This window comes from Dermacentor silvarum, chromosome 11 (assembly GCF_013339745.2).
Source record: "Dermacentor silvarum isolate Dsil-2018 chromosome 11, BIME_Dsil_1.4, whole genome shotgun sequence".
Lineage (NCBI taxonomy): Eukaryota > Metazoa > Arthropoda > Arachnida > Ixodida > Ixodidae > Dermacentor > Dermacentor silvarum.
In genome coordinates this window covers 69,377,479-69,449,567 of record NC_051164.1, presented here as the reverse complement: position 1 = coordinate 69,449,567, position 72,089 = coordinate 69,377,479, and positions in this window count along the sequence as shown.

The following is a 72,089-nucleotide window of genomic DNA, read 5'->3' as shown; positions in this document are numbered from 1 at the left end:
TAGCTGGGATGAAGCTCATTAATACGTAAAATAATATTGGAGATAGGACTCCTCCTTGGGGAACACCGCGAGTCTCTCTCAATTTCGATGAGGAGCAGCCATCCTTAAAGCAATTTGAATGTTACTCCATAAGATGCATATGAATGTTACCCCATCAGACGAATCTTCGCTGCATGAATGAATCTACAGAACGACAGCTGCACTAATTTTGTCATATATCCTCAAACAGAACCTACAATATACGGGGTGATAATTTCCAAGCTTTATAGACTTTTAAAAATCGCCTGTAGCAGATAACACAATTTTAGTCCTTGAGCTCTTGTGTTCAGAGAGGCGGACATTACTTGCAGAAAAAATCGAAATATATATTCAAATAATTAGCAAAGATTTACTGATTACCTTCTTAATTATTTACTATACACATGCTGCAATTCACGAATTGTAGCTGGTGAGAGTGTCACGCTTATCGACTTGAAATTAATTTCCAGAACGGACCCCTTCGGAGATCTGCGCCTTCAAACTCGACGTAAAGATGCACTGCTGTTCCAATTAATTTTTTTAACAAAACGCTCTTTTATACATTGAAGCTAAAAGTAGCTGGAACCCCAATGCATTTCATCCTACACTTTGGAAACAATGTCTCGAAACTGGTGTCATCCCTGAAACGAATTTGAAGTGGGTGCGTCTTGCAAACTCACCAGCTACAATTCGTAAATTCCAATATCTTCCGTAAAGTAATTAAGAAATTTATTTGTCAATTTTTGCTCATCTTCTGAATATGTGCTTCGATTTCTCGTTCTAGTAATGCCCGCCTCTTCGAATATGCCAGATGAAGGACAAGTATTATGCTATCTACCACAGGCGATTTTCTAAATTTCCGTAAAATTTAAGAATGGTGACCCTGTGTACAGGGGGTCCCAACTATCATGCACCAACGTGATACAACTGCGTATGGTTCATTGAATGTGAGCCATGTTGGCCCACGAAGTGCAGCCACTGAAAAAACAGGCCAAGCATGCCTAGTATTGATGAACTCACATGTTTATTGCGTCTTCACGCCGACTACCGCGGCCACTTATCACTTGCCCGCTTGGCATGGCGCAGCAGCAACACAAAAAGGCAGCGCTGCTTGGGGGCGCTGCCTTTACACATATTACACAATACGGTCGCGTATCACGTTTTCTAGTTCGGCACCGAAGTTGCAATGGTCAGAGAGGCTTTTCAGCGCTGAAATAAACCCACTGATAGATTCGCCTTCCGCGCGAACGCGGGAGTTGAAACAGAAACGCTGCACGACTGCAGACAGCTTCGGGCAATAGTAGTTTCCAACCGGGGTGGGGTTCCCCACCCCGCTTCTTCAAGCCTCGCCTTCTGTCATATGCCTTGACAGATGGAGTCACACAAGAAATACAACGATTAAGGAGAGATTCCATCCTTGTTCCAGTGAAAACATCAAGGTGGGCTGCACCTACTGTTCCTATGATAAAAAGGGATGGGCGCATCAGAATCTGTGGAGATTTTAGTGTCACTTCGCTGACCAACATGGCTCACATTCAATGAGCAATATGCAAATGTATCAACTGGCGACGAGGTGAAAAGTTTCAAGTGAGTCGGCGTTTCCGCATGGCGGTTTGAATTGAGTCGGCGTTCGTGCACGGCAGTTTCAAGTGAGTCGGCGTTCCCGTTCAACATGTCGAACTTCGGCAGTCTCGAGCCATTCGAGGGGGAGGAAACGACTGGCCCTGCCATGTGGACCGACTCGAAGCATTTTTCGCGGCGAACGATATCGCCGAAGACAAGCAAACGTCCGTATTTATCAGTTGTTGCCGACAGAAGACGTATGCGTTACCTATCAATTTGGTAAAACCAGACAAGCCGAGTGACAAAACCCTCGAACAGATTCTTTTGGTTCTTGGAAACTGCTATTGCCCGAAGCCGTCTGCACTTGTGCAGCGTTTCTGCTTCAACTCGCGAGTTCGCGCGGAAGGCGAATCTATCAGCGGGTTCACTGCAGTGCTGAAAAGCCTCTCTGACCAATGCAACTTCGGTGCCGCAATAGAAAACATGATACCCGACCGTATTGTGTGTGGTGTGAACAACGCAGACATTCAAACAAGATTGCTGGAAAAGGCGGACCTCACATTCCAGGATGCCGTGCAGACAGCCCTAGCAATGGAAGCAGCAAAAAAAGGATGCCGGGGAGATTGCACAAGCTAACCCTAACGATACCTTTTCGACCCACCGCGTCTCGTCAGGCTCCGTGGCCGTCACCTGCTATCGCTGCGGGGGTGGACACCTTGCATCCGAATGCAAGCATGTGAAGACCGTCTGCAGTTACTGCCATAAAAAGGGTCATATGGCGAAAGTTTGCAACACAAAACGAAAGGGCAGCCAAGCCCGAAGCAGCAGTCCTCACAAGCAGCGTTCGCCCACTGCACGAAGTTCGCAGTCGTCAAGAAACCGCCTTCGCGTGCACACTGTAAAAGATGAAGATGCCGCTACAGCTTCGCTTTCAGAAGTCTACGACGTGTGGCAAATTAACTACGCCGAACCGCCTCCGCCGTTCATCGTCACCGTTGACGTTTACGGCAAGCTGCTCCGCATGGGAGTGGACAAGGGGGCACGCGTCTCCGTCATTGCAAAGTCGCGGTTTCAGCAGTTTCTGCCTTCGGTTAATGTGCAGCCGTCGCAAGTGTTTCTACGAAGCTATTCCGGGGAACTGAGAAAAGTTGAAGGCAAGGCTGATGTCCTTGTGAAGTTTCATGGTAAGGAGGCGGATCTACCGATTTTTCTGACCGGGGACAGTTCACCTACTCTGCTAGGACGCAACTGGATGCGCGAGCTGGGCATTGGCACCTCTCCAATGTTGAAGTAAATATACATGCACTTTCTGACATCCAACACCTAGTCCAAGACTTTGAAGAGGTGTTCGAAGAAGGTCTTGGTACGTTCAAAGGTGCTAAAGCGTCATTACATGTTCCTTCATGATGCCCCACCCCGTTTCTTCAAGCCACGCCTTCTGCCATATGCCTTGACAGGTAGTCACACAAGAAATACAACAGGTTAAGGAGAGATTCCATCCTAGTTCCAGTGAAACCATCAAGGTGGGCTGTACCTATTTTTCCTGTGGCAAAAAGGGATGGGCGCATCAGAATCTGTGGAAATTTTAGTGTCACCATCAACCCAGTAGCGACAGTGGACAAATATCTAATTCCAAGGATTGAGGACCTGTGGACTGTTCTTGCAGGGGGTGAGAAATTCACCAAATTGGATTTGCGCGACGCGTATCAGCAAGTAGTGCTTGATGAGGCCTCCAGAGAGTACGTCACAATTTCGACACACAGGGGGTTGTTTCAGTACACCCGCTTGCCTTTTGGAGTGTCGTCAGCTCCTGCTATATTTCAACGTGAGATGGAGAACTTGCTGAGAGGGCTATCAGATGTGGCCGTCTATTTCGACGACATTCTAGTCACAGGTGCTAATGATGCTGAGCATTTCAAGAACCTTCATGCTGTGCTTCGTAAGCTTCAAGAATCTGGCCTCAAAGTGGAACTCGAGAAGTGTCACTTCTTCGTGCCACAAGTGGAGTATCTTGGGCACATAATCAGTAAGGAAGGCCTTTCCCCGAATGTCGACAACGTGGCTGCCATTCTTCATGCCCTTGCGCCAAAAGACCTCAAAGAACTTCAGATTTTCTTGAGACATGTGAATTTCTATCTGCTTTTTTACCTAATCTTTCTGCACTTCTTTCTCCCCTGCACTTTCTTCTTTGTGATGGAAAGAAATGGGAGTGGGTGCAGGATGATCAGCAAGATGCATTCACAGCCTGCAAGCACCTGTTGACCTCCGCTCCAATTCTCGTGCATTTCCGCCCTGACATGCCTGTGTGTCTCAGCTGTGACGCATCACCTTATGGCATTGGTGCAGTTCTGGCTCATAAAAATGCTGATGGCTGAGACCATCCCATTGCTTTTGCCTCACGGAGCTCATCAAAAGCAGAACGAAACTACAGTCAACTTGACAGGGAGGCCCTGTCACTCGTTTTTGGTGTAGATCGGTTCCACCAGTACTTGTAGGGCATACCGTTTGAAGTATACACTGACGAGAAGCCACTTCTCAGACTGCTGGGTGCCAACAAGACTGTCCCTGTGCAAGCATCACCAAGATTGGTCAGGTGGGCTCTCAAGCTATCCGCGTACAAGTACGCACTTGTAGACAAACCGGGAAAAGAGCTTGGCCATTCTGACGCTCTTAGCAGACTGCCACTACCTAACGACAGCACCGCACTGCCTCAGCCTGCCGAGATTTTTATGGTGGAGGAGCCTATCCACGACTTCTTTTACCTGCTGCGGTGGCATGAGCCACCAGGAACGATCCAGTTCTGGGTCACATTGTGCATTCTCTATTGAAAGGAGAGAGCCTCCCAGCTGGGCCAGAGTGGGACCCATTCACCAGAAGGCGCTCAGAACTGTGTCCATGAAGCCTGCTTACTATGGGGATCAAGAGTCGTGGTTCCAAAATCACTGCAGGCCCAAGTACTTGGAGTACTTCACGCCTAGTCACCCTGGTATTGAAAAGAAGCAAAATGATTGCCAGGAGCCATGGCTGGTGGCCAGGCAAATACAATGACATTGCCAACAGTGTGAAAAGCTGCGCTACGTGCCAGGCTCAACAAAGGGCTGCGCAGCCGGTCCAACAGATGCCGATGGCCGTTTCCGCACCAACCCTAGTCACGGCTTCACATTGATTTTGGTGCCCATTTCTAGGACACACATTCTTAGTCATCGTGGATGCTTTCTCGACGTGGATAGAAGTCTTCCCTGTGTCATCCACATCTGTAGAAGCTACCATTTCTGCTCTGAGAATTGCATTCGCTCAGCACGGCCTCCCTGACGTAATAGTCTCTGACAATGGCACTGCGTTTACCAGCGCAGATTACCTTGAGTTCCTAAATCGAAAAGGAATACGCCGCATGCTTGCACCACCGTATCACCCCGCCTCGAACGGTGCAGCAGAACGAGTGGTACAGACCGTAAAGAACAAACTTACGAAGTCTGGCTCTGGCAATTTAAAAACACAGATTTCCAGGTTATTATTTCATTATCGGACCACCCCAAATGAAGTAACTGGCCGGCCTCCACGTGAGCTCTTAATGAGGAGAGTGCTCAAGACTCCATTGGATGTCCTGTGGCCTAGTCTACAAGCATCGGTGCTCTTAAAACAACTGAAACAGAAGTTGAATGCTGACAGATGGTCACGGCAGGCACCATTACTCAAACCGGGAGATAAAGTGTATGCGAGAAACTTCCGCACAGGTGCACCATGGGTACCTGCCAGTGTTTTGGATGTCAATCCACCGTCGGCCCATGTCCTTTGTCAAGATAGTTCGACATGGAACCGACACAATGACCACTTGCGCCTTGCACAGACGGCGCCATTTCGTCCTGCTGGCGCAAAAGCTTTTCCTCAACTGGAGCAGCCACTCATCCATTCTCCATCGGTCCCGGATGTGCTTCATGAGAAAGAACCAGACATACATCTCCCAGCTGCAGCCGACGTACTACATGAGGAACAATCGCGTCGAAGCGTATCTGGAAGTATCTGTGCTGTAGACAACCCTGTAATGGCGGCACCTTGCACTTGAAAGTTGCGGCGTAGCACAAGAACTCGAAAACCTGTGATCAAGTACTCCCCGTAGCATATATCTTAAGAAGCGGGGAGTGATACAATGCTAAAGTTGCCTAAATGCAGTGCCCCCAAGCAGCGCTGCCTTTTTGTGTTGCTGCTGCGCCATGCCTAGCGGGCAAGTGATAAGTGGCCACGGTAGTCGGCGTTCAGAAGAAATAAAACATGTGAGTTCATCAAGACTAGGCGTGCTTGGCCTATTTCGTCAGTGGCTGCGCTTAGCGGGCCAACTACTAGGCGTGCTTGGCCTGTTTCTTCGGTGGCTCCACTTCGCGGGCCGACATGGTTCACATTCAATGAGCCATACGCAATCGTATCAGTCGGTGAATTTTTTTCTCCTTTATTTATCACTAGCTCTGCATGTCCTCGTGATTGACGCTCTTCGACGTCGTATATTTTTGCCTAGCACGAGATTAACGTCCGCGTACGCACTTGTATTTTCTTTTATTGCGATAGCAATTATATGGACACTCCAAAGTGGATTTATGCCGTCGGCGTCGCCGTAGTCGTCGTCGTCGCTGTGAGGTTCCGTATGACCTCAACGGCGACGAAATCGCCGCCGCGCTCCGGATGCTGTATGTGCGAGTGAAAGGGCGCGAGGGACGCGCGCTTTCACGAGGAGCGAACGCACGTCGGAGAGCAAACGCTCGTTCTGCGCCGTGCTCCATGAAGGGCTGCAGAATTAAGCGTCTCTTTTCTCCTTTACAATAACCGTATATAAAGAGCAAACGCCACTTCTTCCGTCGCGCGAAAGGCCGTGAGGGGACGGGAGAGAGGGAGGGGAGGCGACGTTTAGCTGCGGCACCAAATGCGTATTTATATAAAAACGATGCAAGACGAGTAGGTGGGTAAGATTTCCGACGCTGCTCGACGAGTGTCCCATTCTGATCTCGTCGAAAACCTCCGAGCCGCCCCCAGTGGGACCGTCAACAGTCACCAACCCCATGCGCGTTCGGTGCGAACGCGGGCAAAACGCCGATGGCACCGACAACAGTTCTGCGTATTGCTGGTGCTGCTGCATGTCCAAGTTTATACGGCTGATAAACCTACTATTCTTACTCCGTATAGCTCCCTACTAATTTGCTATCGCAATTGATGCTTCGCCTTTCGGGTGAAACTGCGACTTCTTTTTCTCGCCATCCACGGCACTTAGTTTCACGCACTGCACTCATCTCAGGCGGTAAGCATACAGAAGTTTGTGTATTCACAGAAATTTACTATTTCAAACTTTAAGGGCGCAGTAGCTTTTTGGGGACACGAAACAGAAGGACGAACGGAACGAAGCAGAAAATGACCACGGAACCATAGCGAAAGAATCCTATGCACTAACACTTGCTTTTGGAATAATGCAGGCGTCCACCAGATATTGACCTATATAATCTTGGAAGATATTTAGGACATACGGAAAGTTAACTCTCTTGTCAAACTGGGTCCGAGATGAAATCAGGATCCAACGATCGACACTGCTAATGGAGCCAAATCTTTTGCTATTCGGTTGTAGGACTGTCCCTTTAGCAACAGCAACGCCACACTGTTTCTTTATTCAATTTCAAAAACAAAATTACTATAAAGTGCCGACATATATCTGTTTCTAAATGTCGAGTAACTATATTTCACACTTCGCAGCGAACCTTATTTAAAGCTGCTACAGCATTTCATCCAGTCAGGTTTACGCTCAAATATTTCCGCGGTATTTATAACTGTTTTACGGATTTTTAATCTTGCACAATGTTGGAAGTGTTGATATGCTACAGAAAAGGTTCTCGTATTTTGCCATTTTAAATCATAATATCAAGGGAGTCCAAATCGTAGTTCCAAGGCAGTCCCTAACGACATCGTTAACCGCAGTTAGCTCGGTAACAAAGCAGCCGAAACGACGCTTAGGCGGCTAACCACGGTCGAGCTTTTCTCCGTCGCACATAGATCCGCCATCTTGTCAGCTCGCTAACCGAGCATATGGCGGATCTATCGTCGGCGCAGTGCAGCATGGGATTCTCGCCGTCGTCCTCCAGAAAGCGCGTCAGCTTGCCCGACGCGACAACGGAGGGCAAGCTGACACGCTTTCTCGCTGACAACGACGCGAAGCTGACAACGACGCGACAGCTGATGCCAGTAAGGGAGGACAATGTGCCCACACTACGCTACAACACCCAAAATGCCCGCTTGTACGCCTCACAAATCGACAGTAGTGGCTATTTGTCCTCGTCCCCACCGGGAAGTACTCGAACTAAGCATACCAAACCCCTTAAACAACACGAATTTTATTGCGATAACTTCATGTATTGAGTCATTCCGAGTGCAGTAAAGGAACGCAAGACCATCCCCAATGACCTTGTGGACTGCCCATCCACCGAAAATGTTTTTCTATGAGCGATCTGTTTACCTTAACTGCTCGTGAAATACATGATTGTATAATATTGTTAATGGTTACTTCCTCCTATATGAGGGGGGGGGGGGGTCTATTCTGGAAGTGACCTCCTAGTGGACACGTCAATTTCACCTGCTGCTGAAGTGCTTGATAACTGACTCGGCTGTGGCACCAGATACAAGCATCCAGCGAACCTGCATTCGCTGGTACAGCGCCAGCCAATCAACCATGGCCGACATGAACAGTCCACCGGGTGTAGTACACTTACAGAATACCCCCCCCCCCCCCAATAAAGCGTAGACGAATATGAGATCGGTAGCGCGTATCGTTTGCAAAGCTTTTTGTTGAATTCGAACAGTGGTAACCTACAAATACCATGCTTGGATCATCATCATCAGCCTATTCATGTCCACTGCCGAACGAAGGCCTCTCCCTGTGTCCTCCAATTACCCCTGTCTTGCGTTAGTTGATTCCAACTTGCGCCTGAACATTTCCTAACTTCACCAATCGACCTAGTTTTCTGCCGTCCTCGACTGCACTTCCCTCCTCTTTGTATCCATTCTGTAACTCTAATGGTCCACCGGTTATCCATCCTACGCATTACATGGCCTGCGCAGCTCCATTTCTTACGCTTAATGTCAAGTAGCATATCGGCTATCCCTTTTGTTCTCTGATCCACACCGCTCTCTTTCTGTCTCTTAATGTTCGCCCTAACATTTTTCGTTCCATCGCTCTTTGTGCGGTCCTTAACTTATGTTAGCACCAGTAAAATGCAATGATTGTGCACTTTTACTTTCAACGACAGTGGTAAGCTTCCAGTCGGGACTTTGCAATGCCTACCGCATGCACTCCATACCAATTTTATGCTTGTGTAAATTTCTTTCTCATGATCAAGGTCCCTTGTGGGTAATTGACCTAGATAAACGTACGCCTTTAACGACTAGAGGCTGACTGGCGATACTGAATTCTCGCTTCCCTGCCAGGCAATTTAATTATGTTAAATTGCCATGTAATAATATCCAGCAATTATCAGACAAGACAACATTGCCCCGCATTTCAACTTAGACAACATTTAGTCGGGTTAGTAACGGATTTTGACACCACCTTCCTTCATATACTAGGCCACCCACAGAATAAAATGATAAATACCTTACTGATTTATAAAGAGAAACACCAGTGCCTCGACTTACGAATTGTAACAATTCTTTTAAAAGAAGGAATGACCCCGAAAATTCCTAAATTGTTGAGACCAATCGGACATGTAAACACAGATTGCAAGATAATTACAACGCTCTTAACCACCAGAATATGTCATATCTCACATACTCCTAAAAATAGTGTCACCCTTTCAAGCATGCTCTCTCTCCGGTAGATTCATTTTCGCAAACCTTGCAACCATACGCGACACATTTGCAATGCAATGCCCCCCCCCCCCCCCCCAAAAAAAAAAAAAAAAAAAACACCTCTGGAGGACACTTGAAGCCTGTGTTACGGACAGTGAACATTCATAGGGTGACGTTGCTTCCCGCAGCACTCCGCATTTATCGTCACGACGATAGACAGCGCGTCGGATGCCGCAGCGTGAACTTGCACGATAACAAAAAGTGTGCACTCGCACCTTTCGCAATGAATGCCGTGCGTTATGTCACGCAAAATTTGAAGCGATGCGCACACCGCATTTTGAACAAACACGCAAGGAAATAACAAAACGCGGGCGAAACCACCGCGTTCAAGTGAGCAACGCCATTCCGCATAATATATTAGCTGGCTTGCACAGGCCAGCTATTTATTGTGCCGGAATCACCGCTTGGTAGGGTTCACCAAGGACGAACTAATAAATTGTACAATAGAAAAAAATTGTGGTTTTAGTACTGCAGAAATATTTGAAACGTAATATTTGCTCCTATGACAGTACTCTGATTAAAATTTTGGAACATTTCTTTTTACGTAGCTTTTCTAGTTTCAGTGTTTGTCCCCCGTTCTTCCCCCCCTCACCTAGTCGCGCTTCAATCGCGCACCACTAACTGATATCTCCGGCAATAGGTTTCGCCACGCTTTTCGTTCCAAGCATCGCGATATATTTAGATGGGATCTTGGCTCATAGATTTGTGCGTGCTGTGTTCTCTTCACTCCAATTTGCGATGAAAGTATACACAGCACGAAGGTAACTGCGCGCGGACACCGTGCTTACTGATTAAGTTAGTAAGCGAATGTTTCCAAGTGTCTAAGGCCGATAAAACTACTACATTTGCTTCGTTTAGCTGTCTACTAATTTGATATCGCAATCCAGGCCTCGCCTTTCGGGCGAAACTGCGACATTTTTTTTCAAATCCGCTAAGAAAAGTATTGCTATGAGTGCGCCTCTAACCGTTATTTTTTTCTGGCACTGCATATGCAAATGCGTCGCGTATGAGTTCAAGGTTTGCGAAAATTAATCTACCTGGGAGACAGCATGCTTGAAAGGGTGACACTATTTCTGGGAGTATGTGACATATGACATATTATGGTGGTTAAGAGTGTTGTAATTATCTTGTAATCTGTTTTCACATGTCTGATTGGTCTCCACAATGTAGGAATTTCCGGGTCCATTCCTTCTTTTAAAAGAAAGTGTTACAATTCGTAAGTTGAGGGACTGGTGTTTCTCTTTATAAATTAGTAAGGAATCTATCATTTATTCTGTGGGTTGCCTAGTATATCAAGGAAAGTGGTGTAAAATCCACTTACTAATCCGTCTGGTCCAGGCGCTGTGGTTTGATGCGAAGTAGATAATGATTATTTTCGCTCCTCTATAGTGGCTGGGGTGACACCGGCGTTTTTGGGACTTCGGCAGGCCGCTACATAATAGTAACATTTTGACGCGAAAGCGTCTTACGGCTAATTGAGCCAACACCTAAATTTCATTGGCTGTGACGCCACGGCAGGAACACGCCTCGACGGGTCAGAGCGGGCGAAGTGGACCACCTGCTACCCCAGCACCGCACCAGGTGTTGCGTGAGGGGAGAGGGCATCGCCGAGAAGCCCAAATCACCCTCACTCTCGGACGGCTGTGTTATTACAACACTAACTAGAACTAGGCCGCAGCACTGTAGCCGTGACGTCACGAGGTGGCGGCGAACGCGCGCCGGAGCCTTCGCGCCGTGCTGGAGGAACTACATCGATTTACGGTCGCAGTAACTTTGCTTAAGGAAGCATATTCACGCTATTCGCATTTCGTGATATGAAGAAACTTTCGGTGAAAACGTCGTCTAAAAAATTACGCATGGGACAAATAAAGTGCATGGAGGACACTACCGTTTTCGTGTGCAGTAGGTGACCTTTGACAACGGTAAATATTGCACATGAATTTATGCACATGTGGTATTTGTGCACACGCAGCTCCGCGTCTTATTCTTAGAAATCAGCTCCAACTTTTCCGTCGGGAATCGTATTGCATGGCCGTTCCGTCGGTGTTGTTGACAGCTTACTGAGCAAAAAAAAAAAAAAAAGAATGGCTTCTGCAATAGCGCCGCTGTGACCGTTCGACGGCGAATACGCGTTGGTTTCCCGCGCCTTGGCACTATCAAGGAATTTTATTACAGCCCTCTGGTTGTTTGCAGCAGGCGGCATGCAGAAATCGCGCCCCAACTTAGTTGTCGGCGTCTTCACGAAATGGAACGTTGTCGTCAAGTCAGCTTTTACAAGTATTTTATTGAACGCGCTTTGTCTTGTACGTGACCGAAAAAGGGAAAACGCTCATCTCCCTCAATACAGTGCCAAAAACTTGACTTTCTATGTCGCAAGTGCAAAGCTAAGCCTCCAATGTATAGTATTGTGTCTGCATCCTGTTCACGGCGATATGACATGGATCCGCTGCCGCTTTCAGCTATTTTCGTTTGGATACGGGGATTTCTCTAGTTGGACGCTCTTTTGAATAATAAGCTGGCAAGTCCATAAATTTCGACTCACAACACCGGGACGAATGCGTGGACTGCGCAATGGTTCGGTCACCGTGCGTCCTGTTTTTTCCCCAACGTACGAAGCTCTTGAGCTATGTCTTCGTGTGCGAAGTGCAGCTCGCAAACCTACAAAAAAAAAAAAATTGAAACCTCCGTTTAAGCGCAACCTTTTTGCAAGACGGCCAATAATATGTTAAGCACGCGCTACATAGACTTTCAATATCATGCGCTATTTGAAGCTGCAACGTTGCGTACTTTTAATGCGAAAGTAATGTTCCATGAGGCAGAAAATCCGGCGTGATCACACGATGGTACAACAAATGACCCATGGCGCAAAAAGTAAGAACACGTAAAAATTTTCGGATTGACGTCAAATATCTGAGGGAAGTTCCTGTAAACAAAGTCAATTTATGGCTTCGAAAAGACAATTCGGTACATGTGGGTGTGGGTGGGAATCGAACCCGGTCCTGCGGGGAACGAGACAAGACCGCTTTCCGGAAGCCACGGCGGCTCTTTTTTTTTATTTCATGGTATTTATTACGAATATGAAACGTACATGCGTAAGTTATTTTCATAGCGTCGAAAACAGTCATATCCGGTGGCGTCCCATGGTGCTGGTTGACTAAACGTGGGCCTACTGCCACTAGTGCGGGCGTCATTGCACACGTGACCGCAGCGCCTTTTGGGAGGAGGTGGCTCCAGGTCATGAGTGTATAAAATAGGTGTATATAATACAGTAAAACATAGTAATGTCCAATTCGACGCCGCTGTGCACTCCTTCGAATTATAAATTCATCGCGGGCAAGCGAGTGCGTTGAGACGCTTGGCGTGTTTCGATTTGACCTTACCGAGGTGGAGATAGAACACAGGTGAGAACTTACGCGGACAAACAGCGATTGGATAGAAATATTTCGCCAAAAGGACTATAATCCTTTCGCATACCCACACGTAAGCTGTCTTCCGTGTATCTGGCAAGTTTTAATCCCGCTGGGAAGCTTTAAGCAAATTCTCCAGGATAACTCATCCTGGAATACTGTGAAGGAGTGAAGTTGTCCCGCGGAAGTGCGCGTACACAACTACTGCGCATTTTCAAACGCATGCAAAACGCAGGAATTCTTCAATGAAAAGCTGCTGTGCCAATTTAATGTAATTTGCTAAATTTGTTTAAAAAGTTTGATTGTAGCACATCTAGAATGCGGAATTCCTATTCAGGAAATGGTAATATGTTCCGTACATTGCTTAACAAGTTATTTAGTGACTTTTGTTAATTAGCTGAATATGTGCTTCGATTCCTCGTGCTTGTGTTATCCACCTCATCGAAAAATTCAGATCAAGGACCAGAGTCTTGCTCTTTTCCACAGGCAATTTTTTTAATTCCATAAAACTTAAAATATGAAATGCGGCTTAGCTCAGCTAACCCTGCATATGCAAAGCGAAAGCTTGGTTTAGCCTGGTTAAGTCTTGGTTTCACTTGGTTAGCCTTTGATTTCGCTGTAATTATTATACTTAGGTATACATTCATCGATATAAGCAAGGTGTAAAAAGCCGGCAGATCCCACGCCCTGGGGAATCGATGTTACGCGAAGCAGTGTGCGAGGAGCCTACCAAGCTAACGAAACGACCATGAGGCGGCTCTTTCATGACCTAGATGACACGCATGCCATGACATTCATGTCATGTGTCCTCAGGAGTCCCTTTAGCTACACCTAAGAGACCTTGAGGCGAAAGTCGTAGTCATGCTTGTGACTATGACTTTTCCTTCACTTAGTACCACGTCAGAACCCATTTCAGTGGCTTTTGAGTGTTAATCTTCTTTCGCTGAGTCATTGTCATTTTTGCCGAGTCATGCTCATGACTATGCTCTGCCACCATCTTTTAGTGTTTCCTTCAGTTAGTATACCACGCGCGAACCAATTTCAGCGGTTTTGAGTGTTCATCTTTTTTCGCGGAGTCATGGTCATTTTTGCCGAGTCATTCTCATGACTATGACTTCTACCAGAATCCTTTAGTGTATCCTTCACTTAGTACCTATGTCCAAACCCAGTTCAGTGGTTTTTGAGTGTTATTATTTTTCGCTGGGTCATTGTCATGACCTACATGACACGCATGTCCTGACATTTATGGAATGACCTATCACTTATGTTCGTCATACACTGTTGTCATACTATGCCAATTTTGGTAACCACCATGTTACCGAAACGACCATGAGAGCACCAATACGTAGGCGGCTGTTTGATGAATTACATGACACGCATGTCAAGACATGTAATTTATGTTCGTCATATGCTCTTGTCATATAGTACGACAATTTTGGTACATACCAAGTTAACGAAATGACTATGAGAGCACAAAGTCGTAGGGGGCTAGATAGATAGATACTGTCAAAGTAGCAAATGTTCGCCAAGGAATGCTTCGCATTTAATATAAGCCGACAAATGCAAGTGTTTTGCGAGCCGAACGGCTAGCTCTTCCTCAGTCTCCGACGCTAGCTTCGCGCGCTTGGCATTCCGGACCCTCTCCGGTGAAGCAGTTCGCCGTGCGTAAGACGCGTATCAGACGCCGCTTGTGGCGTGGTCAGACGCTGGTAAGATGCCGCGGGATGGTCAGACTACAGTGCCTGGAATTAGTCAGACCACAGAGAAAGAAAGAAACGCTGCCAGCCAGCTGCCACGCCAGCTGCGGCGGTTGCTAGGCAACGGCTCGTCATGCAGCGGTGCTGCCACCGGCCACAGCGAAACGGCGAGAATGCGGCTAGTGTAGCTTTCGCTACAAAAATGATCACCCCGTATGGCGGGTCGCAAGCTAAACATTACATGCATACCTGAGTAATTGAAGCAGGCTAGGTGACGATTTCTCCCCGCCCCGTTTCAAAGGGGGTGCCAATATAGCGAATGTCTGACAGCAATCCAATACGTCTAACGGAGCCAAACTCTTAGCTGTGCAATTCTAGGACTGTCGTTTTAGCAACAGCAAATCAACTAGGTGTACCTGTAATCTTTAAGCTAGACTACTGTACAGTGTCGATATATGTCTGTTTCTTAGAAGCCCAGTGCCTATATTTCACATGTAGCAGCGAACCTTATCTTAAAGCTTCGATAACATTTTATCACAGCCGGGTTTCCACAAATATTACTGATCTATTTTTAACCGTTCCGCGCGTTTGTATTCCTAACCTCAATTCAGCGTTGACATGCTTTGGAAAAGGTACTCGAGAGCGGTGGAGGCAGCCATTGGGGCCCTGGACTAAGGGCCCCAACCACATTAATCCTTTCACGTTATAATAAAGTTTATTTCTTCTTCTACGCACTTTTGCTATTCTACATCGTAGTACCCTTGTTACAAGGGCGTCCTTAACGACATCGCTAACCGCGGTTAGCACATTTACAAGGCTGGCGAAAGGGCAGTTAGGCGGCTAACCACGGTCATAGTGACCATGGTTGCCGGTAGCCGTGATTAAGGCATAAACACATACAACTGCTTTAGCTATGGGAAGAACACACCAGACAGAAAACTGGAAGTGTGCTTCAAACCAAGCCACCAGTGTCTTCGTTTGGGATTTGTGCAGACAGCTCACGTCATATGTGAACCATAGGTGCACATTTCATTCGCTTTACACCACGAGTGTTACACCACTGTAACCGAAGATCTTGCACCGGTCTGTCTGCTCTTACCGTGCTTTCAAAATAAACCGAGTCACGTGCCAATTTTATTCTTTCTCGTCCCATGTTTCTGCTCACAGCCAACAAATGACGCTCGCTGCCTGTCGTTCAGTGCTACTAAAAGGGCATTCAGTAACAAACTCAACACTTGATACTGTAACTCAGCAACGGAAAAAATTCTACAGAAATCTCTTGAGAATTTTCTGCTAAAGTGTAATCATTCTTTCGACTGGCTCTTACTTGCCTTTTGCTCACTTGCTTTTGCTAGCTTATGCATGTCTGCCCATCGCTTTTCCGGCTCCAAGGAATGGTAACGCATTGCATTTTATAGAAAATTACCGATAATTATGAGAATTTCTTTGGCATTTTGTTGCTTGTGATGTCGATCCTGCTTTGACCACATCATAACTTTCAAACACAATTTCATTCTATACAATCACGGCTTATGATCTTCTTTTATTGCTGCGTTCTGTACTTTTTTTTGTGAATCATCAAACCTGAATTTCTTCTGTGTAGGCTGGGAATCTGCTTCTCCTTCGCTTTGTATTATCGCTGTTTTAGCATCCTTGTTCTTGTTCCTTAGTGAAATGACGCGACCCATTCCGAAGGATCAGCCATGACTCGGGCGTCGAAAAACAGTCGTAGTTTTGCAACAAAGGCGAAGCATAGATTGCGATAGCAAATCTACATTTTGTATATCATTAGCAGAGCGTCCCTACGTAGCCCATATAGTCGGTTGCTCAGTCTGCGCCGTGAACCTAAACCAGGTCGCAGATTAGATGCTACATTTTCTATGTGTGGACTCCAGTTGAGTTTTCCATCATCATGGATTCCCAAATATTTCAGAGACTCAACTTGGTGAATGGGTTCTTGTTTATAGAATGCAGAAATTGATATTGGATACAGTAGTGGGAACACCAAGATTGCGCTCTTACTTACATTTATTAACATGCAAATCGCCTGAAGCCATACATCAAGCATACTCATCTATCTTTGCAATTTTCGGTATCGGGATTTAATCTCACTGTCTGCCGCGAAGGAGGCAGTATCGTCTGCACAAACGTAATATTGCATGTCTTGACTAGCTGGGATGAACCTTATTAATCTTTAAAATAATATTGGCGATTTGACTAATCCTTCGGGAACTCCGCAAGTCTCTCTCAATTTCGAGGAGGAGCAGCCATTCTTAAAGCAATTTGAATGTTGCCCCATCAGACGAATCTTCGCTGCATGAATTAATTTACAGAGCGACCGCTGCACGAATTTTGTCATATGTCCTCAAACAGCGCTCAGTCGTTCACCTACAATATACGGGGTGATAATTTCCAAGATTTATGGACTTTAAAAAAATCGCCTGTTGCAGATATCGTAATTCTAGTCCTTGCGCTCTTGTGTTCTGAGAGGCGGACATTACTTGCAGAAACAACCGAAATACATATTGAAATAACTAGCAAGAATTTACTGATTAACTTCTTAATCAACTACTATACGGCACGTGCTGGAATTCACGAATTTTAGCTGGTGAGAGTGTCATGCTAAACGACTTGTATTGAATTTCCAGAGCGACACCACTTCGGAGATCTGCGCCATCAAACTCCTCGTAAAGATGCACTGCTGTTCCAATCGATTTTTTTTTTACAAAATGCTCTTTTATGCATTGAAGCTTAAAGCAGCTGGAACACCAATGCAGTTCACCCTACACTTTGGAAATATAATCTCGAAACTGGTGTCATCCTTAAACTATTATCAAGTGTGCGGATCTTGCAAACTCACCAGCTACAATTCGTAAATTGGAATATGTGCCGTAAAGAAATTACGAAATTTATTTGTCAATTTTTGTTCATCTACTGAATACGTGTTTCGATTTCTCGTTCTAGTAATGTCCGCCTCTTCGAGTATTCCAGATCAAGGACAATAATTATGCTATCTGCCCAGGCGATTTTTTAAAATTCCGTAAAATTTAAAAATGGTCACCCCTTGTGTGTCCCAACAGGGTGTCTCAACTATCATGTACCAAGATTTAAAAATATGCCAACGCCACGCAACTGGCACAGAACCGAGGTAATGTTGTTTGCCGTCGCATGGAGATACTCTGGTTATTTTTTGCATTAAGCTTAATTACATAATTATTCCTAATTAATTTATAAACTTCTCAAATATTGTATGCAGATGAAAAGTGTCAATGAGAAAATTGTAGAGCAACATGAAAAACAACCGAAACAGCTTTCTGTTGCCCAATACTGTGCTGCATAAAAGTGTTTTTGCGAGCGTGAAAGAAGCCCCGAATACATGCAAAGTGCTTCGAGTGGCCAGTCGCGCGGCAATTTTGTTTCGAAAACATATTTGTGTTCTACGCGGTCGAAGGTTTAGCTTGAACTAGTGATATGAATGCATCTATAACCTTTTTTATCGCACTGCGTATTCAAATGCGTCTCCTGTTAGTGTAAGGTTTGCGAAATTGGATCTACCAGATCATGCCTGAAAGAGTGACACTATTTCAGGAGTATGAGACATATTGTAATAGCTAAGAGAGTTTTAATTACCTTGTTGTTTGTGCATAAAAGTGTGATCGGTCACCACGATTTAGAATTTCTCTGGTTCCTTCCTTCATTTAAAAGTAGTGCTAGAAGTATTGAGTTGGAAGAATGGCGTATCTGTTTATCAATTATTTGGCAGTTTATCATTTTCTGTAGTGGTCGCCCTATCGCATTTCGATAAAGGGGTTGTAAAATCCTGTTATTAATCCTTCTGCTACTGACGTGGTTGTTTGATTCAAGGTAGGTAATGTTTATCTCCATTATAGCGGTTGGGACGACAAGCATGCAACACAGGCGCTCTTGGTGATTCGACAGGCTGCTACATAATGATTAGATTTTCTATTCAAAGTTGGGTCGTCTTGATTTTCCGAGGTCATTAGATTTTCAGTCTTCAGTAAAAGTTTTATCTGTCTCCTGCCTCTTTTCAAATGTTCCCTGTTTGAAAAATTACTTTTTGTATACTTTTTCTGTTTCTAGTCTGCGGAGTTTCTGTTCCTATCTCTTTGAGTTGCGATTCGTTGTGCTTCTTCAAGTAAGCGCGTGTATTTATTTTTAATGATTACAGATTTTCTAAGCTTGAGAATGGTCGCTCTCCTGCTCTTTCAATTATTCTTAGTCTTCATAAATGTTCATTTTTTTGCTGCGGTATATCTTTTCTCTTTCTTTTCCTGCCTTTTGAATTATGTTTTGATACTCTAATTTGACGGAGGTGCACATCTTATGCATCGATAATCTGACATATCTAACCTTGTCATGACTTCTTTCGCGTGGTAATAGGGTTTGTAATTGTCACCGGCTTTGGAAGAAAGCTGGGACGCAGTAAAAGTATCAAGCGGGAAGCGACGCATTATGGAAAGACAAGGCGATGTTGTCACGGGGCTCGCCCAACGCTGCTCGCGACAAGTGTTCAGTGCCGCCCGCCCAGAAAAACGAGTTGACATTGCTTTGGACTCTGCACATGACTCAGGCACCAGAAGCTTCCCAGAAAAACAGACTCGGTTCGCTAGCATCGTTTCAGAAGAAGAAAGTGGAAATCGCGGGTTTTCTGAACATTGCTCTGTAACTTTTGTGCTAAATGCCAAAGGTGTCGAATGAGATACCTAGAATTTTGATTCTGGTATTCATACTTTACTAAGAGCACAGTAAAAAGCACGTCACTAAGAGCACGGACACGAAACACAACAGACGGTTGATGCGTTTCCTATAGCTGCTTTTTGTAACGGGCTTGCGCATAACCAAGTATTTCAGCGAAAGTGTAGCAACATTGGTTGGACTTCGATTCGCGGCGCGGACTAGCTTTCTTAGGTGGGCCCCGGGCAATCAGGAAGGAAGATTAAGTATTGAATGCGGCGACACACCAGTAAAGGGCAGCATTAGAGGACTTATGAAAATATGCACAAAGGATAAACATATAGAAGGTACAATTTGTTACATAAACATTAAGGGTGGTCGCAAGCAGGAAAGCTGCCTTGAAATTCAAACGCAGCTGAGTGACAATGCGATTAGCGTGTTCGCCTTGACCGAAACGCATATACGAGATTTGGAGCAGCCGCCTGTTATTGACAATTTTGTACGGGAAATGTGCAACAGAATGACCAGGTCAAGGAAAGGCGGAGGCGTATGCTTGCTAATTAGGCAAGGTCTGAAGTGGTAAAGCGTAAAAGAGAACATGCAAGGCAAATTTATGTATTAGCGGCACATAGAAAGGCAACAAGACGCGGCTGGGAGTAGGTTACTTATAGACAGTAGTGATAGCAGTGAAAAAAAATTGAGCATTGATTGATTGCGTTCGAAGCGATATTAATGAGTTAGAGACATCGGGCCAGGTGATATTGGTAAGGATATGAACGCGCACATGGACAATTTAGACGGATACACTGATTACAACGGTTCTCTTTTGCTGGATCTGTGCGGTGAACAAAACGTTATAGTAGTTAACAGGGAGAATAAGTGTCATGGACTGGTAACGTGGCGTTACGGATATAGGCAGTCATGTATCGATTACGCCTCATTCTGAGAAACGGTTTACGAATGACTAGACCAAATGATGACATATGACAACTGAAAAAGATAGCCTGGGTAGCGATCATAAACGTTTAACCTTAAAATTTGGGAGAGATATTAGCGCAAATAACGAACAAATAGGGTCAGAATTTCTAAAAATGAATTAAAAGCAAATAACAGAGATTGCGAAAAACATAGAGAAGGAAATGGAGGCGTTTCCTGCAACAGTCTGGAAATAAAAGGAACGGGTACACGTTATGCAGAAGGAGATAAGACAGCCAAGGAAAACAAATTGTTTGATTGGAATCAGGAAGCCCCGTAAGTGGTGGAACAAGGAAATAACGCATACTATAAAAGAGCGTAAGAAGGCCTCTAGGGATCATCAAGAAGCCAAAAAGTTGCGATTACACGAAGAAGAGGTGCTCCTTAGATGGAACAAATACCAAGGATGGCAAGTGGGCTGGTGCAAGAGAAAATTAAATATGCAAGTGAGCGTTGGGTACATAACATTTGCAAAAGAAACAAAGGCTCATCCAAAAGATTCTGGAACTACGTACGAGCACTCCAACCACCAACTGAAAATTTGCGCACAACTATAAAAGGATTAAGACGGTAACATCTTCGAAGGAGACGATGCGCCACGGTACATCCCAGGCACTGTTATGGTTAACTTCTGCACAAAAGAACGCATAGTTCAGAATCTAGCAGATCCAGCATCAACAAAGAATCCTGAGTGATTAAAATTTGCCATAGAAAAGTTTTGCTGGAAAAATCGGAAAGATGTTTAATAACACCACCGCAGGACCAGATAAAATCTCAAAATGCTATCAAAGAGCTCGGTCCAAAGCGCAAGGGACTGATGACTAATGAGATTAAACTAGTGATTACAACGAAGAAAATTGTATTTGGAGGGAGTGAAACAAAGATGAACCTGATCTAAAAAGGCAAAGGTGAGAAGGACAGGGCGAGCTAATACAGACTAATTGCATAACGTCCGTGCTAAATTGAATGGCAACGCAAGTCATAAAATTAGAACTGACGAAATGGGCGGAAACAAATGATGTACTGAGGGAACCACAGTATGTGTTGAGACCAGGTAGACGCTTAGAATATAATGCTCAGTGCATAGAGAGTTCAGTAGCTTAGACTAGACGTTTATGGGTAGCATTCCTAGATATTAAGGGAGCCTACAACAACGTAGACCGGGAGTTGGTATGGGATATTATCAAGCACGAAAGCATAGATGACGATTTCGTAGAGCTATAAAAATGTTATAAAGTTTTGGGAATTCTCCTACGGCTGAAGCAAGGATACCTTCTGTATCCATTGTTGTTCAAGCTTTATGTTAAGGGCAGAGAACGACAACTGGAAGACATCAATTGAACCTGATTTATTATACATGCGTAATGGAGCTATCGTGCGACAGAAGGTCCATGTATTGATGTATGCGGACAACATAGCGCCACTAGCGGACATTTCAAGAGATTTGCAGGCACTGGCCAACATGTGTGGGCAATGCAACGACAAACCGAGGTATTAAATTTACTGGAGAGAAATCGGGGGGGGGGGGGGGGGGGGAATTCTGATCTTTAATGAAGAGACGAGTAACTACGCTCTGTCGATTCAACAGCAAGCCATACCCTTAGTAAGGCAATATAAGTACTTGGGCGTATATATACATAAAGTAAAGAAAAACTTACTCACGCACCTACCAAAATAATCTGAAAATAAAAGGTAGCTGCATTCAGCAATAACGGAGCATGGGGCACTTAGGTGCCAGAATAAATATGAGGTCCTACGTGGAATCTGGAAAGGAGTCATAGTGCCAGCGCTCACGTTCACAAATGCCATCCTGTGCTTAAAATCTGATATAATGTCGGGGTTGAATTTAACCAAAGATCAGTGGGCCGGTTGGCTTTGGGAGCCCACGGAAAAACCAGAAAGCAGAAATTGCAAGGTGCTTAGGCTGGGCTTTCTTTGAAGTCATAGAAGCGCAGAGCGAAATTACTATAGAAGAATGAGTCAGGAACATGCATCAAAATAAATGGCCGGCTGCAGTGCACATGCATATCTACCTGTAAAGCATGGCACGGAATGTATGAGGAGGTAAAGAAAGTTGGCAACCAGCTACAGGGCCATTGAATGTGTCGATAGACAACCAAATCAGAAAGAATGTGAGAGAAACGGCGACAGCGAATTGGATGCAAAGAATGGAAAGCAAAAACACCATGGAGATTTACAACAATGGGAAACAAACTTGAAGGGTAAACTTGTACGATACCACGCAGGGAAGTGTCTTGATATTTGAGGATCGAGCTGGTTGCCTAAAGATACAAACATACTGGAGCAAATATTCGCAATTAGATGAGGCATGTGTATGCTGCAACAAAAATCCGGAGGCCACTCAGCACATCCTAATGGAATGCGGAGGTATTCACCGAGCGAGACCAGTACGTAACGTAAAACTTGCAGGAACGCTTGGATTTAAAGTAGACGGAAGTATCAACCGATCTTCAGTCGAGATAAGCAAGAGACGTTTACAGTATTGATGTAAAACAAGCAGGGAAGAGATTGATACGACCGTATCCATTACAGACATAGACAAAGGTGCATGGATAAGGCAGAATAAAGAGATGTATACAAGAATCCTAGAAGGAAAAGTATTGATAGAATACCAGAGTAATTCAATCAGGCTAGGTGACGATTTCTCCGCGCCCGTTTCAAAGGGGTTGCCACTATACGAGGGCGAATCAGAAAGTCTTTGCCCATATTTTTTATTAGCCAAAATAAGGTACATACAGGTAACTCCAAAAAAATTGGGAAGATCCCACGCCCTGTGGGAGTCTATGTTATGCGAAGAGTGTGCGGGGAGCCTCACAAGTTAACGAAATGACCATGAGAGCCCCAAGACGTAGGCGGCTCATCGATGACCTACATGATAAACATGTCATGATGTTCATGTCATACGACCTATCATTTATGTTCTCCGTACACTTTTGTCATACTATGCCAGTTTTGGGACCTATCAAGTTAACGAAACGACCCCGAGGGCACCAAGACGTAGGCGGCTACATAGATAGACAGACAAACACTCTCAAAGTGGCAAGTGTTCGCCAAGAAATGCTTTGCATTTAATATGCGTACTATTCTACCAACCTGACACTGTTTCACATATAGCCCACACAGGTTCAGACATTTGTCCCATCGCAGCAGTAAATTTGAGATGCCCCTGTGGTAGAATTCGTCCACACGTGGCCTCCCCGAACGCTCATTGGCGTGCTAGTCTTCACGGCCTTTTGCGAACTCACAACAGCACCACGTGACACTTCTCAATGCGAGACACCTGCATTTTCTTGTGGATTTCGACAGGCGTTCGCACCATATAAAACCAATCACTATTCGTTGCCCGTGCACGTGTGAAGCACAACCGCCATCTTCAACAACTGACAGCAGCGCCGTGCCCCTCCTCAGCGACCGGCATATAAAGCCGGGCCATTCCAAGTAGGGAGCCTAAATGCAAGCGCTTGCATGTAGGCTCCCTAATTCCAAGAAACGTCCACAGCTTGGAATGGATATGTTGATTTCGCATTTACAGCCGTAATTTGGCTAAAATGTTTCTAATTCATCACTTATGATAGACAGGAATGCAGCTAATATGCACTTTCAATGGAGCCAGGTATTGGAGCTATGCCATTGTAGGACTCTCGTTCCAGTGACAGCAAAACCACAACGTTTGCCTATAATTTTTAAGGTACAGTACTCTAAACTACCGATATATATCTGTTTTTAGAAGCCCAGTTTCTATATTTCACATGTAGCAGCGATCCTTACTTTAAAACTTGGATTACATTTTATCACCGACAGGTTTACGCACAAATATCACTGCTCTATTTTTCACCGTTCCACGCGTTTGTATTCTTAACCTCAATTCAGCGGTGACATGCTTTGAAACAGGTACTAGCACTTTTGCCATTCTAAATCGTAATACCCTTGCTACAGGGCGTTCCTAACAAGATTGCTAACCGCGGTTAGCTCGGTTACACATAAGGCAAGACGGCGGTTTGGCGGCTAACAGCGTTACTTGTTACCGCGGTTGCCGTTAACTGTGGTTAGCGCAGTTATGCAGCAGGTAAACCGGTGGTTTGCATGCTAACCGTACTTGACGGCAAAGTGTCGAATCCTCGGTTGAGAGTTGCCGTCAGCTCGCTAGCCGAGAAGATGGCTGAACTATCACCGGTGGAGTGCAGCTTGGGCCGCTCGCACTCTTCCTCCCAAAAGCACGTGAGCTGGCCCTACGCGACAACGGCCAGATATGATAGGAATATGGGAGGACAATGTGCCCGCATGACGCTAGAACATCCGGAATGCCCGCCTGTACGCCTTCCGAATGGACAGCAGAGGCTTGTTTGTCCTTATACCACAAGAAGTACTTGATCTAAAAAAATCCACGCATCTCCACGAAGTGAATCATGACGAGTGGGCGAAGCACTGGGGATCGTTCTTATCGTAAATCACCCGTGACATTGCCCACTCGCGCATTTAAATGAGTGACAACGCGTGTGTACAGTATATACAATTTCTTATTTGTCATAACTCGTATGTCGTGCTCAGTTCTGGAATCCGTTTTCCCTTCATTATCGCTGCCTGGTGGTCCGTGAAATGGAGATCCAATGGTTCTTCGATGGGATCTAGCCTGAAGATGGCAAATACAAGGTCCATGCCCGTTCCCCTGGTTCTAATATATATATATATATATATATATATATATATATATATATATATATATATATATATATATATATATATATATATATATATATACATATATGCGTGGCAGGTGCGAGCCAACGTTGGCCGTGAGCACGGACAACGTGGACGGACGGCCACGCCTAATATACCTAACTCCTTAAACAATACGTAATTTTTTGCGATAATTTCAGGTATTCGTTTTTTCCGACTGCAGTGCAGTAGGGGAATGAAACATGCTCTCCAACAGTCTTGCGGGCCGCCCGTCCCCGGAATGTTTTCTTAATGAGCTTGTAGTGGGCTTCAACGTGCCACAGTGCTCCGACCACAAAAGATGACGACAACAGGCAAGCACGCTCACAGTGCGCGACCGGGACAATCGGCAGTGACAAGACCGAAGGACAGCGGGCCCGGTTTAAATACAATTTGTGGACACCAGGCACCAACTTCCGCATGGTTTTTCCTCGCCCAGAAATTGGTGACCCGGACTTCACTTCATCGCTATCTGCTCCTGCCCTACACTTGTCTCAGTCGCTTTACTAGGCCTACCACCACCCGGAACTCGATCCCCGCTGTCTTCGCTGTCTACCTGCTATCCAGTGAGTCATGGCCTCGGATTCCTTCGGTCAAGTAGCGTCATCAGCGCCACCACAGCACGAGGCCGACGTATCCGCTCTCGAGCTCCCCGAGTTCTGGTCGTCGGACTCGGAACTTTGGTTCATCACCATCGAATCCTTGTTCCATCGTCACCGCCTCAGTTCGCAGTCGATCTTGTTCGACCACGTTCTTGGAAAGCTTCCGCCTAATTCGGTTGTTCGCGATGTTCTACGCTCCCTGTTTGTCGACCGCCCCTATGACCACCTTAAGGCGACGCTAATCCAGCGCACTATTGAAACGGAGCAGCATCGATTAGAGCAACTTCTGACCTGGGAGGAGCTCGCCGACCGCAAACCTCCCGACTTATTCGAATGCAAGCCTTGGCTGGAGACCTGGCTCCTTCAAACGACAGCGCACTTCCAGGGAACGTTTCCTGCAGCGCCTTCCACCGCAGGTTGGCATGATCCTGACCGTGTCTTCCTCTTCGACGCTCGAATTTCTGGGTTAGTTGGTCGACAAGATTATGAATGTCGGTTTCAATACAATTTCTGAACACCAGGCACCAACGTCTGTCTGGTTTCTTCCTCGCCCACAAGCTATCTGATTAGATTCAGTGTTCCTGAAATGCTTGATTGTAAAGTAACATTAACGGTTATTTCTTGCATGTCACGATAAACTTATCCTCGTAACAAGTCTAATTCACCTTTATGTATTGAATGAGACCTCGTTTTTTCTTTATTTTTTCCCATGGTTGGTTGTATACTGCGTGAATATTTCCACCCATGATTGTTTAGCACCTGTGTAGTGCTTGACTGTGTATACGCGAAACACCATGTAATGTGTTTTGAAGAGATCGCTTTATATTGTGGTAATTTAATAATTAAGCACATCCAACGCATATCTCGCAATTTATGTGATGCGGTAAATGAAATGCTATAAATTTGCCTAAATTATTGACCCGTCTTTGTCATCAGGGAAACTGCGCACGCACATATCCTACGCAATGTGACACACGCCGCGGTCATCTCGAAGAGCTTGTTTGCGTTGGCACGATAGAACTGTACGAGCGAGTGTAGCATAATTGTTAGAGGGTCGTGCTTCTGTGTCTGAGATACCGATGTCTTCTAGCCCGTAATTAATTTCCTTTTTAAAGTATGAGCTATTTGACAGGACAGCAGCACCACCCAGCAGCCACGATCAGGAAAGCCCGGGAATGTTCGCGAAGAAATTCAATTTCCCCGATGCACTTCATTGCCCCGATGCTCTCCTTGGCTTCATTGTCTGTTGGCTTTATGTAGTCATGATTAACAAAATATAGTCCCTCGATTCCCCCTTCTTCTCTCGCTTATTCCTTGCGAGGGTCACGAATTTGGCAGCTTTGACGTCATTAGGTAGCATGCGAGGGTTTATTAGACACTCGTCTGCTTTCCCAAATCACGTGTTACGTGACGCCATCGGGCTAAAAACGATGTTCCACATCCGTCCACTATGGTTCTGAGTGGCGCTGGCTAACACTCCTAAGGCTAGATCTAATAAGCATATATACCCAAGTTAATGGACGAATTTATGGCCGTCGTCGCAGCACAAGTTGAACGCACGCGTAATGCAGAGGTTGCGGGTTCGGCTCCCGCCGGCGACAACTTAACTTTTCGTCCACTTTCATTTCTCTTTTCGTCAATATTTTCTACATTTAAATTTCACACCACACTTAATTTTAATTTCCCTGATGCGTTTCTTGGCTTCATTGTCTGTTAGCTTTATGTGTCTATGTCTCTTGGCTTTCTGCATCTGCATCTAGTTGTAGTGCACGTTAAAGAATCCCAGGTGGGCATTATTAATCCGGAGCCGTCCACTATGGCGTGCCTCATAATCTGAACTGGTTTTGGCACCTGGAACCCCATAAAGAAGAATCTATATCTAGTGCGACTAAAGCAGTATACTGTCTTATTTTTATAGAAAGTGGCATACGGCTCTTTAAATCCGCATCGGCACACCATATTGGGCAATCAACTCCCAAGCATATTTGATTTGAATTGAATATTTAATTATCCGTCATCCAAACAATAGCTCTGGAATGTAGCACGCTCTCTATGAGCTTGACCATATTATAAATACTAGAAATAGGTCCGATATTTTCTATATTGTAAACTACTTGTTTTTTTTTAGGTATCGGGTTTACTTTACCTACTTTCAAATCGAATGCTACCCATGCGTTCTTTTATGAATGGTTTATAATGATGAGGAGGTCACAAGCAGATAGGTCGAAGAAAGTTTTTATTAGATGAACTGTAATTCCATCCGCAGCAGTAGCTGATGAGGGTAAGTGTCAAACCACTTGCCCTAATTCAGGGGAAGTAACTACAGTAAAGTCTGATGCTAGGCCTGGTATTGGAAAGGTATGTGATATACAAGACGTGAACCTACACGCCATGCCTTTAGGAATGAATTCTAGAGATTTTATCATTTCATCTAACGACAGGATTACACGGTCAATAAATTGGTAATGGCAGTATCTTGCGATATATCATATGTCTAAACAGCGCTTATTGGTTTTTAGGTTTTGAAAGAATATCGAAGAGTTACCTATCGCAATCTTCTTTAGAGTGATCAACTGGGTGTTTAATTACAGCGGCGTGAAACTTGTAATGAGACCAATTATTCCGGGACTGGTTATAAAGAATCTGTTTCCAAGCTGCCTGTCGTCGTTGGCGGTCACGTGTACAGTCTGGATTCTACATAGGACTATGAGAGGCTCTCTTGGCAGAATAAACAATAAATTCTGTCTTTGTATATGATCTTTTAATTGCAGCACAACTTTTCATAGCCTTGGTATCTTCACGCTCGTCAGAATGGAAACCAGATTGTTCTTTTAGATCATATTTAAATTTATTGTATTTTTCAAATACGCGGACCTGAAGCATGATCACATTATCGGGCAAGGAGTTTCAAACACTATTGAAAAGTGGTCATTGTCGGTGGCCCAGTCCAAGGGTGTCCTAGATCAACAAACGAGAGACAGACACACAAAACCTAAATCTAAGGCTGAGCAGGACCGATCGCAAATAAATGTAGGAATTCTAGTATTGAGGCAAGACGGATTGTTACCTATTAACCAATCCCACAAGGGTTTGCCACATTGGTCAGTTCTAAAACCCCAACACGTGTGATAGGAGTTGAAATCTCTAACAAGGATTTTGCCTTTACACCATGAGATCAGAGCGGAATCCAAACATCGAGTGTTCTGTACATCCAGAGGAAAGTATAAATTTGCTAAAGGAAAATGTCGGCAACCTGATAAGGTTATATTTAAGGCAAACATTTCACATTCATAAAACATATATTTTTATGAAATCTTCGCACTCTCTGGAATTATGATCCTCACCACAAACTCGGCACCTGGGAGTGTGTCCGCAACGCCAACACTTTAGAGATTGGAGAGGCCAAGGGGATAGAGCTTGCACTCTGTAATCATAGGGGCCTTGCCTTTATTCTATTGGTCTAATTGTCCAAACAAATGCTACAATCACCGACTCAGTTGGAATCATGTTCTTGTGGACCACACGTTCAGACCGATAAACTTAAATTATACCTGCCGGTGAAAACGTCTCTAATATTTCTGTTGGTGTCATGTCTACATCCATGGCATGGGCAAGGCCTTTCACCCACGCCGGGTGAGGTGGAATAAATGCGTTAACCTTAGACGCACACTGCCTGTTTTGTTCTTCATCTCCGTCCTCTTCTTTCTTTCTCGGCTGTGCTGATTGGAGTACACAGTATTTCCTTTCATTAAATTTTCATTTCATCTTACGACGTGAGCGCGGTGGCGTCACGTCACCCAGTTTTCAAAGGAAACCTATCAATTAATATTACGCTATTCTCTCATCTGCCAATCAGCTAGTCTATTATTCTTTATACTCCGCAATACCGAAACAGGCTTGTTTGCGCGCACACCAATAATGCGAGAAAGTACGTTTCTAAGAGGGCATGACGAGAGCGCTTATCTGTTTTCTCTTGTATACTTTTTTTCATTTTCCATTCCTTCCTTATCGATTATAAAGCTACCAATCATCTACATTTACACTATTATAACGATGAAATGTAGTACTGCCCATAAGTCCTATGAAACATCGCAGTGCCAGACTTCCCTATAATGTAGAAAACTCTATGGTAGAAACATGCGACAGCGCCAGTCCACGAGAGACCGCAACGGTTTTGGGGGACGAACTCCTCCCGTAACTTCGTCGGGATAGATTCACCCTCTAAAATTGAAAATGGGTGTGAATCTGTCTATACATCAAGTCCTTACACCCAAAAAGGGTGGAGGGTTGAGTTATTGATAGATTTACCCATATCTGCACTTTTAAAGGTGAAAATATTTTACAGTGTAGGAAAATGCGTAAACGTATTTTGTTTCGCCTTTTAGACCTGCGTGCGAGACCTATCATTATAATGATTAGAAGTTCCTATTCTGGAAGAAAGGGTTCTAAACCATCCACCGGAAAAAAAAATTCATGATATATGTGTTTGACCAAATCCTCGTTTGATGAACAGCTAGTTTATTTGTACAGTCTGTTTCACACTTAGGGGAAATCTCGGAGCGCATTGCATCGCGATGCGGCGAGCGCTGGAGTCGGGTGCCGGAAGCAGCTCGCGCAGGCGCAGACGGTCGAGGTGCGTTATCTTGAACCGCGTCAACTGCTTCGGCGGCGCGCGCTGGCCGCATCGTCGGGTAGCGTGCTACTGTCAAAAGCAGTTCATCGTTACTGCGTGCACTGAGCCGATAATGTTAACTAAACGTTGTGCGACGCCAACCTCTGAGCCTTCATTGGCAAATATCGGGTTCTACACACTTCTTTCAACAGCACGCTTCGTTTGTTCTTTCGAAAGGCCGAGGTACTGGGTGCGTGCACGCATATTTCTTCACTGCGTGTGCTACCGTAATACGCAGCGACAATAAGGAGACAAAAATATACGCACAACGTTTAGTAACATTATCGGGTCAGTGCCCGCAGTAACGATGAACTGCCCTTGACAGCAGCACGCTTCCCGACGATGCGGCCAGCGCGTGCCACCGTAGCAGTCGACGTGGTTCAGGATAACGTGCCTCGACCGTCTACGCCTGCGCGAGCTGCTTCCGGCACCCGACTCTAGCGCTCACCGCATCGCGATGCAATGCGCTCCCAGATTTCCTCTAAGTGTGAAACAGACTGTACATTCGTGTTTTGACGCCGATTAGCTGAAACACCGATGCAAATTTCGTTAGAAAATACCTTTCTTGCGCATGCGCAGACTATTTATGCAAACGGTCCATCACTGTCGTCGTAAATAGTACGAAAGTGCCGTCATTAGAAGAGCAAGGTAGAAGAACTCGGCACGACGGAGCTCGCCACGATGTTTGCGGCAAGACGTAGCTCGGCCGAATGTTGCTCTGCTCGGATGGTGACAAGGCAGAGGTGCTGCATATTCTATGAAGTTATGTCGCTGCGACTTCCTGGGACATTTAGGCACGAATGCTTCTATTTCCCGAAAGCACCCGGGCCAGTAGAAGTCCTGCAACAAGCGGTCCTTGGTTTTTCGAATGCCAAGGTGTCCGGACCAAAGGTCCCCGTGCACCAAGTGCAGCAGATCCTGGCGGTAACGCTGTCGGCACTACTAGTTGATCAAACTGGACTCCTTTTCTATCGCGATACCTTCGATAGAGAACGCCTGCCCTCTTTTGGAACATTATGTTTTTCTTAGCGGTCCCCGCCTCACCCTTGTGCTTAAGGTTCCGAAGAGTGGGGTCCCTTTCTTGCTCGGTAACCAAAGTGCAAGTTGTTACGTTTAGCAACTTTCGCCTGCATTCCGTTTCCCGAGATACTACAGGTTCCCCGTTCACTCTCAAAACTGCCGCCTCTCCCTGACTCAGTGCGGTGGCCTGTTCTTTAGCCGACGGGCCTTCAACGACCTCGCTTTCACTGGTAACCTCATTAGCGCTCTCTGAGGGTTCCTTGTGTAAGGCTGTGTCCTCCTGGGCTGGGCTTGCACATCCTACCTTTGCCGCGAGTTGTCGTGCCTTTGATCTGGTTAGATCGTGCACTATTCCTTCGCCGAAAACGACTCCCCTGCTCCGCAACAACTCGTCGGATTTGTTTGAAAACAAATATGGATATTGCGGTGGAAGGTGCGCTGACACGGCGGCTTCTGTGTCAAGTGTTCCGAAAGGACCCTCAACGTGGACTCTGGCTACTGGTAGACAAAGACTGTTAGCCTCTGCTGCTTGCTTTATCTAAGCGCATTCTCCTGTAAACTGACTTTGTTCTACGTATGAGGGATGAACGACATCCATCGTGGCGGCTGAGTCCCGGAGTACGCGACCAGGCTTGTCATTCACTGCGAAATCCCGAATGGGCGGTTCTAACAATCTCATATTGTCATCGGTATTGCTCACTGACAAAAAGACAACTTTTGGATTTCTGCAACCGAGGGCAATATGTCCTGTCTTTTGGCAGTTAAAGCACACAACTGGCTTTCTAGCTTCGAAAGCCTTCTTTTGTTGCGCAGCCTTGAGTTCTGGTGGCTCCTCCTTTCCCTCTCTGTTCTTCTCGTCATTACTGGTCGCTGACTCCGCTTTCTCCTTTCCTTTATACGGTCTCGACCTTGACCAACGCTCCTGCTTGTCGGATTTGAATCTATTCTCCTTCCTGAGCGTCTTTTTGCTTACGGGGCCCCGGCGCGATACGTATTCCTCAGCAAGCTCTGCCGCCCTTGCGACTCTCTCTACGCATGGTCTATCCTGCACCCAATACCTTATGTTTTCCGGCAGTCGCCGGAAGAATTGTTCCAGCCCAAAACACTCTACCACTTTGTCGTGGTCACTAAAAGCTCCGGATCCTTTTAGCCACTCCTTCATGTTGGCCATCAACGAGTACGCAAATTCGACATAGGAATCGTTTCTGGCCTTTTCGGCCTCCCTGAACTTTCTTCGGAATGCTTCCGCCGATAACCTGTACTTTTTCAGAAGACTAGACTTCACTTTGTCATAGTCTTCTGATTCTTCTTTTTCCATGCGAGCTATCACGTCTGCAACCTCACACGGCAGCAACGTCAGCAGACGCGGCGGCCACGAGTCTTTCAGAAATCCAGCCTTCTCACATGTACGCTCAAAGTTCACCAAGAAGAGGCCCACATCCTGCCCGACTCGGCATGACGGCATCAAGTCCTTCATCAAGTCCTCATTTTCGCACTATTTCTAGTGCGAAACTTGCACAGTTTATTTCATGGTTGATGAAGGATAAAAAAGAAAGAATGATTAGAAAATACATGGCGGGACCGCTTAAATAGACCCGCTAAAATCGTAGGCGGGATTTCGCTCACGTCAACGTCACGTGACAGGTACTGAGTCCAGTCGGGGGTTTGGCGACTGCTCCCTCTCTCCTAGGCGACGTTTCACGGGCTTGCCTCCGCTAGCGGCGACTCGAGGCCCCGGTGGTCCACAGTTCGTGCAAGGCGGACTCCCTCGCCTCCTGGGCGCACGCACACAAAGGGCCCATTAATCACTGCGACTCGCCCGCCAGATTGAGGACCATTCGAGACAACCATAGAAAATCAGGGATTCATCCTCCGTTGGTTTAGGCATGGTCATCCGATAATCCTTTTGAATGGGGTGTCACGCGTCAATCGTAACAGCGGCCACCCGGTGGGTTTGCGATACAAAGGCACCGATGAAAAGCGTGCAGTGCTCTCCCGAAACCGAGTTACGGGGTGCATTCGTCGCCGAACGACAGCATCATAGGTCTTTGAGACGTACGTGCTATTTCGCGTGAGCTTTAAAGTGTGTGAAGGTTACGATGCGGGGGTGGAGCACTCGCAAAGAAAACATGCGGTCGCCCGCATGTTCACTGGCTGGTTTAGTCGTCATTAATTAAGTCGTTTGCTCGTTCGCTTAGTCGTTCGCTTGCTTGTTCGTTCAGCTATTAGTTCCTACGGCCACTATGTGTCTGAGACGCACTTGCTGTGGGACACTAAGGCTGGTGCGTCCGTGCCCTCCGCCAGCCTTTGAGCGTCATAGCTTATAGGCGCCGCGAATTCAAGTGGCAAGGACTGGAGCGGATTATTTATCTTACTGAGGGTTTGCTGGAGGCCAGGATGTTGGCATTCGATCATAAACGTGTTATTTACAACCATGCGCAACAAGATCTTGCGACACGCCCTTTACAAATGTAGTGCACGCGATACATTCGGAATCGTCATGGTACGGCGTTAGCGCTCGTTTAGTGATTTATAAAAATAGTTATCAAAACAGGAAAATCAACCTGCCGTCACTGAATTTGTATATATTGTCACGTAGTAGTTGCGGTGAAGAAAACAGTCGCAAAACTGTGAATGACGAAACTGACTTTTTATTGGGCGAACCTGTGCCCACAAAAGCAAGTAGCACTCGAAGAACAACGATAGCGGTGATCACAGTCGGCGATCGTTGAAATCTGATCAGTTGCGAAACGCGTCGGCTATTCTACATGAGTCATCGAAGGTCAAGCGTAATCCCTGGTGCCCTCGTGTCTTCCAGAAAGTACTAGACAGTTCGCCTCGCTCATACAATCAGAGTAAATGAGCGTCGGGGATAACGGATAGAAGCATCGACAACGTTCGAGAAGCTTCCGATACATGCAGGCGCGTCCTGCGCCGAGCGATAATGTTACACATTTGTTGGCCGAAGAAAAGCGGTCACCGGTGAAAGATAAAAAAGTGCACTTGTCTATATATATATATATATATATACCCTCCGCATAGAAATCCTATGCAATACACGAAGTTACTCGGAGCTAGAACGCCAACGCTTAAAGCGCACGGCATTGCTATGCGTGCATTCACTCTGCGAAAGGTCGTCTGCTACGCTCAAGCGGTGTAGGCGGCGCCACAGTCGAGGAAGGAGTAACTTTAGGAAGGAGCGCGCAAGATAGGAGAAACGAGGAGAGGGAAGGCGGAGGAGGAGAGTGTCACTACATTTTATATAGACGGGCTTTAACCCGACGAAGTGAACCAGGACAATGCTGCATGATAACGAAAACGCGATAAGGAAAATGCGGATGACAGGAAAATAACATAAAAATAATGAAAATGAAACGGGTCGTTACAAAGAACGGACCCGTTTGGCTCGGAATTTTTGTTTAAGAGTATCCCCAAGCACGTCCATTTTGTACTCTCGGGGGTGGCCGTCCGGCAGAGTTCTGTCGAGTAATGACGTGGTGAGCCAACACGTTTACGCGCTTCAATCGTGAGACGCAGTTTTTTAAGATAAGGTTTCACACTTGCCTAATGCGGTTTGCTTTTTTTTTTTTTTTTCTTTGTTTTTATGGACGATCGGTTGCCCAGGGAAAGAAAATCAGCTGCCGCAACCCCCAAATGGCACGAAACGAACACACAAAACATGCAATTCTGCTCAGCAAGTTGGCGCAGCGAGCAACTGGACCATCATGGTACTCATGGTCCACAAACGTCGTTGTCGAATAGCGTTTCGCTCAGCTCAACTGAGCAGTCTCTTTTTTTTTTCTTTTGAGCGGCCCTGTGTTGCAGTCGATTTCGTGGTCTCGGTGGCGGTGCTGCGCTCTTTCGTGGATCTAAGTTGTGCCTGTGACGTTTATCGAGAAACGTCGCCGCTGCCACGTTTCTCGCGAACCATCGCTTAATTGTAGAATGACGAGTTAGCCTAGCTTTGCATAACCTGTATCCTTCGTGTGTCGTTCTGATTCCTTGTGTGGACAATCTCTTGTTGAACTGTCTCGACGTTGGAATTCCATCGCGAAACTCGTACATCGTTGGCAGCATTCCGTTTCACTTCGGGAGCACTGCGCCTGGTAAGCTGTGTGATCTTTCTCTTTTCGTGCTGCTTTCCAAGCTGACCGCGAAAGTTTTCAGAGCACGAAAGCCGGTCAAACGTTAGATTCTCTCGCGACATCACCAATCCGCTTAGAAGTTTTCTTAGTATTGCTGAGGTCTTATGGGGAAGTATTTTCGGCGCCTTTCGACTTCAATGTGGCTTATTGACAGTGACGAAATCTAGTTTTTTATCGGATATTCGGCGAAACTTTTTGCGGTTCGCTTTTCAGAATCAGCGTATTTGTTCCTGCGACCGTTATTCTCGTCACGCGTAGTGTTTTCACGATGCGAAAAAATTGTGCCTTGAGCTGCAGGACATGTTCGGCCCAGAGGAAGGACTATTCTTGTGGGTTGTGCTATTCTTGTGACTCAGTTTGGTAGTTTCGTTCCAGAAGGTGAAAATAAAAATCGTTGGCTGGTTTGAACATTGCTCTGTAATGTTTGTGCCACCGGTGTCCACGTAGTGCCATCTCAAATGCCAAAGGTGTCGTAATAAGATATCTAGGATTTTGATTCTGGGATTCATACTTGGTTATGCGCAAGCACGTTACTAAAATGAGGCACTAACAAACGGTTGATGTGTTTTGTGTCGGTGCTTTTAGTAACGGGCTAGCGCATAGCCAAGTATCGAAAGCCACCAACTAGCCCCTTCCATAGGCCCGCCGCGGTGGCTCAGTGGATAAGGCGTTCCGCTGCTGAGCACGAGGTCGCGGGATCAAATCCCGGTCGCGGCAGCCGCATTTCGATGGAGGTGAAATGCAAAAAGGCCTGTGTGCTTGCGTTGTAGCGCACGTTAAAGAACCCCAGGTGGTCAAGATTAACCCGGAGCCCTCCACTACAGCGTGCCTCATAATCAGAACTGGTTTTGACAAGTTAAACCCCAGAAAACAAGCCCCTTTCATAGCACTCTTGCTTCTGGGATGCCACTTTAATGGCGACGCTGTGTGCAGACATGCGTTTTGAGAAGTACTGAAGAAATACTGGCTTTTCAAATTATCGAGCCTTGCACCAAATATCGAACTATTGACCCCTTTTTGCGGCGATCCCGTGGGCGCTGCCATGTTTGATCACGTGGTGCTGCATCCATTGCTTGATTCAGCTGCCTCCGCTGCCTTCGGGTTTACAATGGATGCACATGACGCCTGGTGCAGCTCAGGAAACCTCTGTTTCGGGAGATATCGTAGACGCTAACTGGCCGACGAAACGAAGCTTTGGCCACAACTTCAGAGGACATGTAAAAGCGCTACCGGAGCTCATTAAGATTTGTCCAATTGGCACGAGCAGTGTACATGGCGCTTGTTCTAAAAGCGGGGCTAAAAATGTATTTCAGGCTAACCAAGCTTTGCGCTTATGCATTCATATAGAATCAGTGTGTTTTGCTCTTCGGTCGGCAGTCGAGATAAACAAGAGACGTTTAGAGTATTGGTGGACAAAACGAAGGAAAAAGACTGATACAACTGGATCTATCACACAGATGTATACACGAATAATACTACAAAGAAAAGCATTGGTAGATTACCTAAGTAATTCAAGGAGGCTAGCTCACGATTTCTCCCTGCCCGTTTCAAACGGGATGCCAGTATATCGTCGACGTCACATTCCAGCATTTACAATGAAACCAGAGAATGAGCTATGCCATTTGAGGACTCTCGTGTCAGCGGCAGCAAGGCCACAAGGTTACCGTATAATTTTTGTAAACTACAGTACTCTAAACGGCCGATATCTATCTGTTTTTAGAATCCCAATGCCTATTTTTCACATGTAGCAGCGAACCTTATTTAAAGCTTCGATAAAATTTCACCGCAGTCGGGTTTACGCATAAATATCACTCTTATATTTTACAGCGGAGGTGTTAAAGGCTCGCGTGTTCTCTTGATTAATTCTTCGACACCGTCTTCTTTTGCCTAGCATGGGATTCACGTCTGCGCGTGCACTTGTATTTTCTTCTAGCCATCCACGGCACTTGGTTACATGCACTGCCCTCATCAAAAGCGGTAATCGCACACAAGTTTGTGTATTCACAGAAATTAGCCTATTGAAGCCTAGATGGCGCTATGGGTTGCGTGGGGCTAGGGTGCCTACATGCAACGCCGTTTTAGGGTGGTGACAACACCAACATTTTGACCGCTATTTAACGCCAAATTTGGTCGGTAGCCATGTTGGTCCCCAGTCTTTCTGCCTTTTTTGTCACGCCCTGATGTACTCATGTTGGCACGCGATCTATTAAATTTCTTTATTTTAGTTTTGCGCCAACGCGCATAAGAAACCTGCATACATCTTTAATATACTAGTTGCCTTTTCCTTTTATTTTAACACATCAAACTTACTTTTCTATTGCACGTTGTGCGACACATATAAAGCAAGAAGTTATAAGGCACGATGGCGTGCTCGTGGTAGGATTATCTCACGCCAAGAATGTGAACTGCATTAAGCATTGTCGTTGCCTTCCAGTTGTACATACTATATAAAGGGTGCTTTTCGAAGTGTGCTGTAATAAAGACTGTCCTTACTAATCTGTTTAACTAAAACGTAGACGTGTCGTGTACGGCGCTCAGACGCGCCGTTTGTCTCTGTCTGCTGAGGCCAAAGTTTATTAAAAGAAGTTAATTTCACGTCACCAAGGGTTGCGGGAAGTGTGGTCCGTCGGCTGATCTTTCGCCATTTTTGTACCCACAATTAACCCACCAATTTGGCTGGCGGCGGCAAGTACCCTTACAAAGGCTGTCACTACCCTCAAACGGCGTTGCATGTGTGCACCCTACGTGGGGCTATGGAGCTTACATGCAAGCGCTGTTTTAGGGTTGTGACAACTCCAAAATTTTGAGCGCTATTTACCGCTAAATTGGGTGAGTAGCCATTTTGATTCCCAATTTTGCTAGAAGTCGCAGCGCATTCCCGCCTTATTTTTGACACACTCTGATGTACTCATATTGGCACGCGATCTAATAACTTTCTTTAATTTCGTTTTGCACCAATGGGCACACGAAACCTGCATACGTATTTAATATACTAGTTGCCTTTTCCTTTTATTTTAGCACATCAGACTTATTTTTTTCCATAGCATACAGAGCAACGAGTTATAAGGCACGATGGCGTGCTCGTGGTTGTATTTTCTTACGCCAAGAATGTGAACGGCATTAAATATTGTTGTTGCCTTCCACTTGTGCACACTATATATATAAAGGGTGTTTTCGAAGTGTGCTGTAATAAAAACTGTGCTTACAAGCCTATTTAACTAAAACGTAGACGTGCCATGCACTGCACTCAGACACGCTATAAGTCTGGCTGCTGAGGCCAAAATTTATTTTAAAAATTGAATTAGTTTCACGGCACCAATGGTTGCGGGAAACGTGGTCTGTCTGCTGGTCGTTTCTCCATTTTGATTCCCACATACTTTATTTGGCGGAAAATTTTACCCGGCAATTTAGCTGGTGGCGGCAAATACCCTTACAAAGAAAGGTTGTCACCAGCGTAAAACAGCGCTTGCATGTAGGCTCCCTACGTGGGGCACGAAACAGAATGACCAACGGAAAGTAGCGGAAAAATTGGAGGACGCTCAAGCTTCGCCTGAGTGGAACGCGATAATGTTATCGGGCCCCGTTCGCATCGCCCCTTGTCCCCCCCTCGTAGTCGTCGTCGTCCATAGCTCTGGTTCACATGGAGTCCGCTAGGGGCGCTGCGGTGCGCAATGGCGTTCGTTCCCGACGCGCGCTCTTGTTCCCTCTTCAGCTATGCATGATAACGGTCGGTGCACGAGGGTGTTCGTTCCTGACGCGCGCTCTCTTTCTCTCTTCAGCCATGGATGATAATGATCGCTTCTGATAACGGCGCGCCGGCTATGGATGAAAAGGCGAGAGTAGCGGCTCAACTGCAAGCGGAGTTGAGGGCTCGCAAAGCTGCTGCAGCACGGCGACGCCGGCATGCGGACCCGGAGCTGAGCGCTCGCAAAGCTGCAGCAGTACGGCAACGCCGGCAAGCGGACCCAGAGCTGAAGGCTCGCGAAGCTCGCGCTTGAACCGAGCATCGGCGCCACCAACCTCAGGTAGAGAACGCTTCCGGCGTTTTGCCACCGCTTTCCATGCTCTCGCCGCATCCTGGTCCGCTTACAGGCGTCGGGGGATTCACGGTTACCCGAATGATCCCCCGGTACTTCGCCCACTCATCATCATTCACTTCTGGATATGCGGTGTTTTTATTTCAGTGGAAGCGCTTCACTCCAACACAGAATGTGGGAAAGCCACCTTACAAAGACCAAGCTTACACCGATCCCCTTAATGTCGGCTTCACTTTTAAACAGAAACGCATTGTTGCGAAGATGTTTTTCCATGGGCAATATAAGTGGTCTTATAGTAACATGTGAAGGCCCTAGCTCCTTTTTTATTATTTTATTAATTATTTGCTATTGCCCTAACGACCGCGCGTGTCCAAAATGCTTTAGGCAGGCGAAGTCGCAATTTGACCTGCCAAGGATGCGAGCGCCATCAGGATATCATTTTTGCAAGTAAACTACCCGAGCGCGCCGCTGTAGGTCTGGTAGAAATTCTGGAAAGGGGGTTTGTGTTTACGTGTCCTCGTACCAGAATTAGGTTTTCTCGTACATTCAAATTACAATCCGACGCCGAATGTTAAAGTCGTACTCTACCATTTTTGCTGACAGATTTCACTGTGAGAAATCTAACTTTTGCTCACCAAAACCTTGCACCACGTGGAGGACCTCCGCGGTCCGGGGGGGGGGGGGGGGGGGGGATGGATGACTTCCTCCACCACGGACGCCGACATCCATGCCGACGCCAGATTTTCTACGACACGGGGCCCTTAACCGTATCGCGTTAAGGTGAGGCCGGAACCATAGCCAAAGAGTGTTATGCACTTATACTAGCTTTATAAATTATGGAGTCTGACGCCAGATATTGACCTGTATCATCTTGGAAGATATTTAGGGCAAGCCGAATGTTAACTCACTTTTGACATCAAAATTTGGTCAGATGTGACACTGGAGAGATCATCTGCGAACGCAATAGACTTGCGTTGTAGTGCACGTTGAAAAATCCCAGGTGGTGAAAATTAATCAGGAGCCCTCCACTACGGCGTGCTAGAATCAGAACTGGTTTTGGAACGGAAAACCACAGAATCAACCAACCCTCATAGAGCCACACAATTTGCTATACCATTGTGGCCTTCCAGCAACTGCAAGGCCACAAGTTTTCTACAAATTTTTTTACATAAGCTACCATAAACTGCCAATATATATATATGTTTATAAATATCCAGTGACTATAATTCGCATGTAGCAGAGAACCTTATTTTAAAGCTTCGATAACATTTTATCACAGTCAAGTTTACGTACAAATATCACGTACAAATATTTTCGCAGAGAATTTATAACTGTCTCACGCATTTTAGGAGCGAAGCTCCTTATAGCGGCACCCGTTCGTCCCCGTCGTAGTAGGTAGCCACGTCTAGTTTTATGAATTGCTCAATAGATGGCGTTGTGTGTCCGTATATGTATGTATACCCATATTTACATATATATGTATAGTATAGTATATGTACGTATAGTATAACCGGAAGCCGACTTCCACTTCCGGTTCCGCTTCCGGTTTCGGAAGCCAGCTTCCGGCTTCCGGAGAACGCTTCTGGCGTTTTATGAACAAAAAAGTTGTCGCAGTTTCACCTGAAAGGCGAAGCATCAATTGCGATAGCAAACTTGTAGAGAGCTATACGTAGTAATGATATTAGCTTTATCAGCTGTATAAACTTGGACATGCAGCAGCATCGGCAACACGCAGAACTAATGTCCACGCTGTCGGCGTTTTGCCCGCGTTCGCTCAAAATGCGTGCGGCGTTGGTGACTGTTGCCGGAGCCTCTGATATAAATAGGCACTTGGTGCCGCAGCTAAACGTCGCCTCCCTTCCCTCCCCCTCCCCCACGGCCTCTCGCGCGTCGGAAGAAGGCGCGTTTGCTCTACATATATGGTGATTGTAAAGGAGAAAAGAGACGCCTACTTCTGCAGCCCTTAAGCGAGCATGGCGCAGAACGCGCGTTTGTTCTCCGCCGTGCGTTCACTCCCAGTGAAAGACGCGCCCCTCGCGCCTAAGGTCCCTGTGAACATACAGGGACCTTACTCGCGCCCTTTCACTCGCACATACAGCGTTCGGCGCGCGGCTACGATTTCTTCTCCAAATGACGTCATACGGAACCTCACGACGACGGCGACGGCGACACCGACGGTAGAAATCTGCTTTTGAGTGTCCATATAATTGCTATCGCAATAAATAACTTCCGAAAGTTGTGTCCGTAGCGCGGAATCGAACCAGGGACCGCTCGCTTCCGAACGCGCGGCGCTAACCACTACGCCACGAAGCGCACATAGACACACGCACCACGATGGCAATAAATACCCAACATTAACGAAAGGCCGCGTTTCTAGCGCGTTTCTAACGCGTTTGTGCTATCGAGTTACGGCCCGTGTAAGAAGCTGGTGTAAGACGCTGTGGCCTCTCCGCCTTACCTTCAACGCGTTTCGAACGCGCTGCCCAAGGCGGTGGCAAGTCAAGTTCAAGTCGAGGAGCGTTTATGAATACGGGGGTATACTCTCTCAGCAGTCATGTGATGGCGTCGGCAAACGCGGTGCACGTTCCGGCATGTGTAAATGGCTGCGTAAGACGCTGTGGACGCTCCCCCTTACTAGAGAGTACTGCACGTTTCTAACGTGTTTGTGCTAGCGTCCCCTTAAGCGGGAGATCCGATGATTCCCTCCGGAGCTTCGCCCACTCATCATCATTCACCCCGTGGATATGCTGTGACTTTTTTTTTAACTAGCTCTGTTAGAACGTCTCAATGGACAAATGTGACATAAATTTTTTAAAGTACCTAAAGGTATTAAAATGCTTACGTTGGATCTCAAAACGTTGTACTCACAAATTAGTGGTATTTTGGAGAGAAGTGTATAATACATCATCTTCCACACTATAGATGTATTATTTAGGCCAGTTAAGGGAATTTTGATGTTTTTTTTGTTGCCGAGATGAAAGATTTTATAAATGCTAAATAGAGCACATTTCACCATATATATATATATATATATATATATATATATGCGTGTGTGTGTGTGTGAATAGATGCATTCCACCCTGTGAAAATGGACGTACAACGAAGCTGCTGCCGACGTCACACAAGCACCACCACCACAGGGCGTCGCACCGTCGATACATCGGTGCAGCGTCCACGACCTCGTCAGCGCCCTTTCCGCAGTTGCTTCGACGCCGAGGGGCAAATTCGAGGGCGTCCATGTGCTTGTGCGTAACCCCCGTTCGCAAAGTGATCGTCACTGAAATTTTTAACAGCCGAGCTGTTTAAGCTTTTCGTTTCCCCCTTGTAGCGTTCGAAAAAACTCGCCTAGCGACGACGTCACTGTGCACAGCTGCGCCTCGCTTCGCCTTGCGATCAATAGCCAGTGATAGCCAGTAAATCGATAATCGATCTATAATCGATAAATTCCGGAAAATGCTGGGGATGACTTGGTAGTGCTTAGCCTAGCACAAACGCGTGGCCAATACCTTGCGATAGCCAATCGATAGCAATCGATTGATTCATTGATTTAAATTCCTCTATTAGAGAAAGGGAGGCGCAGGTCTCTATGGGGATGAACAGGGCGTTTCCAGTCTACAAAGTCGTTCACATGGTTAGGGTTTCCAGTCGTTTGAGTGACAGTCACTTGTGCAATTGCTGTGTACGGTCAGGACCGTGGTTTATCAGTCCCCCTAAACCACCCTGATCTAAATTTTTATCATCGGGTTGCCCTGTCCTGCCACCTTTTTTTAAATGTATGTACATAGATACTTGTTTTTTCAAACGACTTTTACCCGCAGTCACCTCCATCGTCTATGGAAATATACAAGTTATTATTACTATTATTATACTCAGATTAGTTTTTGCATACCGCCTAATTGCAAAACAGTCCTAATTTTTTATTCAACTTCTCAGTTGTGATTTTAGATAAAACTTGTTAATGAGAAAATTGTAGAGCAACATGAAAACTTCCCATACAGTTTTCTGTTGCTCAAAACGTGTTAAATAAAAGTGTTTTTTTTCCGAGCCTGAAAGAAGTCCGCGAATACAGACAAAATTGCCGCGCGACTGGCCGCTCGAGGCACTTTGCGTCTATTCGCGGGCTGTACCTTTCTTCGGCGGGCCCCAGGCAATCAGGGAGGAAGATTAGGTATTTAATGTAGCGACACACCAATAAAGGGCACAATTAGACCACAGTGTATTAGGAAAATACACACAAGGCATAAAGATATAAAACAACAACAACTTTATTGATGAATAAAACGCTCAATGGGTGGAGGGCCCCACTGGCTTCCGCGCTCCGGCTTCCTTTTGGTATGATGGCCCCTTGGACCTGTGAATTTGACGGCGCCGCCTCCCATTGTGCGTTCTCCGTCTATTTGTGTGTTTTTATTTTATGTATATGCCGTGCATGCCCATGCGAAGTGGTCTAGGGTTGGTGCGGCCCCGCACCATGGGCATGTGTCCGTATATCATTTCGGATGGATTTTATGGAGAATGTGCAGGATGTTCTATACGAGCTACTCTGTCAGCCTCTTCGTCTCCCCTGATTCCCTCGTGACTGGTTACCCATAAAAGTGAAATCTGGCTCGGAGTTTTATCTCGTATAATCTTATAGGCTGCGGTGCATACTCGTCCCCTGAGGTAGCTTCTGGGTGCCGCTTGAGAGTCCGATAAGATGGTTATTTGTTATTGGTTTGGTCCATCAGTTTTGATAGCAAGAGCTATTGCGATTTCTTCTGCTTCCACGATATTCGTGTTGTGAGTGGAGGCGCTAGTGATTTCTCTGCCGAAGTAGTCAGTGACGGCACCAACCGTTCTTCTCTGCATGCTTGGGTATCTTGCCGCGTCCACGAAGCCGGGGTTTGGTTTCTCTCCATGTGCTTTTCGTACAAGGTACAATTTGTTACATAAACATTCATGGCGGTCGCAAGCTGGAAAAATGGCTGGAAATCTTAACTCAGCTGAATTACGAAGCGATTAGTGTGTTTGCCTTGACCGAAACGCATCTACGAGATTTGGAACAACCACCTGTTATTGAAAATTTTGTATAGAAAGGGTGCAACGAAATAACTGGGTCAAGCAAAGATGGAGGCGCAGGCGTGCTAATTAGGCAAAGTCTGAAGTGACAAAGTGTAAAAGGAACATGTGAGGAGCATTCAGGGGTTAACGGCATATCACAACGCTAGAAATGTGGCTGGTAATTGCTTACCTATTGACAGGTAGTGATAGCGGAGATAGATATAAGGAACTGATTGATTGCACTAAAAGCGATAATAATTAGTTCACGAAATCGGGCCAGATGATATTATATGGGAGATATAAATGCTCACATGAATGATTTAGACGAATATACTGATTACAGCGGTTCTGTAGTGCTGGATCAGTGGGCTGAGCAGAACGTTATAACAGTTAACAGGGATAATATGTGTCATGGACTCGCAACGTGGCATTGCGGACATAGGCAGTCATTTATCCATTACGCCTAATTCTCAGAAACGGTCTACGGATGACTAGGCCATACATACGGAAAAGTTAGCGTGGATAAGCGATTATAACCGTTTAACCTTAAAATTTAGGAGAGATACTAATCCAAAACACGAACCAATATTATCTGAATTTATAAATATGAATGAAAACAAATAACACAGATTGCAAAAAAACATAGAGAATTAAATGGAAGCGTTTCCTACGACAGTGTGGGAATATAAGCAACCGGTGGACGTTGTGCAGAAGGAGATAAGACAGACAAGGAAAACAATTCTTGGAAGGGAAAGAGTGAACACGTAAGTCGCGGAAAAGGAAAAAAAGTAAGCTATATAAAACGGTAAGCAGGCGTCTAGGGATAATCGAGAACCAAGAAGTTGGGGTTACACAAAGGTGAGGTGCTCATTAGATGGAACAAATACTCAAAAAAGAAAAGGGTGGCGAATGAGCTCGTGCGAAAGACAAATAAATACACAAGTGAACGTTGCCTGCGTAACTTGAAAAAGCGACAAAGGCGCACCAAAATACATTCTGAAAGCATGCAAGAGCACTCGGAGTTCCAAGTAAGTATTTCCACAGGGCTATAAGGGATGAAGACGGTAGCACCATCGAAGGAGAGGATGCGCTGCGGTGCATCCCAGACATTGCTAGGGTTAACTTCGGCACAAATAAAGCATAGTTCAGACTAAGACAGATCCAGCCTGAGGTGAAAATTTACCAAAGAAAATTTTTCCTGGAAAATACATTCAGAGCAGGTCCACTACTGTGAAGATTGAAGCCAGCGAAGCTGTGACTGTGGTGGGTCTGCTATAGTGAATATTGCTATAGTGAATTTATCTATTACCATTATTAACTATATTGAGCGTCTTCGGCATGTGTGTCAAAAAGGAAGGACACCGTCGCCTTCTTTTCGCCCGGCGCAGTGGCCAAGTAGTGCGTTTGCTGCGCCAAGTAGACCCCATCGTCATAGACTAGCGTACGAGCCACATCATTCATAGACACGGAACATAGCAGGGCTCGCCAGGATCTTAGAAGATGTGGTGAAAAGAGCGTCCGTCCCATAGCGAGTCAAAAGGGCAACTGATGATAACAGCGCTTGCGCGATCTCTACGTCACGAGACAAATGGGCACAACGATTGGTGGGACGTGCTGCCGTGAAGTATCGCGCCACTTGTGAAAGAGGCATCGGTGGTGGGGAGGGGTATAACAATGAGCTTTAACAATTCGTTTATGTATGTGTATACAAATTCGTTTCGACACCTGTGCTAAGGCACAACTGGCGGGGAATCGCCACCCACATGGAGCGAAACCTCGACTCACATGGAGGCAAGCTTGGCTGATGATGATAGTTTTTTTTTTCTACAGGCGGACACGATCCTGGTTAACGTAGCCCTTAACGGCTTCGCTGTGAAAGCACATCGGAGGAAATATTCGTAATTAGATGAGGCATGGGTATGCTGCAGCAAAAATCGGGAGACCACTCAGCACATCCTAATGAAGATATTACGTAACGTGCAACTTCCATAAACACTTGTAATTAAAGTAAACAGAAGTATCAATCGGTCAGCAGTCGAGATATGCAAGATACGTTTGCGTATTGGTGGGAAAAAAATATCCGCTCCTTCCACTCCGTGATAATGGTCGAACAGCGAAGCTGTGTTAGTTACACCGACTGTTACGAGTGTTACCTGCTGCATGTGTTGCACCTGACGTAATTGTGTAAACACAAGTAAACACATATCTACAACAGCAAACTTATACTGAAACGTTGCGAAGCAAGAAGAGGCAGCGAATTCCGACGATACTCGACCAGTGTCCCGTTCTCTGTCGAACCCAGCAGAGCCACCGCCAGAGGCATCGGCTGTAGTCACGGAACAGCGCGCGCATTCGATGCAAACGCGGAGAAGCGCGGACGGCGTCGGCAGCAGCTCTGCGCGTTGCCTCGCAGATCGCAACCCAGGTGCGATGCGCGTTCGTTATCCGTAATGGCGCGCCGCACAGAAACCCCTTCTCTTATACCCATCGCCTCTCATCCTCGCCCACAGCGTGGCCTCTCATTGGTCGCCTCCTCACCCCTGCGTACGGTCGCATTGGTTGCCTCCTCCCCCAGCGCGTCTCTCCTCCTCTGCTGGTAACCTGACCTGCCCTCTCCGGGCGCGGCTCTCCTGCTTTCCTAGTCATTTGACCTGCGTGACACCGGACAGACGGCGAAGGCTCGACTAAGAACAGCACCGCTGTTAAAGAAACAGGGAATTGACTGATACGACCGTATTCATTAAATGCAGAGGCAGCGGTAGAAGCTAGATAGAGCAGAATAAAGAGATACATACAAGAATGCTAGAATTAAGGAAAAGAATTGATAGCAAAAATGTGGGAAGCTTGCACTAGTGGTGCAAGGCCGGAGTAAACAGCGGAGCTGGTGATCAACCTAGCTTCTTCCAGGTTAAACTAGGTTTGGCTAAGTTTTCCTAGGAATGCTAAGTGCTGCTGGCATGGTATTCCGAATCGGCTCACCGCCGACGCGCAGATTCTAGCTCGGCCGCGCGACGCGCTTCAAGATGAGCGGCTTCTTCTTCGGGTGTCGGGACCTGCTTTGGTTGTCCCATGTCAAGGCTACATGTGCCCACCACAGAGTCAACGAGAGTTCTTCGGCTCTCGTGGCGGCTCCGAGCTTTATCTCCCCGTTGACGTCACGGCCAAGCTGCGCCTCCACACTTGCTGGGGCATGCAATTATACCGATTATGCCGATCGTGCAATTATACTTCACCTGTTATATCTTTTTGTACTACTGATGAAAATAAATTCAACTTCAACTTCATGGCTAGTCGAAATTTGCCGAGCCGCCGCTAGAGGCGCCTGCTGCAGTCACGGAGTAGGGAGCCTACAGCGTTGCATATAGGCTCCCTATCACGGACACCGCGCGCACTCGGTGCGAACTCGGGGAAACGGAGAAGCGCGAACGGCGTCGCAAGCAGCTCTGTGCGTTGTCTCGTTGGTGCTGCTACAATTTATTTCTTTCTCTCTCTCTCCCTAGCATAGCGCACGCCGCGCGCATGCTAGGGAGAGAGAGCTCTTCTTAACCTGCCATGTCAAGGCAACATGTGCACGGCATGGAAAGGAGGTGAAGCACACGCCGCTTCTCGATGTGGCTGCTAGGCAACGCGCGGTTACATCATCGCCAGGAGCAGTTTATGTTCGCACTAAGCGGCGCAACCAAGAGCTTAAACAGCTCCGCTGTTAATACGCGTAATTCAAGCAGACTATACTCCAGCCAAATGGATGGAGTATACGCATCACCAATGCTAATGCTGTGGCGCCATCTGCTAACTAGAAATCAAACCAGTTTTACGGCTCGATGCCGTGTCTGTTGTCCTAGCAGCGTGAAAAAAAAAAAACCAATCTGAATTACTACGACAAAAGATACCTAGTGATTTGACCTCAGCTTGAGATGAGACTTAGCGATGACGGATTTTGCCGCTTGTTTCTTGCTGAGAGGACGAAGAGGCATTAGCAAGCCAGAATTCGGATCGAAGTGGTTTGTCGGAGCTGTATGGGTGCTGCCATGTTTGTATAAGCTGATCGCGGTTAGCGTGGCCTATTACGGCTACCGGCGGTAACTGCCAACGGTTATTCTCGGTATACGACGTGCATGCACAAAGGTCCTAACATGTCACGTATCTCTGTACCGTTTTTTGTAGCGAGCAAGAAATGGCGCAGTTTCGCCCGATAGGCGAAGCATCAGTTGCGATAGCAACTTAGTAGAGAATACGGAGTTAGGATAGTAGATTTATCAGCTGTATAAAATTGCACATGCAGCAGCACCAGCAACGCACAGAACTGGTGTCGACGCCGTCGCCATTTTGCCCGCGTTTGCACCGAACGCGCGCGTCGTTGGTGACTGTTGCCAGGGCCTCTGGGGGTGGTTCGGAGGTTTTCGACGAGATCAGAACGGGAAACTCGTCGAGCAGCGTCGGAAGTCTTTACCATCCTCGCAACGTTTTTATATAAATACGCATTTGGTGCCGCAGCTAAGCGTCGCCTCCCCTCCCTCCCTCCCTCCCTCCCTTCCGTCCCCCCACGGCCTTTCGCACGACGAAAGATGTCGCGTTTGCTCTCTATATATGGTGATTGTAAAGGAGGAAAGACGCGCTTAATTCTGCAGCCCTTCAGGGTGGTGGTGGTGGTGGTGAAAAACATTTATTGAACTAGTTGCAGAGAGGTTCAATAAATGTTTTTCACCACCACCACCACAGGGAGCACGGCGTAGAACGCGCGTTTGTTCTCCGCCGTGCGTTCGCTCCCCGTGAAAGCGCGCGTCCCTCGCGCCCTTTCACTCGCACATACAGCGTCCGGCGCGCGGCGACGATTTCATCGCCGCTGACGTCATACGAAACCTCACGGCGACGCCGACGGCAGAAATCCTCTTTGAGTGTTCGTATAATTGCTATCGCAATAAAATAAAACTGTCTAGTGTAGCCGAAAATCAGCCAGTTACTCCCGGAAATACGTATACGCGTATATCGCTGCGCAAGGATATTACAGTATATGTACGCCTCTGACCTTCGGCAGTGCTGACAACTGCTTGCTAGATGAAGTATAGGTGACGATTTGTCCCCGCCCCGTTTCAAAGGGAATGACAATATGTTCACTTCCAGGCTGGTCATTTCACTACCAATGGAGCCAACTCATTAGATATGCAATTTTAGGACTCTCGCTTCAGTAACAGCAAGGCCAAAAGGTTTCCCTATAATTTTTAGGCTTCAGTACTGTAAGCTGCCAATATATATCTGTGTTTAGAAACCCAGTGACTATATTTCGCATATAGCAGCGAACCTTATTTTCAGGCTTTGATAACATGTTATCGCAGTCGCGTCTAGGCACAATTATCACAGCTTTATTTTAACCGTTCCGTGCGCTTGTATTCTTAACCTCAATTGAGCGTTGACATGCTTTGGGAAGGTACTCGCACTTTTGCCATTCTAAATCGTAATACGCTTGTTACAAGGGCGTTCCTAACGACATCGCTAAGCGCGGTGAGCTCGGTTTCACCTCAGGCGGAACGCCAGTTAGGTAGCTAACAGCGTTACTTGTTACCGCGGTTGCCGTTAACTGTGGTTAGTGCAGTTACACAGCAGACAAACCGGCGGTTAGCATGCTAACCACGGTTGACGGCAAACCGAGCTTGGCATCCTCGGTTGAGCGCAGCCGCCAGCTCATAAACCGAAAAGATGGCGGAACTATCGTCGGCGTCGAGTACAGCACGGGCTCCTCGCAGTCGTCCTCCCGAAAGCGCGTCACCTGGCCCTACGCGACAACGGCAGCACCGATACGAATAATGGAGGACAATGTACCGGCACCGACGCTAGAACATCCGGAATCCACAACATAAATGGAGAACTTGCTCTCCATTTATGTTGTGGACAGCCCGTATGAGCTATCCGATTAAATTTCTTGTTGCTGAAAGGCTTAATTTTAAAATAACTTTAACGGTTATTTCCTCTTCTATGTTACGGTAACGTTACATTTGTTACAAGTTCCGTTCGTCTTTAGATATTGAATGAGAGTTCGTTGTTTGTTCTTGATCTTACCGTATTCCAATGGTTGGTTGCATAGTGCTTCCTCAGTTTCACCCATGATTGCTTAGCAACTGTGTAGTGCTTGACTGTTTATACGCAAAAAAAAAAAACATCTCATGTTTTGTGGATTTTCTTCCTTTATATTCCAGTATTTTAATAATTATGCAGATGCAACGCATATCTTGTAATTTTTCTGATCTGGTAAATAAAATTCTATAAATCTGCTCATTTTATGACCCTGTCTTTGGCATAAAGGAAACTGCATGGTGCGCTCAATCATCTCTAAGAGCTATTTTGCGTTGGCACGATGAAAGTGCACGAGCGATTGCGGCCTAATTGTTAGAGTAGCGGGCTTCGGTGCTGGGATAGCGAAGTCAACCTAGCCCATAATTAGCTTGTTTAAGTGTGAACAATTTGATAGAACAGCAGCAGCACCCAGCAACCAGGATCAGGAAAGTCCGGTAATGTTCGCGAAGAAAGCTTTGCTTTAATGCGATGACCTGGTCGGCTGAACGCAAGTCTTCCCGCTGACGAAGTACCGTACACTGTAAGGCTAATGCGCCTGCGATGGGCACTGCTTTTTATATGATTTCGTTTAGTATTGAGCGTTATAGGGAGCCAATGTCATGTGCTCATCCACCCAGCCTGCGCGTCGCACTGTTGTCGTTGGCGCGCGGATGTCGCGCGCAAGTGTATGTTGCACTTGTCACTTGCGTCGCGCATGTAGGCTCCTTAACGCCTTGGTCGGTATCGAAGACGCAAAGAAAGGCCAGCGATGCGTCTTGCGTCCCAGACCCTCTGTAGCAATATGGCCAGGGCGTCCGTAGAAAGGCGTAGCGGAACGCCGGCATCGGTGCATCAGGAAGGGGGGGGGGGGGGGGGTATTCTGAAAGTGTTGTCTCAGAGGACACGACGTCCATTTCCCCTGCTGCTGAAGTGCTGATTGGCTTCAATGAGATACGAGAGATAAGTATCCCACCCGTCTTCTTTTCGCTGGTACAGCTCCAGCCAATCAGCAGCAGCAGCAGAAATGAATGCATTCCGCCCCAAGGGAATGCGGGCGCCATTGCCGGGATCGAACTCGGGACCTCGAGCTCAGCAGTGCAAATCCACATTCACTGGGCCACCGCTTCGTGTTGTGGTAAGCCAGACCCAAGTAATTTTCTGCAGGTGTGACAGCTGATTTTCACTGCTTCGCTGCTTGGGACTTATGAGCTAATAATAAGTTAAAGCTAATAACGTCGTGCGACAAGGATGATTAAACGATAGTGTAACCAGAGTGTAAAAAAATGCGCCGTTCTTATTACTCGACATTTGCCAGCAGCATCGGCTGCCAACTATTTCCCGTAAAATGTACAGGCGCGCGTAATTTCATTACAAAGCACCGCAATAACGCGACGTCATAATTACAGTAGTTTGCGTAAAATACACAAGTCTGTAATTTCATTCCACAGCACCGCAGTAGCAGGCCGTAATATTACAGTTATTGCACGTCAAATATACTGGCTTCTGTAATTTGATTACACGGCACCACCTGGCATGCCGTCATAGTTACAACAATTTTAGCAGTATTTATGTAAATTTTCAAACCCTGCTTTTGCACAAAAGCGAACGTGCTACATTTATTATTTATCATAAGAATATGCCATTTGCTGTAGAAGTGCCCTCTATTTTGTACTCTTGCTGCAACGACTTCCGCCTTTACCAGGCCCAAGATACATTATCGTTCACTAATTATACATTGCATGCGAAGAAAGAGAAAAGGTAGCACCCTCTCTATGAGCTTGATTGATGGATGGATGGAAACAACTTTATTCAAATCCGGCGAAGTTTAAAGACCCGGACTCAGGTCTCCCATGAGGGGACTTCGAGGCCTTGCCTCGTCGCCGCCTCCCGGGCCCGCTGGACTGCCCACTGTTGTGCCTTGAGGTTGGAGCTGCGCAGACCGGCGGCCCACTTCGACGCAAGAGCCTCCGGAGCTACTACCATTTTCGCCGCTATAACAGGACACTGCCGCAACATGTGTGAGAGTGTGGCTCTAGTTGCCTGACATAACTTGCAAAGAGCACTCGGGTATTGCGTGGGGAAAATGTGCCGCAATCGCGCCGGACTGGGGAAGGTGTGTGTCTGCAGTTGTCGCCAGACGACTGCCTGGCAACGTTTCAATTTGCGGTGGGGTGGGGGCAATATCCTCCTGCCTAACTGGTAGTGCTTGGTGATATCATTATATCTGACTAAGCGTTCTCGTGTGTTTCGCACCAGGAGGTCCGAACTCGAAGAGGGTGTCTCAAACTCGGCGCGGCAGGTCAGTTCTCGCCACAGAGCGGTGTGCCACCTCATTCAAGTTAGGGGGGCCCTCGTCGTTGGGGATGGCGACGTGCGCCGGGAACCACGTGATCGCGGTGCTATCGAAGTGCTGTCGACCAGCTTTCCTTAGGATCTGAAGACCGCCTTAGGAGCTTGACCCTATTAAAAATGAGATAAATAGGTCCGATATTTTCTATGTTATAAACTACTCCTTGTTTTTAATGTATCGGGATTATTTAGCTACTTTCCAGTCGTATCGCATCCAGGCGTTGTTTATTGAATGGTTTATAATTATCAGGAGCTCACCAAGGAGATCGTTCGAATAAACTTTTTATCAGATGAACTTCAATTTCTTTCGGACCAGGAGCTGACGAGGGTAAGTGTCGAATCACTTGAGCTAATTCAGGCAATATAACTTCAGTAAAGTCTAACGTTAAGGCTCGTTTTTGAGGTATGTGATGTAGGCGATGTGAACATAGACTCCACGCATTTAGGAATGAATTCTAGAGATTTTCATTACATTTGACGACGGGATTACATAGTGAATATAAATTGGCGATGGCAGTAATTTGCGATATCTCATAGGTCTAAACAGCGCTTTTTGGTTTTTAGGTTTTCAAAGGATATCGCAGTGTTTCTTATCGTAATCTTCTTTAGAATGATCGGCTGGGTCTTTAAATACAGCGGCGTGAAAGTTTTAATCAGACCACTTTTTTTCTGAGACTGGTTATAAATTAAGACGATGCTTCCAAGCTGCCTGTCATGGTTGGTCATGGTCGTGTACAGTCTGGATTCCACCAAGGAATAGAAGAGGCTCTGTTGGCAGATTCAACAATAATTTCAGCTGTTGTGTACGATGTTTCAATTACAGCCCACATTTTCATAGCTTTGGAATCTTCGTGCTCTTCACAATGGAAAGCCAAATGTGCTTTTAGATCATTTTTTAAATTTATTGTTTTTTACGAATAAGGGGACCTGAGAGCATGATGGCATTATGGGGCAAGCAATTAGAAACAATATTGGAAAGTCGTAATTGCTGGCAGCGAACTTGTGACCTAAAACCTAGATTCGAGGCTGAGCGCGACCGATCGCAAATAAATGTAGGAAATATGGCATCGACCAAAGACGGATTGTTACCTATAACCCATTCCCACAGGCGTTTGCCACTTTGGTCAGTTCTAAAACCCCAACATGTGTGACGGGAATGAAATCCTCAAAGTGATTTTTCCCCTTACACCATGTGGTCACAGGAATTCAAACATCGAGTCTCCGTACACCCCAAGGAAAGTACAAATTTACTAAAGAAAAAGGTAGGCAACCTGGTAAACTTATTTCTGAGCCAAAAATTTTACTTGCAGAAAACATATGCTTATATGAAATCTTCGTTTTCAGAGTAATTCTCACAGAAACAAAGAATGCTGAACCTTCGCCTTTCGATGGATGGTCATGTCGGAGGAGGAGGAGGAATAAACATTTATTACGGAACCAGCACTTTAAGATGGCCGGGCCTAAGTCTCCCATGAGGGGACGTCGAGGGCTTGCCTCGCCGCCGCCTCACGGACGTGCTGGGTCGCCCAGGTTTGGTCGTCGAGGGCGGAGCTCCACAGAGCCTCACGCAACCTCGACGAGAGGGTCGTGGTGTTAATGTGTGTGTACTGTGCTGGGCACTCCCACAGCATATGCGGAAGCGTAGCCGGGTGAGTGCCACAGCACGGGCAGTTGGAGGTATTGTAAACTTCAGGGAATATATGGTGGAGGCGGGCGGGGGTGAAGGGTACGTATTTGTTTGTAGCAGACGCAGGGTGGTAGCCTGCGCCCGGCTGAACTTGGGGTGAGGTGGGGGGAAGGTTCGGCGACTAAGGTAAAATGCCTTAACGAGATCGTTGTAAGTAGTCAGACTGTCCCTGGTGTCCAACTCGTCTCCAGTGTCTCCGGCGCGGTTGACTATAGTCCTCGCGCAATGGAGTGGGTGACCTCGTTGAGGTTGGGGAGGTGTGGGTGGACAGTGCCCGCGTGGGCCGGGATCCATGTCAGGGAGATCATGCTTTCTTTAGAGTGTGGTGCCTGGCGGAGGATACGAAGAGCTTGAGGAGAAATACGGCCTTTGCTGAAGTTAGTGACGGCTGAGCGAGAGTCACACACGATGGTGTGACAGGTGGGATCTAGAGTGGCCAGGGCGATGGCCACTTTTTCAGCCGTTTCGGCAGTGGGGGTAATGACGCTGGAGGCGTGGTGTAGGACTCCATCACGTGTGGCGACGGCCACAAATCGTGTGCCATGGGAATATTGCGCTGCATCAACAAATGTAACGCCAGGTACACGAGCAAAGGCTTTTATGATTGCTCCGGCCCGAGCTTGGCGCCGGGCCCTGTTATATTCAGGGTGCATATTTCTAGGAATAGGGTCTGTGTGGATCCAGCTACAGATGTCAGTCGGGATCGATTGTTTGGGGCCCTGCTGCTGATGGTAAGTAAAGCCAAGCGTAGATAGAATAAAGCGTCCCGTTTCAGTAAGGGTGAGCCGTTCAAGCTGAGAGCGTTGTTGTGCTTCAATGAGTTCGGCAAGGGTGTTGTGAACTCCTAGTTGGTTGAAGAGTTCAGTACTGGTGTAATGCGGGAGGCCAAGTGCTTGCTTGTAGACCCCTCGTATGAGGGTAACGAGCTTGTTTTCTTCAGCCCGGTACCAGTTGAGGTACGCAGCAACGTAGGTGATGTGGCATATTACAAAGGACTGCACGAGGCGGAGAAGGCTTTCTTCTTTGAGTCCCCCTCGTCGGTTGGAGATACATTTAAGAAGACGTAGGGTGTTTTGAGATTGGGCGCAGATCTTGTTGAGAGCCAAGGCATTGGAGCCGTTGGTAGAGATGGTCAGAGCGAGGACCCGGATTCTAGGGACGTGTGGTATACGACTGCCATCTTGAAGGCGTAAGGTGATAGAGTCACAGGGTTGGTGCTCAGATTGGTGTTTTGGAGGGCGTCCCCGCTGAATGGGCTTGTAGAGAAGAAGCTCCGATTTAGCCGGCGAACAGCGCAGTCCGGTCCCTTGGAGATAGGCTTCAACCGTGTCAATCGCCGTTTGTAGGGCTGACTCCACTCGACCATCGCTGCCTCGGTACGCCCAGATGGTGATGTCATCGGCGTAGATGGTATGGTTGATATAGTCGACTCGTTGTAGTTGCTGGGCAAGGCCAATCATGACTAAGTTAAAAAGCATGGGAGAGATAACTGAACCTTGCGGGGTGCCTTTGCTGCCAAGGGGAAGCTGGTCTGATCGTAAATCCCCGGCCGAGAGGGTGGCAGTGCGATTGCAGAGGAAGTCACGGATGTAATTGTAGGATCGCTCTCCCAGGTGGAGGTGGGAGACCTGGTCAAGGATAGCTTCATGGGAAATGCTGTCAAAGGCTTGAGTGAGGTCGAGTCCGAGGATGGCTTTCGTGTTACGGGAACGGTCGTTTAGTACTTGATGTTTGAGCTGCAACATAGCATCTTGAGTAGAAAGGTGAGGGCGAAATCCAATGATGGTGTGGGGATAGATGGAGTTGTCTTCGAGGTGTGTGTTGATGCGTGCTAAGAAGGCGTGTTCCATCACTTTGCCTACGCATGAAGTGAGGGAGATAGGCCTTAGGTTGTTGAGGCTAGATGGTTTGCCAGGCTTTGGGATTAGGATAACGTTGGCAGTCTTCCAGGCAGCTGAGATGGCGCCATTGCGCCAGCAATCGTTGATGTAGTCAGTTAGATGGGACACGGACTCATCATCGAGATTGCGAAGGGTTTTGTTAGTGACCCCGTCTGGGCCTGGAGCAGAACGACCGTTAAGCTTGCGAGGTGCAGCATGTACTTCAGATGCGCTGAAATCGGCGTTTATTGTAGGGTTGGGATTACCGATGTAATTTCTGTGTGGACTGACCTGTCGGAAAGATCGGTATTTATTTGAAAAGATCGGTACTCTGAAAGCGCGGTTTCTGGCAATCCAATGATATCCGCGGAAAATGTGTAGGACAAACACAATAAATATATATTATTGCAGAGTGAATTGATCTGTAATTCCAATTAATAATTTTAAGGAATCCTATCGGTTGCAGAAGAATTGACTTAGTAACTGCCTTACTTAAAACGCTTTGTTTTAAGAAATCTTCCTTTAAAACTGTCTTTCCAATATTTTTTTGCCTTTGAGTGAATAAGTGTAGCAGCTTTTTTGGACAAAGGAAATGGAGATCGTTTTTTGCGATCGGGGATCCATGTCCATTTCTTCTCAGCCCGGTGCGTCATCATTGATACCTTCACTATGACTATGGTTGACGTCAATGGATGGACCTGCAGTTTGAACGTCTTGGGACTTGAGGTCAGAAGCTGCTTCGTCACTGAATGGCCATGGACGCGCATTAGTGTGTGAAGTTACGAGTATACTGGTACATGTCCTTGCGCCGAATATCTGTGCGATGTGGTTAGTTAGGATTTGTCACAAGGAATCGCAATGGTCTCCGTGGCTTAGCGCTCCGTGGCTTTTTTCCCATTGCCCTTTCGACAGCATCGACAATAGAAAGTGAAAGAGACGCGTCCTTTGCCGCCGTCTGACGGGGTGATACACTAGCTTATCCCTGTGTTCTCGCCGGAATTTCAGCTATGGCTTCTCTACAGGTACAACGTCTTGGTTCAACAATTTCTAGAATTTGCATTTCCCGTGCCTTTGCAGAGCAATTCGAATAATCAGCAGAGTGAGCTTTAATGGAGAGGTAGCACATTTTTCTTGCTTTTGCACTTGTTTGAATTGCGATCCTCACCGCCAACTCGGCACTTGGAAACAGACCTGCATCCTTTCTAGTGTGTCGTAAGGCTAACACTTTTTGAGGTCGATGCGTTAGTTTCACCTCTGTAGATTAGTGGGCATGCTTTAATTTCTGTTGGTTCAATATTCGACATGAAATTTTAGAATGACCGACTCAGTAGGAAGTCTGTTCTAGTCGACCTCACGTGCAAACCAATAAACTAATATTTCCCTTGAAATGATGTCTGATACTTCCGTTGGTGTCATGTTTACATCGACGCCATAGACAAGCCCTTTCAGCCACGCCATGGGAGATGGAACAAACGCGCTTACCGGATTTGAAGCAAACTTCGAACATTTAAGAAGGTTTTGTACACAACGCATGTGTGGGGAAAAGCTGAGAATACCTCCTCTGCCAAACTGGCGGGCCTCTGCGATATTCTAGAAATGGCCATCGCCGATCGCACTTCCGGCTGAATCGCTTTCGGGTTTTTCATCCGTATGATGCCGTCATTGGTTTGAACGAGAGTCACGGGAACTGATGTGCCGTTGCGCAGAAAAAGATCAACAGGTAAATCTTACGGAGGAATAGAGGCAGACGAGAGGTAAGTCCCTGGCCCTGTTGAAGAAAAGGGCATCTCTCTGTTCTGATCAGCACAAAATGCACTTGATAAGCAACACTGACACTAGCAAAACAGTTAACAATTACTAATGAATCAGCAACTACTCAATCCTAGGCCACAACTACGAGAGCAGGCGGTGGCCGTCATCGTAGACGCTCACTGCTTGTTCTGTTCTTCACCTCCGTCAATCTTTTTTTTTTCTCTAGTGTGCTGGTTCGAGTACAGAGTATTTCCTTCTTATTAATTTTATTTCCCTTTTATGTTACGACATAAGCGCGGTGACGACACCAATTCTTAAGGCTACAAATCATCTACTATTACAGTATTATCACATCTACCATTCAGCTATTGTATCATTTTGCATACTCCGCAATTCCAAATGTGACTTGTCTTTATGGACACCAGTAATGCGGGAAAGTTTGCTTTGATGGGCACATGACGAGAGCGCCTATCTCGGTTCTCATTTATCTTTTTTTTCGTTCTTATTTCGTTCCTTGTCGACTCTAAACTTACCAATCATCTACATTTACACTATTAAAATGTACAAATGTTTAAACTTCGTCATATGGCTCAAATTGCAGAGAAAGGATGTGACACGTTTCGCATTACGGACACATTTTGCTGCGGCACTCGCCAACGTATTCAAATAAATTCTGGTGTGTTGCCTGTAGGCAACACTCCTCCATAAAGGGTTAAGGTTCTACAGGACTTGCATAACTAATATACTGCGGCATCCCTAATTAACATAGACATTTCATTTTTGCATCCACATCACTCAAATATCGCCCCTATTTCATCTAAATTTAGGCTAGATGCCTAACTGGTTTCTCCAGAAACACCAGGAAAACCATCTACTAGCTTCTGATCATCCGTGAAAATGCGCAGAAAGTGACACCTCCCTCCCCCCTCCCATCCTATCACTTCTAGCAAATATGAACTCATTAGCGCACTCGCGTGACCCAGAGTACTCGGGTATATTGAGTATGGGGCTATATAACGTTTTGGAACGCTAACATAAGTATTTTTTGCGAAATTTGTTATTTACAGAAACTCTTGAAACTGCCCGCAGATCACATAACATCGTAGAGCTTTCGGCAGCTCTAAGGAGAAGAGCTGTTCTTGGGAACTTTCCGAAATAAATGAAATGAAATCACAATAACCCCTTTATTACTGCGATGCGAATTATGCGGGAAATCCATCGCTCGACGCCGACAACCGCCGCTCCGACTGCAACGTCAGTGCACAGAGCGCGCGCACCCGCTTTTCTCCGCAACAACACCTGGCGCGACAGCATACTGCTTACGTGGGGGAATGCGAAAGCATTATATTGTTTGTATACCTCGGAACGTCATCAACGCACTCATTTTGTACACTCATGACGTGGTGCCACCTCCGCTGCACCATCACGTCCACCGCCCAATGACGAACGCAATAGTTAGCGAAATGGCTGCGACGTGACGTGTACTATCAGGCACCCACTACGCACACCTTCAGTAAGCGAGAACCATAGAGCAATCGTGGTTTCAGGGAAGCGTGCTCGTATCGCAGCCCGGAGGCCCGGGTTCGATTCCCACCCAGGCCGAAACATACGAAGTTTTCTTTTCTAAGCCACTAATTTAATTTGTTCACCGTAACCTCCCTGAGAAATGTGACGTCAATCCGAGCGTTTTCTGACGTGTTTTTAATCTTTTCGACATCGGCCATTTTTCGCCAAGGGCAGCGCGAACATACTTACATACTTATATTTAATACACATTATTATTAGGGCGAAAGCCTTAATGAGGCAATTTCAATTCAAGAGGCAATTTCAACACACATCTATTAGCTAACAAACAAATTGGCGGCACAGCACATCGGGAGCGGGACCTTGCGGTATCGTCAGAGGAAGTGAGTTCACCGGTGACTGACGGCGGGCGGTGGAGTACTCGCCAAGGCAACCGTGTTGTTAAGTGACGGGTCACGGATAACTGGTGCGAGGTAGTCTCAAGCCTATTGAAGAGACGCCGGCTGGTACCGCATCAAAGTCGGGGAAGAGGATTCGGCAGGGATTAGTGACGTCCTAGCCGGGAAGCTGCCGGCTAGTTCCAGCCTGTAGAGCGATGGAGACGCCGCGAGGGGGGCAACGCGAGCGAATGCCTGCGACGTCGGCTTCGGTAAACAGTACGTGCTACTCCTACCAAATCTCTCCTACAGCCCCTAATCTGCTCGAAAAGCGTTATAAGTGCTTAAGGAAGACAGGGAAACCGCCCATTCCGGGCGAAATCCAACCTTTTTTGTACGATTATCGGACCGAGACGCCCAGCCGCCGAGCTAAACCTCATCCGGACTCTGTCTCTCCGCCGACACCGCCGGCGACGCCAGCCGTTGTCATGAAAGTAACGGCTGAAGTAGCACTGACAATTGGGTGAGTTGGTACTTTAGTTGTGAGTCGGCGCTTGTGTTCGTGTGATCTTTCGTCTTTTCGTCTTCCTTGTTGCGCCATTCTGAAGCCATGTAACGGTTGAAGGCCACACCCTAACCGCACAAGAGCTCCAGTCAGACGATTGGATACCATTGCTGTATAAAACCTACGCCTCCCTACGAGGCAGTTCACTGAGACCACCTCAGCATTCCGGCAACGCAACCTCCCAGGCAGCTAACCCGACCGCTAGGAACGCGGCGCGCGACGCAGGAGCCGCAACCGGCAGCGGCAAGATGGCGGCCTTCCTGCCACCTGCGACAAAGTAGACGCGCCCTCAGTGCAATGTAGGAACCAGCTGGCGCCACTCCTACCCAACGCTATTCGAGTGGTCGTTCGCCCGCGAGGTGAACTACGACTCCTAGTCGTCCCACCACCTCGGCTCAGGAAGGCAGTGCAGACCCAGCTCCGAATCCCTCTACCGACGACTTGTGCCTGCGTATCCAGCCGAGCAACAATACTTTCACCATGGCAACTACACACTTCCCAACAGCCGAGACTCTCAGGACGCTAACCTCTCTCGTCATTGGAGATGAAACCTTCCCGTGCATGGCTTACGTGGGACCCCCACCGGGGGCTACCAGAGCACTCATCACAAACGCCTATGACGACGAGACCTCAGAGCAACTCTACTAAGACTTGGTCAGAAAAAAATTGCTGTGGCTTAACTCAGTTATGCCTGGGTGTGCGTAGCGAGAGGTACGGTTAATCTTATTGTTTAGCTTGGTTCTCTCTACGGTTACCTCTTTATCGTTTAGCTTCGTACGTCTGAGTGTTTAGATTTGCTTGTTACCTCTCGTTAAGTTATCGTTACATTAAAGACTAGCCATTTTTAAAGTGTAACGCATTTATTTTGAAAGTCTTCATCTTGTTGTTTCTGAATTGTCACAAAGACGGCCCGATGGTCGGTGAGGTGGGAGGATAAGGGGTTGTCGTCCGGTGACTTGAACACGTTTCGGGTGCTATCCTGATCTCAATACACTCGCCTGGCCGCTTCGTACTTACGACGCTTCTCGAGGTGTGCGGCTCGTTCTTCCTCCGCCTCCTCGGCTCGCTGCCTCCTCTTGGTTTCGTTCCGACGACGAAGCCTGGCTTCTTTCAGGCTCTCCGACTCACTTTCCATATCTGCCGACGAATCTCACCGAGCCACCCTTTCAATATACGATGCAACGCCGAGTCCTCCTCTGTTGCAGCGTAGTTTCACCGGCTCCTCCTACCCACCCTGGTTGCTCAGTGGGTATGGCCACGGCGGCCGTATTTCGATGTGGGCGAAATGCGAAAACACCCGTGTCCTTAGATTTAGGTGCACGTTAAAGAACCCCAGATGGTCCAAATTTCCGGAGTCCCCCACTACGGCGTGCCTCATAATCAGGACGTGGTTTTGGCACGTAAAACCCCATAATTTTTTTTCACCGGATCTTCCTCTGACGTCATGCCACATGCAAGCGGCGAACGCTTGCAACTAACTGCGGCTATATATACGATGCAACGCCGGCTCCTCCTTTGCTGTTGCAACGCGGTTTCACTGGCTCCTCTTCTGACGTCATGCGAGATGGCGCGGCGAGCAGCGCTGCCAGCTGCGGCGACTGCTAGGCAATGGCTCCGCTCGCGGTGCGGCCACCGGACACGTCGAAACGGCGAGAATACGGTCAATGTAGGTGTCGCTACAGAAATACGGAGTACACCATACTCGCAGCCTTACGCATGGGAAAGACGTACTCCATCCTAATCGCCTTCGACGCAAACGCAGTCCCGCACTCTATCAAATACATGGGTGCCATCGACCGCTCCACCGCATACCGCCGCGGTCCGGCTGCATGTACCAATTGCAGACAGCCGGGTCACCGTCATGCCCCAAGGACAAACTTTAACCCGGCTGTGGAACACAACATTCGCAACAAGACACTCCTTGGACGCCCAAGGGTATATGTAAGGGCCCTCACCTCACCGGCACGGGATCGTGCAAGGAACGAAACGTTCACCAGCCATGCAAATAGCCAAGCCACCCAGAAACGCGGTATAGCAGGAATCGGTCGCACCAAGGGACAATTTTGTCCAGTTGTCATCCGTACCCACTCAGGCCAACCAACACAAGCAAGCCTGGACAGTGCCGGTGAAACAAGCCTGGGACATACCCCTTCATCTCACAAACACACGGCATCCATGAGAGCGCGTCTCCCAATCTTCAACACGCCCTGGCGAAATACCAGGAGAATGCAGCGGCAGCCAAAGCAGAAGCTAGAGCAGTCGGAGCAGAAGCCGCCGCCATTCTTCAACACATTACCAAACTGGAACCCCATAAGTGCTCCAACCTCCCCCTCCACCCATCCACCGCCCATACCTTGCCCAGCCACTCCGACGCTACTTTGTCTCCTGATTCGCTAGCAATGGAGGTTGACACGGAAACTTCTACAAATTCAACCCCGTGCACAACGCCCCCTCCCTCCATCCCCATCTCACTTGATGACATTTCAACCCTGCTTCAGTCCTTTGATGCTCGCGGCAAAATTGCAGGACGCTATCACTTATATCAACCAGAAATGTGCAACCTTCGAAGACGAGCTTATCCACATAACACAAGACAAAGCTGCTCTTATTCACCGATTCGACCTGCTAACCCAATGATTTTTTGACCGCTGTAGCCACCTTGAGTCCCGGTTCAATTTTTATGCAACCCGCCTCCACAAGTGGGACTCCAACCCAAGTAGACGCAAGAAGCATAAAAGTTGTCGCAGTTTCACCTGAAAGGCGAAGCATCAATTGCGATAGCAAATTTGAAGAGAGCTATACGGAGTAATGATAGCAGCTTTATCAGCTGTATAAACTTGGACATGCAGCAGCACCGGCAACACGCAGAACTGTTGTCGACGCCGCCGGCGTTTTGCCCGCGTTCGCTCAAAAATGCGTGCGGCGTTGGTGACTGTTGCCGGAGCCTTTGATATAAATAGGCACTTGGTGCCGCAGCTAAACGTCGCCTCCCTTCCCTGCCCCTCCCCCCCTCCCCCACAGCTTTCGCGCGTCGGAAGAAGGTACGTTTACTCTACATATATGGTGATTGTAGAGGAGGAAAGAGACGCCTACTTCTGCAGCCCTTAAGGGAGCACAGCGCAGAACGCGCGTTTGTTCTCCGCCGTGCATTCACTCCCCGTGAAAGCGCGCGTCCCTCGCGCCCTTTCACTCGCACATACAGCGTTCGGCGGCGCGCGGCGACGATTTCATCTCCATTGACGTCATACGGAACCTCACGGCGACGGCGACGGCGACGCCGACGGCAGAAATCTGCTTTTGAGTGTCCATATAATTGCTATCGCAATAATACAACGGAAGGAGAGGACAGCCTTGCCATAGCTCACGACTGCGAAGAAGGCAGCGTTTCAACCGAACACTTAGACGCCAACTCTCCCGTTTTAACAAAGAGACGCACGCAACGACTCTCAGGACAAAACTGAGAATCACTATGCAACAAGCTAGATGGCAATATGAGTTTACCTCAGACCTGGAACCTTTTTGGCCTTTAATGAACTCCGCTCAATCTACGACCACACAAATAAATAACCTCACCAAACTCACACATATTTCCGATACATCTCCACCGGAACTCCTCCAAGAACTTCAAACTCAGTACTTCCCCACATACCGTCCTGTAACACACCCCGACTATGCAGGCCCCCTAACGACCTCCACGAGCAACCCATTACAGGAGCAGTAGTTAGGCTGAACTCCAGAGACTTAACACGTCCTCAGCCCCCGGCCCAGACGGAGTACATAACGAGGAACTCCGGAATCTCGACGCCAATCCATTGCCGCCCTTACCAAATACTTTAGCGGGTGCTGGCAAAAGGGCACCCTCCCATCGCATCGGAAAGAGGCCAAAGTCGTATTCATACTCAAACCTGGGAAACCTCTGCTCACCTTTAACATCAGACTGATCTCCCTCGCCTCTCCTGTCGGCAAGCTCTTGGAGCATGTAGTCCACAACAGACTTTGCCAGTACCGAGAAGGCAACGATCTCATGCCCACCTGCAGGTTTGGATTTCATCCTGGGCGTTTTACAGAGGACGTCTTCCTAGAACATAACATCACATTTTAGATTCCCAAACCTACGACACCAAAGCTATCCTAGGTGTGGATCTCACGAAGGTATTTGATACCGCTACACTATACTACCCTAAAGAACTTTACAACCCTGGTTGTCGGCGTCAGGATGTACACCTTCATCCGAGACTTCCTCAGCCACCACACAGCCACACTTACCTTCAGCAACCACCGCCTCCAAGCATAACACTTGAAGCACGAGGTACGCCCCAGGGAGCCGTCCTCTCCCCTATTCTATTCAACATAGCACCTCTTCACCTACCCCAACAACTAGCTCAAATCCCCGACATCAATTTCAGCGTCTACCCCGAAAACATCACTGCCTGGGCAAATCGCCGAAGTGACGCCGACATAGAACAGCATCTGAAATTCGTACTGACCACCATCGACACATATGTACGGGAGCGCGGCCTTACCTAGCCTAACCCCAATAACACACCCGACCGAGGGGGTCCCCCTTTCTTCTATCATCCGCTCTAACCTCAACATAACCCCATTCCTTAGAACATGCACTTTCAGCGAGTTGGGAGCCGCAGAATAGCAAGGGCTAGGTCCGTCCACGAACAGATCAGCAAGGACTATGAGGTGGTCTACGTGGACCCAGCTGAATATACGTGAGGCTTCCGTATGGCCCTGGCGGTAGTTGACAATCAAGCAAATCTTCTAATTTCCAGCTCAATCATCACCAATTGAGCCATCGCGCTTACTCTCATCTCTGCATCTGCCACCAAAATTTCCAGGCTCTAAATCTGCCATTCTCAACTATGCCAACTGCTACATATCCCGCACCGCTGCTCGCTTACCACGCTTTTGGCAGCCCCGGCACCCAATAACCCTTATCTGGACGCCAGTAAGTGCGGCCTCCCTGGCAATGAGGAGGCTCATTCACTGGCCCTCGGTCTCACATTCCTAGCAGGAGCAGTCGAGCCCCCTCCACGGCCCGGGGAACGCCTGCTCTCCTTCCGTGATATCCTTACGTACTACCGGGACGAACGAAGCGAGGGCACACCCCCAGACTCGTCCCTCACCATAGAGTGGGCCCCTCACTTGCGACGACTTCAAACTCGGACTGCCCTGTACCCCATACCCCATACATGCCCGATACACAGACCAATTCCTCTCCTCATGCAAGCTTTGCGGTAAACAAGGAGACTTCCTACACACACCCCTCTCATGCCCCACCTTCAATCATCCCCCACCACAGATCGTCGGGCAGTCTTACTGGGAGACTCTTTTGACCTGCACTTCTCCACAAGACAAGCGCCAGATCATCTCCAGTGCTATGAGAAGTATTACGCTGTAAGGTCCCTCCTACGATTTGCGAGGGTGCCTCCTCGCAGTAAGGGAGCAACCAAGTGCCATGTAGGGGGCATCGCCCCCACCATACATATCAATGGCAATAAATGTTCCTACCACCACCTGTAGCCCGACCGCTTGCCATTTCTGCCCTCAAGCACTGGAGCCCACATGCCTTGTGGTTCACGGTCGGGTCGCTCCGCGTTTATTGAAAATCGAGAAGGCACAGTGCCTAGCAACCACGGTGGAACACGTTTGGCTGAAACGCCACCGGCAACTTTCAGTGCTGCTGCGCCCTTAGCAAACGCTGGGAGAGTATGCCGCACCGCCGAACGCCTAACCTATCTTAACCCAACCTAAAACCCAGGAACGTAACCCGTCGCGGGCACCGAGCACGAAATGACGCCGCGTTGCTACGGTGTCCAATCAGAGCGTCATGAAAACACGTGAACAGCGGCGCTGAAATTTCGCATTAGGGAGTATCTTAATTGTCGGTGAATTTTTTTCTCCTTTATTTCTCACAAGCCCCGCGTGTTCTCGTGATTGACGCTCTTCGACGTAGTCTTTTTTTGCCTAGCACGAGATTCACGTCCACGTACGCACTTGTCGTCGTATTTTCTTCTCGTCCTCCACGGCACTTATTTTCACGCACTGCAATCATCTCAGGCGGTAAGCATAAAGAAGTTTGTGCATTCACAGAAATTTACTATTTCAAGCTTTAAGGGCGCAATAGCTTTTTGGGGACACGAAATAGAAGGACCAACGGAATGTAGCAGAATCCTATGCACTAACACTAGCTTTTGGAATCATGGAGGCTTCCACCAGATATTGACCTATATAATCTGGGAAGATGTTTAGGACATACAAAATGTTCACTCAATTGTGAAACTGGGTCTGATGTGAACTGAAGCTTGAACTCTCTCACTGCGAATGGAGCCAAATGTGTTGCTATTCCGTTGTAAGACTGTCTTTTTAGCAACAGGAAGACCGCACGTTTTTTTATTCAAATTTAAAAACTATTGTACTATAAAGCGCCCATATATATCTGTTTTTAATGTCCAGTAACTATATTTCACACTTAGCAGCGAACCTTATTTAAAGCTGCTAGAGCATTTCATCACAGTCAGGTTTACGCACAAATATCTGCTCTATTTATAACTGGTAAACTGTTCTACGCATTTTATAATCTTAAACTCGATGTTTGAAGTGTTCTCGTGCTTGCTACAGAAACGAAAAAGAAAAGGAAAGAACAGATAAGGTTCTCGTATTTTGCCATTTTAGATCGTAATATCAAGGGAGTCCAGTCGTAGTTCCAAGGCAGTCCCTAACGACATCGCTAACCGCAGTTAGCTCGGTAACAAAGCAGCCGAAACGACGGTTAGGCGGCTAACCGCAGTCGAGCTGCTCTCCATCGCACTAAGATCCGCCATCTTGTCAGCTGGCTAACCGAGCATATGGTGGATCGATCGTCGGCGCAGTGCAGCATGGGATCCTCGCAGTCGTCCTCGAGAAAGCGCGTCAACTTGCCCGACGCGACAACGGAGGCGCTGATGCCAATAATGGAGGACAATGTGCCCACACTACGCTACAACACCCGGAATTTCCGCTTGTACGCCTTACAAATCTACAGTAGTGGCTATTTGTCCTCGTCCACCCACGAGAAGTACTCGAACTAATCATACCTAACCCCTTAAACAACACGAATGTTATTGCGATAGCGTCAGGTATTGAATTCTTCCGAGCGCAGTAAAGGAACCGAAGACACTCCCCAATGAACTTGTGGACTGCCCGTCTGCCTAAAATGTTTTCTATGAGCGATCTGATTACATAAACTGCTCGTGAAATACATGATTGTAAATTATCGCTAACGGTTACTTCCTCTTCTATGCTTCGGCAACCACATTCTTGCAACAGCAGCTATTTACGTATTTGTAATGAATTAGCCTTTGTTTTTTCTTCTTCTTGCCACTGTGTTCCTGTTGTAGGTAGTGATCATCTATGTTCCTCTCAGATATAATGATTACAGCATTGTCGATTCAATCTCCCGAAGTTGCCCGCAATTTCGCGAAGACGTTAGTTAGTGCGGGTTTTCAGCACTTTCACTCTGCCCAATTGATTTTATTTCACCTAACGGACTACACAGCAGTTCACAAAAGAGATCCGGGATAGTAAGGCACCAGACGAACAAAAGAACAAGTGAGTGTAGTGACAAGGAATTGGCTGGTGCTTATTGAATGAATTCATCAACCTGTTTTCTTGATTTGTACTTATATAAGAAATCATGAGCCATTCCACTCTGTGAGGATGTATGACCAGCGAAGATTTTTTGCGAAGGCGCAGAGGTGACACAGAATGGGGAGGCCGCGTGTATTCAACTCCCGAGGAGCAACGCGCCTACGAAGGACGACGGCAGCAACAGAGACGAGAATGCAACCGTCGCCGCGAGTGCGCACTACACGCGGCCTCCCCACTACGACGAGAGAAGTGATATTCAAAATGGAGAACGCCACCGTATCTGATATACACACGCGACGGTGCCACGGCCCCGTGAGAGCGGCAGGAAACTAAGCACGCAAGCGGTTGGAATGCCGACAAAGAGAGGGCGGTGCGGACGTAGACATGGCCGACGCGGGTTGGCCTTGGGCTAAGATCTAATCGTAGTTACCCTTGCTTGTGCGATTTCCTTGGGTGCCAGGTGTGACAAGAGTAGTTCATGGGGACGTTATTGGTCGCGGAGCCCACTATCCGGAGTGCACAGGGCTATGTGTCATTGCGCTTTCACCCTTCCTGTACTGTCACCAGCATCTGCCTACATTTTTGCACACGCACACGAACAATGCAGTGCAGCCTAGCCATGAACAGCTTCGCTGTAATAGAACCGTTATTCCCCCAATTTAAAAAAAAATGTCGCAGTTTCGCCCGAAAGGCGAAGCATCGATTGCGATAGCAAATTAGTAGAGGGCAATTCGGAGTAGGGATAGTAGTTTTATCGGCTGCATAAACTTATACACATTGGCTTACAAACTTAATTAACAATCGTGGTGTCAGCGCGCACAAGCAAACATGAATAGATCCCACTGAATGACCGCAGCCAACGACTGTCAAAACGCTGGCAGCAAGCGCAGGTTCGCGCGGTCTATCGCTTCAACGGAAACTGAGCGGCGAATGCACAGCGCATACAAAGGTCAGAGCCGTGTGGAGATAAGAGACGGTGCGGGTGACCTGCACCGCCGGGCAAAGAAGTTGTTGGCAGAGGAGAAGCTGCCCCCCCCCCTCTTCCCGTTTCTTGATTTCGCGTGGGAGATTGAGTGGCAAGATACGCCTTTTGTGCCGGAGCACAGCGCCGCCCCGCCTCCCTCCCTCCATACCCCCACAGCCTTTCCGGCGACGGTTGCGTTTGCTTTCCACCGTGCGTTCGCTCTCCGTGATAGCGCGCGGGGGAGTTCGCCCTCCGTGATAGCGCGCGTCCCCCGCGCTCTTTCGCTCGCGCATACGGCGCGCGGCGACGATTTTATCGCCCTTGAAATCTATACGGAACCTCACGGCGACGGCGACGGCGACGCCGACGGAAGAAATCCGGTTGAAGTGTCCATATAATTGCTATCGCAATAAAATCAACATTTCCACCATTTGCCTCGATATCTTGGCAACAGCTGAAAGCTATAGGTATAAATGTTTTTCTCGGTATTTTGTGTGCGCAATGTGAAATCTACTGTAGTGGAATAGTCGTCGGGGAGTGAAGTGTTGTCTTCCCACATGTCATTTACTGCATAATAATACCTAAAAATGAAGTACAGTCAGTAAATAATTGTCAGAAGATGGACTAGATGATGTCAACATTCCACTACAGTCTAGGGTAAAAACAAGCATTCCTTGTACTTGGTTAACGCGGTACAACACACGAACAGTTTGATGTTCTTTACAGGAGTGACGCACAACAAAATAGTTGTTCGACGGGAGAACGTAAACGTTTCGTTCTGCTTATGTGTGTTTTTGAGTAGAGCATGTCCAATAGATTCGCTTTAAAGTAAGGTTTTGCTCGTGGCTAGCTGCTATTCTACCTAATATAATACATGTAATGCGCAGAAATGCCGTCATGAGAAACTTCTGGAACCATTTGAATAGAATTTGACGCATTTTAGAAATAAATAGTATTCCAGTGACATTCAGAAGCAGAGTTCTGATTTATGTAATGGAATTCTGTAACAAAATTACCAAAAGTTGGTAACTTAAATGTTAAATAAAATAGAGGCAACGAGAATTTACAAATTAACTATGCACGGACACAAAAGAAAAAAGAAAGAGAAAACAGATACTGGTTTTCTTTTCAACTACATCAGTTAGAACAGAAAAAAAATTAGGGACAACTTCACACTAGCGGTGCGAAGACTGGGCAAACAGCGAAGCTGGCGACCCCACGTAGCTTTATCTCGGTTCGGCAAAGTTTTTGCGAGGTTTTGCTTCAAGACTCGGCCACGTTTTGCACAAGATCACCCCGGAATCATCGACAGGCCAAGAAGCAACGAAAACTCGGTCACTAAAGTATCTGGACGGTTCTGGACGCTCCAACGCTTTTGCTCGGTTTCGCGGGCTCGTAACTCCGGATCTTCTGCGAATCCCTGACGTTTCGCCGCCGCTTCGTCGGCGCGACATTCGCGATCTGGCCGAAATCGCCTCACTTGCTCTTGAGTGAGGCGAAGTGAAGCACGGCGGCTTTCGCGCGGCGCTTCCTCTTCTTCGTCCGCCCCATCTCGCGGCGCCGGCGCGGAACTTTATGTGTAGTGGGTCGGCGCAGTGACGTCAGGGCTTAGCTCCGCATCTGTACAGCCACGGCAACCACTCCGCACGGCGCGGTGACGTCATGACTCGGCAAAGCTAAGGCGAAGCGATGCAGTGCACGCGATGACGTCAGGGCTCACGCAGCTTAGGCGAAGCGTTGCTAGGCGACGCATGCTTGACGTCGTCGCCGGGAGGAGGTTTTGCGGCGTACGCTCGCCGGACCATCCTCGAGTTTAAACACCTTCGCTGAGTATGCGCCATTGCGCTTGAACCCTTTCTGCGCGATCCTGTAACAGGATCGGCCCACATTTTGGCGTTACGCCTAACGGCAAACGCATTGGTTAAACAGCTTCGCTGTTAAAACATATGGTTCAAATACTGGTTCAAACAAAGATAAAAATGAAAGAGAATGTTGGTGGTCAGATATACGCGAGAAAAAGAAGGCCGCACCTAGATAAAGAAGGCCGCACCTCTACTCTGCCAAAAACCGCGCTCGTCGCTCGCCTGCACCGTCTCTTATGTCCACACGGCTCTGACCTTTATGCGCCGTGCATTCGCCGCTCAGTTTCCGTTGAAGCGATAGACCGCACGTACCTTCGCCCGCTGCGGCGTATGCTTGCTGCAGCGTTTTGACAGTCGTTCTCTGCAGTCATTCAGTGTGATCTATTCGTGTTTGTTTGTGCGCGCTCACACCACGCTTGTTCATTCAGTTAGTAATATTCGGGCCACATTTTCCAACGCACGCTACACATGCAATGCTGCCCGGATCGGCAGTGCAGCGCTACAGGTGTGTCCTTCGCACGCGCTGCCCACGGGAAGCGCTTCTCATCAACACCACCGTTTCACACGCGCCTTCTCGTGGTCATCGAGTCTCTCTTCATGTCGGTCTACTTACGCCGCAGCACACCTGCTTACTTAATCAGCTCATGTTTATTACAATTCACATTGCTAGCAAAGCCGCTCACCTTACTTCGTATGACATTGCTGTGTTGCTATCGCATTCATTGCTTCGCCCTTAGGGCGAAACTGTGACATTTTTTAATGGTGCACAGATAATAATCTAACCTTGAATGCTGTTAAGACCAAAGTCATGACTTTCACCCGCAAAACAGCAAGCATTCTCTATTAATTATTCGGTAGATGCATTATCATTCTGCAGGGTCCGTGAGATCAATGATCTCGGTGTACTTTTCATGCCACCTTACAGTTTTCTGCTCACACTAAGCGCGTTGCAATGGAGGG